This window comes from Capsicum annuum, chromosome 12, assembly GCF_002878395.1.
Source record: "Capsicum annuum cultivar UCD-10X-F1 chromosome 12, UCD10Xv1.1, whole genome shotgun sequence".
Lineage (NCBI taxonomy): Eukaryota > Viridiplantae > Streptophyta > Magnoliopsida > Solanales > Solanaceae > Capsicum > Capsicum annuum.
Window position 1 is genome coordinate 158,624,470 of NC_061122.1, and position 72,089 is coordinate 158,696,558.

Below are 72,089 nucleotides of genomic sequence, written 5' to 3' on the forward strand. Positions count from 1 at the left end.
CCACCCTTCTCAGATTACCTAGACCTTTTACCTTGCCTTTTCCTTATTTCAACTTATTTCTTATTTTCATCTTCAACCTGCTGGATATACACCATAAGCTTAGAGATATACATGTAACTATTTAACAAGGTTATCTTGCACTCTAGCACCAAGTCTCGAGACAAGCCTGAAGTAAACTTCCTTATATTAACCCTCAATCCTGACACTAGCTCAGAGCATAATGGGATAACTGATGAAATTTCAGGGCATACCCTTTTACGAATATCTTACCCTATTTTAGATTTATAAACTCCTCAGCTTTAGCCTTCTTCAACTTCTGAGGAAAGAATAATCCAGAAAGGCACCCAAAAACTCATCCCATAGTGAGAACTCTACATTATCACGTTAGATTTATCCTACTCCTCATACCACTGATATGCCATATCCCTCAACTGATATGAGATAAATTCTATGCCCTTAGAATCAGAAGCATGCATAACTCTGAATATTTTCTCTATCTCATCTATGAACCCTTAAGGATCCTCCTCAACCTTAGAGACAGTAAAAGCCAGAGAATTGAGCCTTATAAACTGTCCAACTTAAGTAACCTCAGAAGAACTAGCAATAGTACCAGTAGGACCTGACTGTCGTGATTGAGATATCACCAATTGGGTCACTAAATGAATAGACCGACGAAACTCAGTATTAGAAATATCTCCTTGGGCGGTGGGGCATGATCATCATCAATTTGAGAAGCTCGAGGAGGACTAGTAAGGACCGGTAGAACTCTATGTGGGTAGTACAATCAGGAGTTGGAGCCCTAGACTAGGTCTGAACTCCATAATTAGGATGATTTTCATCCATGTTGTCCTCAAGTGGGACAAAAAAGGTTCCATGGGGATTAGAACTTTGAGGAGGCATGATCTAAAATATGAACAAAGGGAACTTGAGAAGATTCCAACACCCTAGACTCTACAGCCCAAAACTAGAACAACAAGAAAGGAAAGCATTCTTAAATATCTCCTAGATTCTCCCTCATAAATATAGCGTGCTACACACCCATGAAAAAAACTTTACTGACATGGCTTTGTGGATACCCAATTGACCATGAACCTAGGCTCTGATCCAACTTTGTAAGGACCCAAACTAGGGTTTGGACATGACGAGTATCTCGAGTCCACTGAGGACCAGAGACCACCCCCTTTGCCTAGTCAAACAGAACATGATACACTACTCAGTGGATGAATTTCAAATATATAACAATATAGAGTAAATAGTAACTCAAAATCTGGGAATTCAACAACTAATACCTAATCCATAGTAATCCACAAAGCCTCTATACCAAAAAAAATAAGCTAAGTCGAGACATGCCCCCGGCCCTAACAATGACAATGACAATGACAAAGTAAAGACAAAGTCTTCAATTCTAATTTATGGAAGAAAAATTGATGGAATAATCAAATCTTTCGGTGAATGGAAGCTCACTACTTCACCGTAAATGACCTACTCTGAGATCACCTATCACTATGCAGGAAATGTAAAAATGCTTTCGAACCCTGCATCGCATGGGGATACAGCATCCAGAGACAGTTAGTGGGGTGAGCACTAGTATGTAACTCAAGATAAGGATAAAGTAGTGTCAGTCAAAAGTTCAATTTTAAACTCACTATACATGTTCATATTTACGCATATATATATATATTAGATGTTGGGGTAGGGAACAAGGTTTAGCATGATAGTAAAACAATATCCGAGACTATGTAGCTCAATCATCATAAATAGGCACCCACAGGCTATATGGATTTAGCTTCCCTTACTGAAAGGGCCCCAGTGTGTGTTAACCACATAAACCATATGTATCAAGGAAGACCAGGAAATGCCCCAACCCCACATCAATCCTAGATATAAAATATATCAATAGTGTGAACCATGCACACGATCATCTAGACCAACCCTCACGTCAACAAATGTGAGTTTTCAGTATAAGTCATTTGAGATTCACACCTTCACGACTTAGCTTCATAACTTTATTAAGCCCAATTAAAATAATTTTCACATAACCTATTCATTAGCCAAGGAATCATATATTAAGGCACACCACGGTATTGTCATACCATTTAGCCAAAATCATAACTATGCCATTATAATTCTATTAACTTAGGGGAATATTTCGATCGCCTTTGTTTATTAAATCCAAACATAGCTAACAAAGCCTTCAAAATCCACTATTTATGCAATGCAATAATATAGGTGTGTAAGTCAAAATAAGTGACAATTTCATAATTCAAAGTCATTTACACAAGTGGTTTGAGGGAATACAATTGTTTGAAACCAATTTCCAAGTTCAAAACATCAATTTAAGGGATTACCTCAACCCCCATTCCAATTCACACACCCATGCACCTCATTAGTCCAAAAATATTCAATTCAAAGCATGAACAACTCATGAAAACCATGGGAAAACTATTAAAGGATCAACTATTCCAAAACCCTCAACTCATGCCAAAAACCACATTTAAACCCATACAATTAAAATATTTAAAACACATGTTTTTCACAAAATAAGATTTGGAGATGAGTAACATGCCTGAAAGGTTCATAATTTTGGAAAGAATTTGCTCTTGAAACCTCTAGACAATCAACCTTGAGAAAACCTTAATGTTCTTTCTTAAGAGAATTTATGAGGAGAGAGAAGTTATTTTGGTGTGTTATGAATGGGAATGGGGTCCCAATAAGGTTTTAAAGTCGTAGGTCACATTAGGGGAAAAGGGGAAATGTCTAAAGTGCCGTTAATAAAATATTGGAAAATTATTGCCTAATCATTACAGGCAACCTTATGACTCATAGGGTCACCTTACGACTTGTGACCTCCAATCATAGTCTGGATAGCATCCATGGGCACCCAGACTGGTCTGACTATGAGTCGTAACATATGACTTGTACTAAGACATTACGACTAGTTTGGTCAAATCGTAGGCAAGATAGAATATTTGCGCATCACACTGGTTTTGCTACAGATTGGACTATAGGACTCATACAAAGTCTTTATGACTCGTTAGGAGCCAATCATTAACATAACACAAACAAGGTCAATTCACACTGGTCAGGCTACAATTAGGGTCTTACGACCCATAATGACACCCTACGACTCATAGGGAGATTCATAATTTGGGTAGTAATCTTATGGGCCAAGAAATTTTTAGGAACCAAAAATACGAGAGGGGGCATCAACAAGTAATTACCACATTATAATTTGCCTGCCCCAAAATCCGATAAGCCCAAATACCAATTTCTTTAACTCATCAAAACAACGTATAATAAATTTAACTTTTACTCCAATTAGAATTAATCAATCACCCCAAGTTAAACAATAGTTTCTTCAAATCCCCAATTATCACAATAAATTTCATTAAATCAATTCCTGCTCAAACTTAACTAAATAGATAAAATGAAATTTGATGCTTAATTCGAGAAATATGTACGATAAACAAACATTAACCAGTATAGTCAAACATCCAGACAAATCACCATATTAATCAATCAATAATATCACTTAAAGAAAAGCACTCAACAAATTTTAGAGGAAAGTTAATAAGACAGAGATATGAGATTGAACCTCAATTAATTTTTATTACAGGAGGAGTTTTATCGAAAAACCTTGAACAAGACCAATCAATTTTCTCTATTTTCCCTTGTGTTAAAAGGTTATAGTAAAGTATTATTCTTGTTGGTTTGCAGTTGTCAGTGTTTATTTCATGAAAAATATAAGAATCTGTGATGATGCAATAATGAAAGAGGTTGTTCGGTGGTGGTTATAGTGATTTTGAAGTCTGTTAATAGTGAGTTGGAATTGGATATCGATGGAGGAAAAGAAATAAGAGTTCAAGTTTTAGGTTGCTAATAGAGACAATTTTTAGCAGTGGTAGAATGGGATTATATAGGTGAGTCGAACAGAAGTTGAAGGTGTAAGGTGATGTGTTTTCTTTTCCATCGATGGTGGTCCTTAGAGGTGTTAAGTGTGTATATATTTGTATGTATCTATAGTGGAATTAGAAGGTAGCATTTTGTCGTGGAGAATTGAAATAGACGTAGTGAAAATGGTATTGTGTGAAAGAGCCAAAATGTGAGGAAGTAGTGTGTGTATGTATTCTGTTAAATTGTGTGAAGGTGAGGGAATCTTGGGTGGAGTGATTAGGTGAGGGTAGATGAAGGGAACCATAGTGAGGTGTAGTATGGGATGTGATATGGAGGGTGTGATTGTTTGATGGGTGGAGTGGATTGACTGGGTAATCTAGTTATGGTGTGCGTTTGTATGATAATATATCAAAACTAGATGGGCAAGATAAAAATTAAAAATTATTATTTGGACCAATGAAAACTTGTCAAGTGGCACTATCTAATTAGTTACTATTTTTGTATTTTTCTTATAAAGAAAATACTAAATAAAAATGAAAAGTTTTTTTGTGATTTTCTCTTCTTTTTAATAAAAATAAAATATCATCCTAAACTACGATTCTTTTTTGATAATTTTTAATTTTTAAATAAAAATCTATGAAAAAGAACATAAAACTCAAAATGCCAAGGATATGTTGAAAAAAGAAATATCAAAGTTTAAATAGCGTAAGAGTTTTAAGGAGGATCAAAAATCAAATATCTATAAGCAACATTTGAACCTCATGCATAAAACATCTATACATGCTGCAAAAATTGTGTTAAATAAGTAAACCTTATGGTCCAAGTGTCTAAATGGAAAAAAATGAATAAATTGATAAGACCACATATGTATTTAACTAGTTTAGCGTACGTGCTTTGCACATGTATCTCATGTTAATTAATAATATAATACATAAGAAAAATAATATTATTTACAAATTATCAATTGAAATAACTGGTAAAGTTGTTGTCATGTGATCAAGATTTCACCAGTTCAAGCCTTGGAAACAGCCACTTCTAGAAATGTAAGGTGAGATTGCGTACAATAAATCTTTGTGGTCGGATCCTTTCCTGTATCGTGCACACAGCGGGAGCTTAGTGCGCTGAGCTACTTCTTTTTTTAATTGACATAAAAATAAGTACAATATTTATTTAAATAAATAAATAAATAAATATTGTATCTCAATTGGTTATGTACATTGTGTCTCTCGTAATCTTTTGTTACTCATAAATTATAAATAAAAAATTACTTTTAATTTTAAAATTGCAATTACACCACATAAATTGAGACATCGAGAATAAATTGAAAAATTGTAAATTTCTATATATATGGACCAAAATTACATGCATGGATCTAGCTAAAGATCTGTTGAACAATAATTTTAATTACTACAACAACAACATATCCAATCAAGTGTATTTCCACTAAGTAAGGTGTAAAAAGGATAAAGTATAGAAGTACAAGAGATTTTGCCGAAAAAATATCAAATGTATCCAATTTTTTCTTCAATGGTGTCACCTCTTACACCAACAAGACAACAAATCAATGTTACACCAAAACAAAAGTTATTGTTAGTATGGGTCAATATTTAAAGCGCAAATTTTCACTCATTAACATAGAATTATGTATAGTACCAATTATATCCAACCCCAATAATAATAGTTCTTCCCCTTTCAATGTGAGAGATTCAGTTAATCAATCTCAAAACATCAAAAAGTAAATTCTTACTTTGAAAATTGAGATTTTAAACATCCAATGCCGACATTAAGATGCCACAAAATTCATAAACTTTGATTTCAAACCTTGATTTCTAGCTAAATAATCTATTCTACGATCAATAAATTGATCTTAATTAATCTCACTCATGTAATATGATTCTAGTTTCGGGGATAGACTTCACTTGTCATCTACCAAGGACTTAATTTTGTATCTAACAATACAAAACATATATTTTTTAAAAAGAAAAAATAAATACATTTAATAATTCAGAGAGAATATAGTCAGTCGGAAAAGGTACGTGCCTTCCTGATCTTATAAACAATGTAATTGAAAAATGCATATAAGAGACGGTGTATTCTGGAAAACTCATATATTTTAGAAGTATATATAACTTTGTTAATACCTTTTATCATATATTTTCCTGTTATAGAATGTTTTTTTGCATACATATAAAAAAGAAAACCAACCAACATTAATTTTATATTAAATTATAATTTAAAAAATTAATTGATATTTTAGGGTTTTGAATATTTCCATATATGCAGACCTCTTATAATGAAAGATCTAATGAAACACCCAACAAAACATTACATAAAGTAACTTTTAAGAAAAAAATCACGTAAAAACCCAAACAACCTACCTTTTTTTAAGGAAATGTCTAGTAGACCTTTTTTAATTGTGAAAGGTCAACAGATTTTTTTTTAAATGACATTTATCAATTTTTTAAAGTCAATATTCAATACTATATAAAAATAATAATATAATAATTAAAAAAACTAAAAGACAATTTTATCTATTACTGAAGGATAAATAATTCAAATCACTTTTTTTAATGTAAATAAAATTTTGAATTGGGCTATTTAGATATACTAACTAATCAAACTAAAGCTAACACATAAAAAATATTCATAATAATCTAGAACAGAATAATATTATAAGATATAGATTAGAAGTAAAACTCTACTTATATATGTTTTAAGCTGTGGAATGAATTATGTATAGCTAATATTAGTCAGAGGAAGTATGTAATATGAAGGGACAGGCTGTAACAATGTGATAGTTATAAGAGGAACAAGTATATTGGTTATGCGTCGTTAACGTTCTAGAGAAAATAATGATATTTGAAGACGAACTTATGTAAATCATCAAACAAATAATTGAAGAATGTCTATCTGAGATGATTAGTTGCCCTGCACTAAGTAGTATATTGGCTTGAAATATGTGGTTATTTTATTATGAAAAATTATCTTGGAGATCAATTTTTACTTGATTAATATGAAAAATTATGTTTGGCATGTTTTGGAATTTTCTTCGGTCAAAGGAGTAGTAGTAGTATATGAATTTATAAGCTTTAAACTGGCTAATAGCCTACTGTAAGCCTCTTCCTTTATCCGGGCTTGAGAACGCTAGTGGAAGAAAGCTCATGCCGCAGAGTTATTATGATAATACGATATGAGCTTAAATGACGAATGAAGATTCATTTAGCCAATCCTAACTTATCTGGGCTTGAGGCATATAGTAGTTGTTGTTGTTCATCCCAACCTATTTGGGGTTGAGGTGCAGTAGTTGTTGCTGATCATGTATTTTTCCCTTAAGCAAGGTAAGTTACCTAAATCTGTTTGAGTCCACAAATTTAGATGATGATCAGATATAACAGTAAGTCCCGCCATCAATTTGCAATTAGTTAGTACCCACACTCTAGAAAATCATATATTAGGAGAACTCTTTAATGTTATAATGGTAGAATCGTTGTTTTATTCATATTGGAAACATTTAAATCAATAAATAATTTACAATCTAAAGTTTGACTTCTAGTCTAATTTGAACATACAAACCAATAAGCAGGAAAATTAAGAAGCCATATCATTTTGTACCACCCTTGATGTTCCAGCAAGCTATGTTACGTGGTTACTTTAGTGAGCTTCAAATCATCAACAATATTATACTTCTCAATGGGCTTCCATCTTAGTATGATACTGAACTTTGTGGACTTTTTGAGATAAAAAATAAATGTGTATGCCTAGGAGCTTAAGTGGTTTCAAGTCCTAAGAAAAAAATCACAAAATTTTTAAAACAATTATACTGACATTACAAAAAATATGACTCATAAATCAAAATAAGTTTAATCTTCTACCTTAATCCCAACCTCAATACCCTTCATAAACAAAATCAAAAGACCCAAAAAACCTTAACAAAAATCTAAAGAATAATAAAAACCCTAAACAAAAATCTAAAGACCAAAAAAACACTAAACAAAAACCTAAAGACCAAAAAAATACTAAATAGAACACTAAAGACCAAAAAAAGAAACCTAAATTGAATCAAACCTAAAGAAACATAAATAAATATAATCAAGAGTTCCATCAATTTATGTTCCCTTATGTGCCCACTTATCATCTTCAATAATCTTTCTTTCTTTTTCTGGTGTGAAATCACATGTTATATTAAATATATTTCCAATAGCCTCTGGAGTTTTGTCCTTAACTCTATCACTAATAGACTGACATAACAACTCCATTAAACTGTTAATGTTAAGGTAATTTGCATCCAATACAAGAACAAATGTTCATTCAACGTCTTCTGCACGAAATCCTTGTTGAATTCTTTGATATCTTCTTATTTTGAATCTGTCTTCTCTGCATGCTTCTCCATGTACTCGATAATTTGATTAGAGCTTTTGTATCAACGTTTGGGAGTGTGATGAAAGTAAAATCGTCCTCCGCCATGTTTTTTATGGTTCCTGGTTGAATGAAGATTGATTGTTCAATCTCAAATTCATCTTTGTCTGATGATTGTATGATTAACATCTTTTTTCTGTTCAGTTTCTAATGATGATGATTCTGATAGGGATGATAATGATGCCATTGATATTTTTGGAGGAATAAATTGTTTTGAAGAATAACTCAAAAAACATATAGAGAAAATATATTGAGAGGTTTTAATTTTTCATAAGAAAGTTATATTCTACTTATATATAGATATCCTATTCTAATTCTAATAGAATTGTTTTCCATGATTTTTATGTTGAATAAGATTGGCACCAATAAAGTATTTGGTTACAATTTTTATACGTCAAACAAGGAAAGATTTAAGAATTAAATTTTTTATCAATTTTAAAGTCCTACATTCTAGGACAAAATTAAATGACTATAATTAGGGAAAAGGGGTGAAAAGACAATTTCATCTATTACGAATACTTTTAGTAAACGGTAAAAAGTTTAAATCACTTTTGTAAGGGTCTTCACACTTTTAATATATTATAGATTATAGATATAGATAGATTATATGTATATATTAACCACATTAACTTCTTCATTATCAAAGAGACAAAAGATCGACTACAATAATAAATACTTTTAGCGGTAAGAAATTAATATATATTTTAACAAATAGTGCTAAAAATTTTACCTATATTAATTAATTGATATTGAATCCAATGTTACTATCGACTTTAGAGACATTTACCAAGAGCACTTAAAGTTGACACAATAAGAGAAGAAAGAGACAAGAGCACCCAACAATTTCATTCCACAAGGCAATAAAGTGATAACAGCAATCTAGCTATCCTTTCACTAAATTTTTTCTGGAAGTGCATCAATTAAAGGGTACTTTACTTTATGCCATGCATGTAAAAAACCTTTGCAAGAATCTCTTCACAGTTTCCTTGTATCATAAAATTAAACAAAGAAAGCATAATAAATGAGGAGGGCTGACTACCATGTATACTACTACAATTTGAAATATTAAAGTCACTTAGATTTTTTTTCCTTTGACAGCCCTTTTGTTAATGATTTCTTGTGGGGTGATTTTCTTGCCTTTAATTTGCTGTCAGTTGATGATGACTTCCCTCCTTGGCTTCTTTCTTTCTTCTCTTTTTTCACATTGTACATGTTCACAACCTATGATATATGTGGGAAAATCACACTAATTAGTGCGTAGCAGTGTTATCATAAGCAAAAAGAACACAAAAGCTTTAAGGAACTTGAAGCGCTTTGCATGAGCTTTGATGAAAAAAGGTACAAAAGGAGAAAAATATTATATATCACTTTTTTAGTGCCGTTTTTTCAAAAGAGGCTCATTGACAAGGAAAAATAAGAGCTTTGACGACTATACTAAAGAGCACATTAAGCAAGGCGAAGAGCTCAACTCATTTGGAGCCTCTATTCAGGGCTTAAGGGCACTTTAAGCACGCATTTGACTACATTGGCATGTAGAATTACTTTTAAAGCTATTAATTAAGAAACAAAGAAAAACATAAGGATGATGATAATGAATACAAAAAGACTAACTTCAATTAAGAGCAAAATAAGAAGAAAATATAGAAAGCCTATAAATAGTAAACAATAAAATCATCAAAGGTCTACTTAGGAGTTACAATTACACACCACAAAGACTTTTTCGAATAAAATCTTCAAAGGTAATATAAATAGTACATAAACTGATATAGTTCACACCTGTATGAATATAATATAATGATATGAGCATCATTCATTGACTGTGTACCCTTGTCAATTTGATTGATTTTCATGGAATTCTTCGCCAGAATATGAATCCTCATGAAGTTGATTCATAAATCAAGTTTCTTTAGATAACACATATATTATATTAGTGATATCACTAATCACAACAGGTAGTTAAGAACAAGAAATAACTATTGGATACATACAGTTTTCTCTAAAGCTATAGTTGATAGATCGATGTAGTCTACATCAACAAAGAGAAAAAAAATGTAATTATTAATTAATTTGAAAATAAAGAGGCAACGTTTCAAAAGTGAGGACTTCTACACCATGCATGTATATTAGAGGATATCTTAATGCATATATATTATTATCTAATTCTTTACCTGTCTAATATTTTTTCTTCCTAACCTTATCTCTCAATAACATCTATCTTTACTACAATTCTTCACTGCTATGTTTCTCTCCTAACTTTACCTGTCAATAACTTCTATATCTACTATAATTCTTAAATATGCTAGACACTGAATTATGCAAACTGGTTGCATTCTAGCTAGTTGGCTTCTATAGCAGATGAAAAGTCCTGAATAAAAAAAATCAAAGAATCCTAAATCGAACACAATGCATTTTTTTTCATGAAATATTTTTTTGCCTTTTTTTATGGAGCCAATTATAGTTGAAAAAGGTTTTATTTTTAATTTTTGATCCAAGCCAATTTTAGTTGGGAAAGATTTTTTTAAATTTAATTTAACATATTTATTATAATCAATATCTAATATCATAAAAATAATAAGAAAAAGGTGAAAAGACGACTTTGTACAAAGCAAAAAAATTTTATTAAGGACAAAAAGTTCAAATAATATTTCTGACTCCCTTGACACTTTTAATATAACTAGTTTAGGTGTACGCGCCTTGCCAGTGTACCTCACTTTAATGAGTTCAAACATTACACTAAATAGTAATTTATTTAAATGATAAAAATGAATATAATAATTAAATTTAATATCTTTTGAGTATGTAAAGATGGAAATTTATTTATTAAACCTAACTTTTACCAAAAATATTTTTAAAAGTCGATCGACATTCATCTACCATCTGTAAATTGCAATAAAATAATACAATGATAGAAACATCAAATAATAATAATTAAATCTAATATTTACACATAAATTTCTTTTCAAAGTCGTCTGACACTCATCTACCACCTGTAAATAATAACAAAATAATACGATAATAGAGATATCAAAACAATACAACTAAACCTAACCTTTACTTAAAAAATTTCTCAAATCCGAACAACATTTATCTATCACTTGTAAAGTGTAATAAAATAATACGATAAAATTGATATCAAAATAATACAATTAAACTTAAATTTTACACACAAAAATTTCTCAAAGCCGATCGAAATTCATCTACGAACTGTAAACTACTACAAAATAATAAACTAATAGAGATATTAAGATAATACAATTAAACCTAACATTTACCTAAAAAAAAAAATTCAAAGTCGACCCACATTCATCTAGCATCTGTAAATTAAAATAAAACAATAACATAATAAAGATATCAAAACAATATAATTAAACCTAACCTTTACAAAAGAAATTCTTCAAAGCCAACCGACATTCATCTACGACCAGTAAACTATAAAAAAAAGAATATAATAGTGATCACAAAGCTTCGATTTTGATCCAACTAATTCTTGTCTGAGCAAAAATTTTGACCCTAAAGAATGATTTTGAATAAAAACAAAGAAGATATATATATACACACATGTTGAATTCTATTATGCTGATAAAAACAGTGAAGAAGTTCAGGGTTAGAAAATCAAGCTTCCACCAATCTAGACATGCAATCGAATCAAGTTAGATGAGCATCAATCATATTTTTTCATTAGACAAACTGGTTTGTTCTCTAGTTTAACGTACATCTCAATATTTATAGAAACATTACTTTAATAGAGTCCTATTTTAGGAGTATTTTTTTATTTCAGTAGAAATGAAATATTAATTAATTTCCCTACCATATATTTTAGAAAGTCTAATAGAATGGAAAATATTAATTAATTATCATACCATATATTTTAGAAGTCTCGTATATTTTAGGAAGTCTAGTTAATATAATAAAAAATAATTAAATAATATATTTAAAAATACAGTGAAAAGATAGTTTTATCTAAAAAATAGTCTTTTAATGAAGGGAAAAAAATTCAAATCACTTTCCTAAGGTGTTCACACTTTTAATATATTACTAGTCTATCGATACGTGTGTTGCACGTGTATCTCGAGCCATGTATTATAAAATAATGTCAATATACTGCCTGTTGATGCACTTTGGTACTCGTTTTTGCCTCTAATTTGCTGCGTATATAGCATAACTAAGAATTAGATATTAGCTAATTGATCATTGTTTTCTATTTTGGAGAGACATTCATAACGATTAATCCGGAATAGAAATTATTTTTTTAAAATTATTAGATGGTTTTTTAGTCAAGGTAAGGTTGAATCATAGACCTGATCCGATTCTTCCCAAACACGTATATTGAAAAATCTTTAGTGCATTGGATGACTCCTTTTCTTTAATTTTTTTTAATTGGATTGTTTTAGATACTCTTTAAATAGAAGATTTGAATGAACAGCCACATGCATATACATAATCCAACCAAAAAAAAAATAAAGGAGGAAAACCAGTTATCCGTTAATGAAAAATTCAAAACCTTATAAATTTAATTGAAAAAAAAAAAAGCAAATTAGTTTCAGGCTGACATGTTCACCAAGAAAGAATAGAAGAAAATTTATCAGAACTCAAGAGGTATTTCCTTTCGTCCACCTTCAAGCTTTTGATTAATTGTATCTCGTTGTAATACCCCAGAAAATTTTTCGTCGAAATTTTGTGCGTAAACGTATTGGATTCTATCTTCGAGAATGATTTATAATTTTTTTTGTGTGTCATTTCTTGGATTTTGACCCACCATTCGTAGAGCATCGAATATTCTTTCCAACGATATGTGGATCACGCAAAATGGACACTCGAGCGATGAGTTACGACCATTCCGATCAAACTACGACCATTCCGATCGAACTGTGAATAGTAAAATGTGCAGGAAAAAAAAATACTGCAGCCAGGCAATTTTTTTTGTCATAATGAACTATGTGAACTGCTATATATCAACGGAAAGCCCTGAGAGTCTTCTTTCCAATAAAATTGGTTTCATCCAATTTAGACATTGAAGTAAAAAGTTATGGTCAATTTGCTTCAGCCTATTGGATAGATCACTGAAGGACAGATTCGGATTTTATTTGTTTCTTAGGGGCATTTTGGTCTTTCACCACTCTTTTAAACCTCTATAAATACCCCATTCAGCTGAGAACTTGTATTATTTTCCTCTCATTTCTCTTATATATATATATATATATATCAAGTTAGGGTTAGGGTTTTGAATTGGGAAAAATTAATTGGAGGCTTTGATTCAAGAATTCCTTCCGTCAATCTCTTCCGGCCATGAAATCTAAGGTATGCAAGTGTTTATCTATGGACTCCTTTCGTCCATAGAGTCCACGAATCCTTTTTTAAAAGTTCAAGTTATGTATATATATATATATATATATATATTCTAGACTTTGATGATGTGTGTATATATATATGTTGATTGATATTTGATGGTTGAGATATATATGAGGATTATGTATGTTACTTAATATATATATATATATATATATATATATATATATATATATATGATTATGCATGTTGGTTGATATATATATGTGTGTGGTGATGGTGTATGTTGGTTGATACATGCATGTGATGATTATGTGTGTTGGATGAGATATACGGGGTGGCGAAAAACATGAGAATTTGACGAATTTACCAATGCCTAAAAGTGCATGTAAGGTGTTTGTGAAATTGTCTAAGAGGCTATAAATTTACGTTCTTAGGATATAATAAGCTCTAAATGACTAGACTACTTTCTATGTATACGTTCAACATGAACTCTATGTTATTGTCTAAAATTGGGGATGTTGTGTGGAAGGCTTATGATATGGTTGTAGTGCGGACGAGGGATTTAGTTGGTGGAATTAAGATGAATGATGGTGTTGTAGCACATGTAATTGTTCATACTGACCTATGCCTAAATGGTGCATGCAAGGTAATTGTAGAAATGCCTAGTTGAAGAAGAATAGATCGTATGACTCCTTGTGATCGAAGTGATGCGTTCATACCATACTTGCATGCTACATGTTTACTATGATGCTTGAGGGAAATGGTAAGGCCATTAGGCCACGCTAAGTGTGAAATGTCTAATTATGGGTCGAATTGCATATATCAAGATCTTAAAGGAAAGAACCTTGAGAAGTGAACCATGATATGTTGAATGTATGTTATTTGTATGTATCCCGATTGGATGAACTAAGTTATTTTGTATTCTTCCTTAACCATATGCATCCTTGTTGAATGATCTACAATGTAATGGCATGAGATCTCAATTCTTGTATATGAATATGATCTTCAAATGATTGGTGTGAGATGTTAATGAATGCATGGTGCATGATGGCCTGTGGACATGTGAGTATACGTTATTGTATACTACGTATTACTTATGTTATTGATTACTGAGGGTATGTATGCCCGAAATAGTCTGTTGGTCTAGAGCTGAGTCAATTCCGCGATAATCTTAGTCGTGCTACGATCGATGAATTTCTGATGATTTGAGAACTTAACATGAATTCCGTAAGAACTTAGTATGTGGGGTTTTGAACAAGAATATCTTTTCATTCTTGTGCCCAAAGAATTGATTTTATCATTGAAATTTCATGATTTTGTAAAGTGGGTAAATACCCAAGATGTTTTAATGACGAATTATGATGTTATGAAAAAAATAAATTGTTTAAGCTTTGATGTACATGATTACTTTACTATTCCCAAGTTATGATTTGATATGGTGAATTTCATATTTCCACCATGAGTTGATATTTCAAGTGTTTTCAAGATATGATTTATGGAACTTTGAATCATCCAATATTGGTATACATAATAACTTTATTATCTTGTTTTCTTGAATTGAGATTTTATGCCATAAATTGCATACCACTACTATGAAATTATTTTTTTGAGGATTCTTGATATAAGAGCCATGATTTGAGTTACAATACGACATACAAAATCTTACTATGATTTGAAGATCTTAAATACTTTTCAAAAGCTATTGTCATGATTTGAATATTGGAATGAAAGAATGATCATTTGAGAATATTGATTTGCATTCGCAGAGTCGGGATGATTTATATTGATTTTAAGCTCGCAGAAACGAAATGTTGTGTTATTGATACCATGTTGATGTTGAGGAAAATTAAAATGTTTTGAGCTAAAATGTGTTGAGTTAGGAATCCACAAATTGATAAAATTTGATAAATGAGAAAGAGATTTGATTTGGTCTTTATAATAGACCCTTTTGATGTTGTGGTGGATTTTCTAACGCGTTCTGAGCTAGTCGGAGAGTATTACTTAGCACCGAGAGGGAAATTTGGTATTTCTCCAAACCTATGTGCCACCGTAGGGTTGTTGATGATGATATTGTTGGCCAGAGAGCCGAATTGTGATTATGAAAGCTTTAAGGTTGTACTCCCTGGCAAGAGTACAACACTCCTGCCAATGGGAGTGCTCTTCCTAGGAGGGAAAACGTTGGTATTCCACGCGGCTAACGTGGGGTTGTCGCTTATAGAAAACTCCCCTGTCCATAAGAGTATGTTTCTTGAACTATCGAGTCGCTCCGAGTCTTGAGTTGATGAGTTTGGTTGTCTATGATGAGTCATGAGAATTTATGATGAATATTGATGATTTTATGATAATTTATAGGATTTTACTTATGTTTTCCTCTCTATAATATTATGAGAAGTATGGATAATGAAATTCAAGCCATGTGAGTCTTCATTTTCCGTACGCATGATTTACAAAATCAAAGATATTATTCAAATTATTGGGTGCACCCCCACATATTCAGTTGCTTATGAGGATTCATGGTGAGTTATGTAACTACTTCCCACGATTTCTGTGTCAATATAAATCTTCAGGAGTCAGGGGTGTGAATTCAATTGATCAGTGTTGGTATCGTGTGATTCAATAATGCAGTACCCCAGTACAGTAATAAGTTCCGAGGACAATAAAGTGATATCTGAGCTGTGATATCTGGAGTCATTATAATTGTTATAGTGGTTGTGAACTGTGCATTCATATATGTGTATTCGTTCGTTATTCTCATGATTATTTTGTTGATTAAATATTCATGTATAAGCCCTTGCATTTAGCCTTCCTTGCTTGCATACTCAGTACATCTTAGTACTGACGTATTCGCGCTATAGTGTTCTTTTATTTTGGGGCACTATAGGTTCAGAGGAGTGAAACTTGGAGCATCTTAGAAGTCACTTGTATAGCAGCAGTGGGTACAGCAGTGAGTCCTCATCATTCGAAGATGTTGTTATTACAGTATTTGATTTTAGTAGACAGAGTTAGTTGGGGGAATTGTCCCTTCAACTCCACAGTTCAGGCAGTGTAGAGGCTTTTTAGGCAAATGTATTAGTGTGTGGTTTAAGGTATTATATATTTCTAGATGTTTGAACCTTATGGCAAGTGTTAGCCAGTTTTCGCATGTATTTTAGTATATTATGTAGTGAACAGGTACAAATATCAAAAAAAGGGTTAGCTTATGGTCCTTCGGGATCATAAGCACCGTGTGGCATTCTAGTTCTCGAAAATCGGGGCGTTACACTCGTCAATCAAGATGATATGTATTTCGGAGAGCGTATCCACAGACGTTCTGCATGTACAATCATCACCAATGGATAATTTTTTGTTATTTTCTTTGTTTTTGTTGCTATTTATGACATATAATTAAAGGATAATCTGACAATACAAGTGAACACCAAAAACAGATCAATGTCTCGTGAATGTCAACAAAAGCTATATAATTTCATAAGTGGGGCTTAAAAAGAATAGTTTATACACAGACCTTACCTCTACTTTAAAAAGACAGAGAAATCGTTTTCAATAGACCCTACTCACAAAACTAACTTTATGAATATAACCAACAAAAATTTTGAATAAGTAATGATAATCACCAATGACATTCAAAGTCACTAATAAGAGACAATGGCATAACTATACTAAGTGAAAATTATCAAAAGAGACTCAGGTTAAATTTTCAAAACCTTTGTATATACAAAATCGTTATACTTAAAATTATTCAAAATATTTTTAAATAATTAATAAAAGAAAAATTAGAACGATGGAGTGTGGAGTAAAAGATACACAATGTGGACAAATTAAAACAGAAAAAAAAAAAAGGATCACAATATTTATCTGGAACAATTGGATTCAAATTAGTAGTGGATTTCAATATTTTTCAACAAGCTATAAAGATATCCAGAGACCATATATGAATTTTTCATATATTCAAGATACCTCAAAATCATATATGAACAATATTCATTAATTAATATTCGACTCAATAGATTCTTCACTAATAACCCGTTTGGTCAAAATTAAACTATAAACTTACTTTTGTCTGCAATGTTTTTGAAGAACGATAACAATTTGTCCAGTTTGTAGTATTCACAAAATTAAAACCTGGTCAAACATAAAGGACATAAATCTGAATAGATTAAAGAAAGAAAACATTCAATACAAAATTTGATACAAAAATAATGAAAAACTATGCAAACTAATATCGGTTACATGTTTAGTATATTAGTTTTAAACTAAAAAGAAAATTAAGAAAAAACAATTTAAACAAAAACAAATTGAAAGAAAATCATACTAATAACAATTTAAGAAAAGTAACAATTTATCTAACCTAAAAAGATTGTATTTTCCTGAAAGAAGTTGTACGTGAGAGTAGATTTAAAGATATTAGGATTTAAATAAGGAAACATTTGATGACCAAAATTTAAATTTGTATGAAAATTCTACAATTTTAACATAACTAAAATAAGTAAAGATGCATATTCTCAAAATTAGAAGTTTAATACTAATAAATTTCTTATTTTTATTATCATATTAATTTTTTTCCTTGTTATTTTAACCTACACCAATGTTAAAATGTTTTATCCCTTTTTACGTCCAAATCACGTTTCATCTTCTTCTTTTTTTCCTCCATGTTGTTCAAACCTATACCAATTGTAATGATTATTAACCTTTAGCCAAACATAACGACTTTGTTATATTTATTTCTAGATTTTTCAAATTTCTTAAAACTAAATTTAATTGATTTAGAATTATAATATCAATGGAATGGTATTTGGTTGTCATTAATTCGGATACCATCTAATAAGGAAAGGTTTTATCATAAGTATATTAATTAATTTTCGACTCTTAAATATTAGAAAAATAGTAAAAAGACGATTTTATCTAAAGGAAAGTCTTTTAATGAAGAGTAAACAGTTCAAATCACTTTTCTAAAGGCCTTCACACTTTTAATATATTATAGATATAGATATAGATATAGATATAAATATAAATTATAGATAATACTAGTGTTATTTGACTCGTACTGAACTGGGCCCAAATCACCAGTAAAATTATAGATATTCTTTAAAATAAGATTTAGCTCTTGTTTCTTTGTTTGTGTGATAGCAATTAAATATTTTGTAAGAAGTTTGTAAGGAGTTCTAAAATATTAAAGTGTTAAATAGTATTTGAAGGTTAATGGATAATATTTTTCTTTATTTATATATTAGATTTTTTAAAAAGAAAAATTAAACAAATACATACAAGAAAGCTTTTCTAGTTTCAATTTTATTGATTTTTTTTTTAGATTACAATCTCTAATGATTCAAAATGATCTTTATAATAAACTATTTGAAGATCAAATGTATTTTCTATACCAATTTAAATTTAGTTATTTATTAGGTAAATTTTATATTAAAATTACACGCACATAAAATTAGATTCATTAATTATAATCTAAAATTTATTTTTGATTGAGATGGAATAACTATAATTTACTTTGGCACCTTTTAAAAGTATTTAATAATGAGAATATTAGTTGTGTTTACTCTTCTAAAAAACTAATCCAACCTTAAATAAAACCTTTGTTAATTACTTATGTTTGTCTGCATGTACGCCATATATTACCAAAGGAAAAAAATTATAAATTTTATGTCTAATCGATAGATAAAATTTTAAAATATCAAATTTTAAATAAAATCAATAACTTATAAATAACATTATAAGAATAATATTTTATTTAGATAACTAAGTTTATATTAAGATATAAATTGAATGACAGAATTATTATTTATGTGTTCATAATAAATTCTTAAGTAAATTATGTTTAATTAGTTGAATATTATGTATGTAGAAATTAGATATTAAAGAGTATATGAAAATTTGACGTTAGTGTATTTTTCAAAATATTGACTAAAGTTCATAATTTTATCCATGAAAATTGAAATGAGATAAATAATTTAAGATGAAGAAAAAAATAATATAATAAAAATAGAAAACAGATATTGACCAATTATAAAGATTCATTTGTGAATTATTAAAAGGAGAATAATGGCAAAGTAATAGCCACATATAAAATTTTGCACCGTTAATTTGTGATGTTAGGACTATCAAAAACTTTCATTCTCTCTTATACTAAGGGTGCATTTATTTTTTTTAAGATTCAGACTTCAAAATCTGAATGCACATTTAAATGATTAAGATGTTGTCTCTAAATCTGAAAACTGAATGTTTAAGACTGTTTGTTTTTCAACATCTGAATGTGCAAAAAAAAATTATTTGTATATATAATAAAATAAAAAATACAATTCAAATGAAAAATTAATTATATATTATAAAAGTATGTAATTTAAAACAACAAAATTATTATTTGATTGAGAAAAAATATTTATGTTAGTGATAATGGAGATATTTTATAATAGTGGTTGCGATGACAATGATTGATGTTGGTGATAAATAATATTGGTGGTGATAGTTATGATGGTTGGTATTGTAGTGACTGTTATGATGGTAGTAATTGATGGTGATGTGACGTTGCTTGATGTTAGTAGTTTGAGGTGTTGTGTTGACTAAAACATGAATGCATGATGGCTGATGATGTGTTGGTGCTAGTTGGAGATGTTGTTTGTTAGGATGGTGAAGATGGTTTTTAGTAGAGATAAATTGTAGCGATGGTAGTAGTTGAACTGGTGGTAGGGTGACGTTACTAATGACAATGGTGGTGGCGGCCAAAGAATGTGTGGAGGTTGTGATGTATTAGTGGTGGTCCTAGTTGTGATAGATGAGTTGGTCGGTAGTAGAGATTAGCCGGTAGTGATTGATGATGGTAATGTTGTCGATGGCGGTGGTAGCGGTGAATATAATAGAATAATAGAGGTAGTAGGTGCGGTAGCGGTTGACAATAGTGGTTGGTAGTGATATTTGTTGTCGATGGTGGTTGTGATGATGGAGGTGGGTGGTGGTTGACAATGGTAGCGGTGCCAAAGGTGGTTAGTGGTGGTGACTGCTGATTATGAATAGAGTGATGAATATTATCAAACACCAGAATATCTCTATTGACCTATTAAGACTTGGTTCTAGATCTAAATGATTAAAAGTTATTCAGGCCTATTAAGAGCTAAAATCTTAATAAAAACAAATACACTTAATGGTCTGAAGTCTGAACCATTTAGATTCAGATCTCCATTAAGTGCAAACAAATGAGGCCTAACTCCGAGCCCAAACATAAAATATAAAAATACTAATATTTTTCTAATAATAGAATACACGTTATTTTTTTTAACCCCATCATTAGTTTAATGTAATTGCAAGTTAATCATACTATATTTATAAAAAATTTATAATTATTAAAGTTTTTAATTATATAATTGAAAATTTTTAAGGAAAAATCCACTTATTAGGAAGACAGCAAAGTAGAAAAAACAATGAATCCAAGGGACACAAATTTACTATCTAATAACGTATAAGAATTAATAACTTTCGCAAAGATCAGAGATTGAAAATATTTTTGATTTTGGATGAATTTGTGAGCGTGTGATTCTAATTTGTGGAAATAAATAATTTTTTCAAATGGTTATCTATAATCTATATCTATATCTATAATCTATGTCTATAATTTATATCTATAATCTATATCTATAATCTATAATCTATCATCTATATAATATATTAAAAGTGTGAAGACCTTTAAAAAAGTGATTCAAACTTTTTAACCTTCATTAAAACACTCTTCTTTAGACAAAATGGTCTTTTTACTATTTTTTTAAATTATAATTATACATAAATACCAAAAATATATATTTTGGGAAAAACAAAAAACCACCAGTATTAAAAGAGTCCTAATTCTAGTACCTTATATTTGACAAAAAAATTAGAATAATAATATTGGCAAAATGACCTTCTAGACCCTTGTATTATGTCAGTTTTGTAAGTTGGACACTTCTATTTACATGTTTGTCATCTGGACCTCTAAACTCACTAAAAAATAATATTTTAAACACTTTTTGGTGAGTGTAACACACTCGCCCACATCAGCTGCCACGTCAACTGCCACATCTGCCACATCGTTTTATATATACAAAATATTAAAATAAATAAATAAATAACCCCCCTCCCCCTCTCTCTCTTCCCCTTTTTCTTTCTTTTCCAATTCCTTCTTTTTCTTCCCCTTTCCTGTTCGTTCTTTCTTTCTCTGTTTCTTCTTCTTCTTCTTCTTCTTCTTCTTCTTCTTCTTCTCATTCTTGTTTTCCTTTATCATTTTCATCTTCTTATTCTTCTTGCTTTACTGAAAAATTAAAAAGTAAGGGGTGAAAAATTTAAAAAGTATGAAAAGAAGAGATTTTTAAAGATTTTTGTGATTTGGGTGATTCAACGAATTTGAAATTCAATGTAAAGGCTCAATTTTTATGCTTTCTTTGGACTCTTTGTTATTTGGGTAATCGAAAAAAGTTTGAAATTCTTGAAATTCAATGTAAAAACTCAATTTTTGTGGATTTTTTGTGATATGGGTAAATTCAAGAAAGTTGAAAATTCTTGAAATTCAAAGTAAAGATTTAATTTTTATTTTTCTTGGGATTTCTTGTGATTTGGGTAATTCAAGAATGTTGAAAATTCTTGAAATTCAATGTGAATATTTTTGTGAATTGGTTAAAATTCAATGTTGGGAATTCTTGAAATTTTTGTGAATTGGTTCAAGAAAAATAAATAAAGAAATTTTTGTGAATTGGTTGAAGAAAAAGAAATTCAATGGTCAGTGGTGTAGTGTGTGATGATTTATGTGAAAAAGAAAAAGAATTTTTCAGTGAGGTATTGTCGGGGGTATTGTAGTGGTGCTTGCCGATGTTAATGGTGATGGCCGGCGGGGTGGGGGTGGGGGTGGCTGAATGAGGGTCTGGGGTGGGCTGAACGGGAGTTGGGGGTTGAGGAAGGGGTTTTTCATTTTTTTTAATTTATTATTTTTAAAAATATTTTTAAATTAAAAAGATGGAGAAAAAAAAGCAGTTCCTTTTTTTATTTTTTAAAATTTTAATATTATTTTTATTTTTAAAAATTATTTTAATATAAAATTGACCAAAAATTGACCCTCGGTCGCACCCCAGGCGAGTGACAACACTCTCCTAGTCCTAATCAGCCATTTCAATGTCACATAGGCAAAGTCAACGGTCAAAGGACGCAAAATGTTGCTTTTTAGTGTGTTCAGGGGTCCAAATGACAAACATGTAAGTAGAAGTGTCCAACTTACAAAACCGACATAGTACAGGGGTCCAGAAGGTCATTTTGCCAATAATATTTAATAGCAACTTTATTTATATGTGTTAGGACTCTTTTTTCCATAATAAAACGCATGGTATTTTTTGCTTTGACACTAAAAAAGGAAAATATGAATACTGAAAAACAATTAAAGGCAAGATGGTAATAAACTCCTAATAGTTAAGTTTTGAGTAAATACATAAATACCCCTTGATGTTGGCCGACTTTTTCAAAAAGACATCTAAACTATACTTTCGACCTATTACCCCACAAATCTTACTTAAATCGTTGCAAATATACCATTTTTTGCTGAATTTCAATCACAAGAAAGAGAGTGAATGCACGCACCAATCAGATGTTGTCACGTGTTAAATACATTTCATTTCATATTATATTTATATTTTTGAATCAAATTTTTCTTTTTATTTTATTTATCACCCACCCCACCCCCACCCCATCTCCCCCTCCCCATCCAGCATCTCACTCCCCATCCCCCGTCCAGCAGCTCCCCTCCACCCCCACCCCCATCCAGCAGCTCCCTCTATCCCTCTCCATTAATGGAGCTTTAATGGAGTTTTATGATTCTTAACAAAAATAGTTAAATGATTATTTCGAAGAAAAAAAAAAGCTTTAATGGAGGTGCTGAAGAAGACAATAGTGGCTAACACACCATCTCTTTTTTATCCTTTTTTTAATCTCTTTATCATTCTTCAATTCAAGATCAAACTTTTCCAACACTGTAACAATAGTCTAACGCATTTAACCTTTTACTGTTTAGCATTTGAATGTGTAAAAATGTAATCGAAAAAGCTATTTGTATTAGCATTCGATTACATTCTTAGATTTCAATCTAATACAATAAAAATCTAATACTATCAAAATATTTCAAGGTGTAAAAATTGAATGTTAAGACTACTTTTTTGTTCAAAAGATAACTAAGAAGCTGTTGAACAAATGGATAACACTTGGCAACTTTTAATTGGTTGAAAGAGTCAACTTTTAAAGCAATTCACGGGCCTCCTATGCGCGTCTACATGCAGAGGTAAAATTTTGATCAAAATGGTGTATTTACAATGGTTTAGATAAGTTTCGTGGGGTAATAGGTCGAAAGTATAGTTTAGGTGTCTTTTTGAAAAAGTCAAACAAGTTCAGAGGGTAGTTTATGTATTTTCTCTTAGTTTTTTATATAAGTAAATAAAAGTCTTTCACATTAAGAAAAATTTTGTATAAAAAGGGGTCACACTTTCGTATTAGTTTCTTTGGTGCTTTTATTATTCTTGCTTGTGTTTCATCAGTTTTACATCCGTGTAGTGATAATAATTTCTTTCATACAATGTCTTTGATTCCTCTTTCTCCTCACTTCTTTTTTTACAATTACTAATTGTACATAGCTTGCTTTTATAATTATTGTCTTATTTTTTCATTTTTCATCCACTTTAATATGTGATTTCTGTCTACTTTGCATGTCTTCTTAGCTTTTTTGTATTAATTTCATATATTATTAGTTTATTTGATAATTTATTTTTGTTTAATATATTATTAGTTTATTGTTAATTTATTTTTGTTATTATTATTCAAGGTTTATTTAGTCTGGAGGAAGGTTTACATTAAAGATTAACTTTTTATTGAAGAATTTTATTTTCTATAGGTTTTTTATGCACTCCTTTGTAACGTTGACTTTTCATAGAATCAGGAGGAAACAATGTGGAGGCCTCGATAAATGTTTGGTGACAGTTTAGGTAATAAATTTTACAACAATGAGATACTTTAGGTGTATTTTTGATCCTTCACTTTATTCCCAAATCATCATAATAATTTTTAGAGGAAAGAGTATTTGTAGTATGATTTCTCATAATTTATTTTAGACAACCATTTAGAATTCAACATATACACTAAAATAACAAATTTATCCTATTTTTGGACAGTTACTTTATTTTTGGAGAAAAAATGTCTAAAAATATGTACAAATTGTTTAAAACTTGAATTCAACGTGTGTGTATATATAGCTTTTTCTACTTCTACTATATTTTCTTATTTTATTTTCATTCAAGTTGTCCTTTAGGGTCAAAATTTTCTTAGGCAAAAATTATTTTTAGCGGAGACTGGAGTTTGCAATCATTATCATATTATTTTATTGTAGTTTACAAATCGTAAATGAATATCGGTTGACTTTGAGAAATTTTTTTATACAAAAGTTTGTTTTAATTGCATTGTTTTGATATCTTTATTATTGTATTGTTTTATTTTAATTTACAGGTAGTCGATGAATGTCGGTCGACTTTGAAGAATTTTTTAAGGTAAATGTTAGGTTTAACTGTATTGTTTTAATATCTTTATTAGTGTATTATTTTGTGGTAGTTTACAGGTTGTAGATGGTAGTTTACAAGTCTAAATGAACGTTGATCAGCTTTGAGGAATTTTTGTGTGTAAAGATTAGATTTAATTATATTGTTTTGACATCTCTTTTATGGTACTGTTTTGTTATAGTTTACAGGTGGTAGATAAATGTCGACGGACTTTGAAATTTTGTTTAGGTAAAGATTAGATTTAATTGTATTATTCTGATATCTCTGATTTGAGAATTTTTTTTGTGTAAAGGTTAGGTTTAGATGTATTTTTTTGATATCTTTATTGTCATATTATTTTGTTGTAATTTACAGGTGGTAGATGAATGTCCGCCGGCTTTGAGAAAATTTTTGTGTAAAGGTTAGATTTAATTATATTGTTTTCATATCTCTGTTATTTTGTTGTTTTGTTGTAGTTTACAAGTGGTAAATGAATGTCAATCGACTTTGAGAATTTTTTGGATAAAGATTAGGTTTAATTAAATAAGTTCTCCATCTTAACATATTTAAAATATATTGAATTTAATTATTATACTGATCTCTATCAATTTAAACAAATCTCCTATTTAGTGTAACATTTGAACTCATTAAAGTGAGATACACGCGCAAATCTCGTACACCTAAACTAGTTAATTATAAATAAGAAAAACTCTTGTCTTCTTCTTTTTTTCTTGTTCAAAAGATGTTTATTTATTAATTCTTCAAAATATTATATACACTCTGCGCCAACCTTTTTTTTATATTTTTTTTTGATAACTACTCTACGCTAAACTACTAGAAGTCATTGTACTAATTTGTTGATAGGAAAAAACAAGATGTAATACAATTCTACGAAAAGCAATAATTTTTCTATTTATAAAAAATAACACGTGCATGCAAAGAAATTAAAGTTCAAACTAAGGGTGTGTTTGGTATGATGAAAAATATTTTTCATAGAAAATGTATTCCTGGAAAAAGTTTTTTCTAGAAAATAAGTAAGTTTTCTATTTATTTTCTCATGTTTGGTTGGTGAGTGAAAATTATTTTCCAAAGAATATTTTATGGTGTTTAATTGGTGAGTCAAAAATATTTTTCAGAAAAATATTTTCTAGTATTCGGTTGGTGAGTGAATTTTTTTTTTTTTGAAAATACTACTAACTATTAACTAATATATCACCGCCTCTAGTAATTCAACAATTTGTAAGAACTAATTTAAGCATAGCAAATAATATCAATATCGAGTACTAACGTATTAAAAGTCACTAAATTTTAAGCAAATTAGCAACCATAGGAGACACTTTTCAACATTTTATCAGGGAAATCTCAAGATACTACAATCAATAGAAATACAATTGAACGACAAGCTTATTCAACCTTCTGAAACAAGATACAACGATGTCAAAATGGAATATGCAATTAACAAAAGTAACATAGGTAAGTCTTCTTCTATGCACATGAAAATAACAGTACATTCAACGATCATTGAAAATAGGAAAAAATTCAGGCTTCACTAATTTTTATTTCAAGCAGTGAAAAATTGGAGTAAAGCACAGTGATTTTTTTTTAGTAATATGAATTTTTTGAGTAATGTGAATTTGAGTGTTGTTTGGGTAGGGGTGGGGGTGGGGGTGTGTAACGCCCCCAGATCCCATCCCGAGACGTCACACGGTGCTTATGGACCCAAAGGACCACAAGCTAACCCTTTTTGATATCTGTACATGTACACTGTATAATATCTGGAAAAAAAGGTGAAAACTTGCCATAAGGTTCAACACATCTATACATACTCAAAGCTGAAAACTGAATACTAATACATCCGTCTGAAAAGCCTCCAACTGTTTGAACTGTGGAGTTGATGGGACATGTTCCCAACTAACTCCGTCAACAGAAAATAAACAAAGTCTGAAACAATAGTAGTAAACTGAGACTCATCCTCGAAAGAAGAGGACTCACTGCTACTACTACTGACTGGGACCAAACTGCTGAGGATAAACAAGGGTTCATGCATGCGCAATATGTAAACTGAATAATCATGAAAATGCCACATGAGAACACATACATGAATGCACAGAACATGAACAAAATTATCAGAACTTTAGATACTAAAACTCAGATACCACTTTACTGCAGACTGAACTCACTACTAACACTGAGATGCTGAATCACTTACTCATCTGATACTAATAACTGAGGATATGGATATGCTTACATCAATGACTGAATTCTTATACTTACTACTTTCAACTGACAGGATTAGAGATCAACCTTTCTAACAGATAATTTTGGAAGCTTTATCAATGATAAGAAATATGATTATATCTGAATCTGACAACCAGAATACTTAATAGAAATCTGATACTGTGAACAAGCCTATCTGATGGCATATCTCTGAATATGATATCAAATAACCGTATGTGAGACCAAGTCTATCTGATGGGATAGTCCATAAGTCAATGGAACTATCTAAGTTCCTCACAATGATAGATGCCTGTATCTGATAGTCCTGATTTCTGAAGACTGATTCTGAAACTGAGACTGAATCTGAAAATGAAACTGTGGGAAGTAGTCACTTAACTGACATGCCCCGACCTACCACAGGTGGGGTCCAACCTATGCCCCAGTTGGAAGGGTATCATTACCGAGCCACTGGTAAAGACAACTCTATGTGACCCTCATCTAGCAGGTCCTCAAACGAGAATGGTGGAGCCCTCATCTAGCAGGTCAAGCGACCTCATCTAGCAGGTATGATGTCTCTCATCCACCCTCAACTAACAGGTGTGATGTCTCAACCTATGCTAGCTACGTAGTTCTGGAGTACAAAGATTGCTTCTGAGAATCACACCCTCTACTAGTAGGTGAGATCCCATCCTTGAGCTTGCTCGGTGCTAGTTTTTACTCCTAATTGAAAGACTCAAAACTGAATTCTCAACTGAACACTGGCTGAACTGAATTTGACACTGATCATATTACACAAAAGGCTGACTGAGTTACGCTGAGATCACTTGGTTCCGTATCTGACGGAAAAGAAATTAAATCATGGTATCTGACTGACAATACAGAGCTTGAATAGATTACTCGAATCGCTTCTAGGATTAGGATTGAATGACTTGAATAATATTAGAACTGAGCAGATTACAGATCTGAGGCTAGATTACCAGCGATACAGAGATTATAGAGACAACTGAGATTACTGAGCTTTATTAAGCTTCGCACTTGTCTGAGGATACAGGTTCTATAGTTCACTGAGTTCTAAGAATCATGGCTCGATTGGAATTATCAAGAAACTGATACGGGCTCTAGACAACAGCTCTATTTTCGGGTATAAATACCCCCAGGACTCGATAACATAAAAGTAAGACATAATCATTCTTCATTACAAATCATTCATGCATCATCACGGTTATCCATTCATCATTACAAGCATTCATTTATCATTACAATCATTCATGTATTATCACAATCGTTAAAGAATCACTTCAAGTAGTTGGGCATCATAACATACTTTCCCTCTCAAGATCCTTAGGACATCGTATTAAGCATTTAGGAAACATAGACCTCTATTTATCATCACAACCACCAAAGGGTCACTCCAAACCATTAAGGATCATCAACATCGGTTCACTATCATATACTAGCCTAGGGAAGACATGCTATTAGATTATACCCCATTCAACGAGATCTTACATCAAGTACTTCTTACCTATATCGGTCTTGTTATGTATTTGGACATCACTTGATTTGGGGGAAACTTTATACTAACACATCACTATTTACTTGCTAACCACTTGACATGTATTACAAGCTTAGCATATATCAAAGAGCATAAAATTGAGGAATTTACAACCATCATATCTCGACTTATTCACTAGGGTCTTTCAACAACCATTAGACATGACCGATTTTACACCTACTTGGGGATTTCATGCTATCTTGGCACATTTCACTCACTAAGGCATGCATGGACTAGCTCACAATTTGGGGTTTCCTATTCAACATACTATAGTGGCCTTTATGCTTCACCTAGGATCTTTATCAAACCTATAGGGAACGTCAGAAATGTCTTCAAAATGTGACGACATTGTCAAAAAGGTCGTCAGAAACGTGATAGCCCGTCAGAAACGTCGTCACCATTTTCCAGCTTGACATGCTGGAGTAAAATGGGCATAACTCTTTGTTTCGGTATCAGATTTAGGCGAAATTAGTATCTTTGAAAAGATAATTCAAAGATATTTCATTTGATATATAAAAATCCACCCAGTTCTTCATATACAACAAGTTATGGTCGATTGAAGTTGACCTAAATTTTGATGGTTACTAAAACTTGAACGATAGGAAAGTTTTCAACTCGTCCATAAGTTAGGGGACTTCTATGATCTTAATTTATGCTCAAATAGATTCTCACATGATTCAAAGTATTTCATACTTGGGAGGATATTTTCAAAACATTTTGACTCGGATTTTCGCTTTACCAAATAAGCTCTAAGGCTCAGACTGGAAGAGGATTTTGCGGGGCATTACAGGGTGGGGGCATAAAAGTTGCATCTGTCATTTTCCAGAAAATGACTTCCCTTGGACCATGAGGGAAGTTATTTTCCCTCAAATAGAGAAAAATGAATTATTTTGGAAAATATTTTCTCAATATTTTATTACAACTAAACAAGAGAAAATAAAAAAAATATTTTCCATCATACCAAACACCCCCTAAAATCAAACCATTTTCATAGTACTTGACTAAGATGAAAAGTACTTTCAAATATTTAATTTTAAATTAAAATAATAAAAATAAGTCAAAGTTATAAGCTCATCCATACAAGCTCAAAATTTTGCCAAAATACATGAGAAAAAAGTAATAAAAAGGGACATCCTCCAATCTATATTATATGCTATTTTTAACTTGAGTATATTTCTTAAGAAATCACTCATACCTAGAAAGAAAGAGTCGTTTTCGTTATAATACTGTATTTAATAATATGTATTTTTGTACCTAAAATATTTAATATGATTTCTTGATTATGTAAATGCTCACTTATAAAAATAAGAGTAAACTTGAAAGAAAAATTCTTCTTGATTATGTTAAAAAGATAGTTATTTTGAATCAAATATAAGAACTAAAAGTACTATAACATGTATCAAAATAAATGTAAAAATTGAACATAATATATACGATGCATATAATTAAAGGGGAATACATATTTTAAGTGGCTAACTTAACTAATTAATAGACGAATGAAAAATATGTGAAATTTGTTTTTTTCTAAAAAAAAAATCTAAAATATTTAATTGATATCTCTCTGTTTCAAAATAGATGACCCTTGTTGCCTTGGCACTCCTTTTAAGAAAATATCTATTAAGAGTTTATCTTACTGAATTAGCTTTATTAATTATGCTTTAAAAATATAAATTTAAATATATATATATATATATATATATATATATATATATATATATATATTATGTAATCACTTAATGGTAGGGGTAGTATTGAAACAACATAATAAGATTCTCTTGATTTCATAAATTGAACAACTAAATTAAAACAAATATTTTAGTTAGAAGGTCAACTAAAACGAAACAAAGAAAGTGCTTTGTTAGAAGTTGAAACATTCTATTAGAATATCACTTAATTTGCATATCTAAATAAAATATTCTCGATAAATTAAAGATTAACAGTATACTGATGTAAAAAATATTTAATAAAGTTCATAAGAGATCCACATCTAGAACCACACACAAGAATTATTACTCCACGTCAAATGACACCTAATCTTTTGTTTGGATGGTGGTTTGTCATAGTTTCATAATCTACGGTATTGTATGGTATGGTATGGTATAGTACATACAATGTTTGGATAGATTGTATCATTCACTATTGTTTAATGACAGTTATATTGTTTGATTTGATAGTATAGTACTGTATTGTAACTGATAAGTTCACTAAAATGTCGTTAATTATTATAAATGTTAAATTTATCAATAACTGTTAATAAAATAATTTTCTTCCTACTAATTTATCATAATTATGTCATGAAATATTAAGTTGTTAAATTCATGTAAATTCTAACAAGGTCAATAAAATAGTAGATCAAATAAATATAATCGAATTTATTTTTTATAGTAACAATTTATTTTTTGGTGTTTTGAGACGTGACACCACTGACAAGTACAAAGTTTGAATGCATTTTTTGTATATGCTACGAGTGTATTCGTTATGGAATCCAAAAATAAAATATTTTTCAAGAAAATAAATTATTTCTTACTTATTTTCTTGTGTTTGTAACACAAGTAGAATTTTTTTTTTCTAAAAATATTTGTATATATTTAACACAAAATAATAAAAAAGAATATCATAAAGGGTGGTGGGGCTAAAAAATTAATTTATTTTTAAAGAAATATTTGGGGGTGAGGGTAGTGGAGTAGGGGCTCAGGATAGGGGTAGGGGTATGGTGGAAGGGGGGAGATGGTAGAGGGTGGAGGTGGTGTAAGAAAATTTTCATGAAAGTTTTAAAAAATGAATTTTAAAAATGAAAAAGAAATTAGTGGTGGTGGTGGGGAGGGGGGCTAATAGGTGGGGAGTGGGTTGGGGATGAGGGCCGAGTAAAAACAAGTATTTAAAATATTTTTTTTAAAAAATTGGGTAGAGGTTTGGTTAGGGTGGGGTCGAGGTAGGGGGAGGCTGGTGGGGCCAGGAGTCGGAGTAGGAGGTGGAGTTAAATAACATAATGTGAAGGAAAAATAAGATTATATAATATTAAGTAAAAACATAATTGATAAAAAAAATAAACAAACCATGGGATACCACCAAAGCGGTGATTACATAAAATGTGGGGTTTTCATGGTTACCAAACCATGAAATTAAATTATACAATACCATACATTTTAAGAAACAATCAAAATAAACATGGTTTCTTAATAACTATACCATACCATAAAAAACCACCATCCAAATAGAGGGTAAAGGTCCAAAAACTATTACACTTAGCGAATGACTAATGACAACAAATCAATTACACCAACAATCACACGTATTCATAAACAAATTAGGCTATTTATAATATTTCGATAGTAACCCTATGGGTCATCCTCATTGATATATAGTACTAGATCTCGAAGGCCCGTGCTAGTTATAATGCCCCGAGTCTGATATCCCGGATGCTACATGGTGCTCATAATCCCGAAGGACCACAAGCTAAACCATAACTGGTACCTGCTGCAATAACTGAATAATAACACTGTATAATACTGAATAATAAGCTGAAATGCCATAAGATTAAAAACTATAATACTGTTGAAAAAAATGATAAAGTCTAATAAAACACCAGAATCTAAAATACTGAATATTGTCTGAACATCTAGTCTGAAAAGCCTCTAAACTGAACTGTCTGAATAAGGAGTTGATGGGACAATCCCCCAACTAACTCCATCTACTGAAATACTAAATCTAATGAGATAATGAAATAAAAGAATATCCTCGAATGCTGAGAACTCACTGCTAGTCTACTGCTGCTGGCTGGATGTCTGAACCGCTAAGAATGCTCTGGGGACTGTACGTTTGAACCTATGGTATAAAACACCATAGCGCAAAAGAAAAGTATGCGTCAGTATGTGTAAATGTACTGGTACGCAAAGTGAGGTAAGGCTGAATGCCAGGGTTCATATGCATGAACTATAACTGACTGAATAACATGAACATGACTGCGTGAGAATACATGCATGAATACATAACTGTAACTGAAGTCATAAGGATTTTAAATACTGAGTTTATTGATAACATGGATTACTGATAATTGATATAACAGATAACTGATATACTGTTTACTGAGTGACTGTGTCTGATAGTCCTATTTTTGATGGAACTAGCTGAGTTTTGTACTGAGCTGAGTGATTATATCTGACAGTCCTGAAATCTGTAGAACTAGCTATGTTCTTTACTGAATACTGAGATTGAGACTGTGTGAGGTAATCATCTAACCGACATGCCCCTTTTCTGAATAAATTTGGGGTCCAACCTGTAACCCTAGTTGGAAGGGTGTCAGTACTGTTCCACGGGTAAAGACACTGAAGAGATACCCTTATCTAGAAGTTTCTCAAATGAGAACGGTGGGACCCTCAATTGTCAGGTTAAGCCACCTCATCAACCCTCAACTATCAGGTTTTGATGTCTCAACCTACGTTGGCTACGTAGTTCTGGAACGCAAGGACTGCTTCTAAGGATCACACCCTCTGTTGGCAGGTGAGTCCCCATTCTTAGGTTTCCCAACTGAATAGATACTGAACTGATTTCCTAGTTCATACTAGGCTGGACTGATCTGTTACTGATTGTACTGATTAACTGAACTGAACTGAGTTTACTAGTTTTGTTGACTGATGAAATACTAGTGAGTTCTGTTATCTGACTGAGTTTACTGAGGACTGAACTGAATACTGAATCGGACTGGATTGATACTGAGTTTACTGAGTTTTTCTAAGTTCTGTAACTGAACTAGAGCACTACTGATCATGACATGATTGATACTGTTCTGTAACTGATACTGACTCTAGACACACAGCTAAATTATCGGGTATTAAATACCCCAGGACTCGATAGCATGAAAATAATAAGACATGATAATTCTTGAATACTTGACAATAGTCAACAACTCACAATACGATCTAAAAGGCATTTCATCAATCACTTGAAAGTCATGAACTTGCACATGAATAGGAATGCATACTAACACATTATAATTTCATTAAACTAATCTCATGAGCATTCCATCAAACACATGCAAGGTATAGCTTTAACATGGAAGACATTGTGAACATGTGGGTATAGCATAAGTTCATCATTTAGACCACCAAAGGAACACAAAAGCACCATAGTCTTAATTTAGCATTTTATCAAACACATAGTAGGCGTAGCTTTATACTTGGGTATGATCAACAATGCTAATACATCATGACTTCAAAATTCAAGGGTTTCAATATAAGAGAATCAAAATTCAACTTACATCCTATCATAATATTAAAAAACACATAAAGATTTCAACTTAGAACACATTCTACAACATCAACATGATTACATTCGAACCCACAACATGGAAATCACAATTCATGTTTTTAAAAGAAGTTTCTCGAACTCCAAGGGTGGAAGGAACCTTTGGATGAACACTTTACATACCTTGTTGAAGAATTTCTGAAAATTAATGGTGGAATCTTGAGTTCTTGATTTGAAATTTAAAAACCCTAAGGCTTGTTCTTGAGAGAAATTGAGAAAGAATGTGTTTATTTGCTTCATAGGGTATTAAAATTTTGTGTTTTGAGGGCTGAGAGTCGGGGAAAAAAGACCCAAATACCCCCAAGAACACGTCTTTTAATGAGTGAAAATTGGATTGTCGATGCGTAAGTCGACGCGGCGCATCGATGTCACCAACGCGATATCCAACGCATCGCGCCACGATCGTGCTGACTCATTGAAATTTGACGCTGGTAGTTGGGGAAAATATTAACCAAAGCGATAGCGATGTGGCGCTCCAAGATCGCGTTGGTACACTGTTTTAGGATTTCAAAGGAGCTTCAAACGAAGTTCGAAAAATTCGAAACTAGTCCGAGAACACCTATTGACCTTCCTAATCATGAATTAACTAAAATATAGACATTTAAAGGAATTTAAGGTCGCGAAATGAGATTGTCAACTTTCGAAGGCCTAAAAATAAACTAAGTCTGAATACTTAGCTAGAATTTTCTAAGTCTGAGACCCTTAACAAGCTTAAAGGACTGAATTAAGCTAGGAATTTTGCGGGGTCTTACACTAGTACAGGCCAAATATATGTTATTTTTAGTCTCAGTTTATGTGATATAAATAAATTTTGATAACTAATTATATGTTAAATATTTCTTTTAGATATTTTAAGTTGTTAGCTATTGTAATTTATAATAGTTTTTTGACATTATAATTTATTATTTTAAGTTGTTAACAATTATAATTTATAATAATCTCCTTGTCCAAACTTTTTAGCATTGATAGTCTATTATATTTTAAAAATAATTTAAGTTTTTAATTATTGAAATTTATAATACTTTTTCTTCTATTTCAATCTAAGTGACACTGATATAATTTTGAGAGTCAATCAAATATGATGATTGAAGTCGCAAAACAGACATGTCTTAAATGACTCATAATAACTTATTAGAAGTGATACAAGAAAATTACTATAAAAATAGTTGTCAAAAAAATTTAAGCGGGCCTCATATAAGATGTCAAGTTAATTTTAAACATCAATAGTTAATTTATTATTATTTTTATTTATTTTATTTTTTATTAAATATTATTTTTTAATAATTAATTAGGGATGAAATAGTAAAATTACGGTTGAACTAGCTGAAGCAGACATGTCATAAATGTCTATTTTAATTTTTCTATTAAATATTATTAATTTCTTAATACGTAAATGACATATAATAATCAATTAGGAAATAACTTATTAAAAGTGATATAAAAAAATTAATATAAAAAATAATTGTGAAAAAAATTTAGACGGGCCTTATATAAAATGTCAAGTTAATTTAAAACATTAATAGTTTGTTTATCATTTTTTTTGTTTATTTTATCTTTTTTATTAAATATATTTTTTTAATATTTAAATCACTTAAAGTAATTAATTAGGGATGAAATAGTAAAATTACGATTGAAGTAGCTGAAATAGACATGTCATAAATGTCTATTTTATATTTTTTATTAAATATTATTAATTTTTTAATACTTAACTGATACATATATAATAATTAATAAAGATGATATCGTAAAATATGACCACCATCACTTGTTTCCCTTCACGCTTCTATATAGTCAAAATAATATATAATTTAATGAAAGAAGCTGATATATGCTTACCGACATAAGTGTTCAAGAGTAGACAAATTCTTCAAGTTTTTTTTGCCTCTTCTTGTGCGCTATAATGTAACACAAATAACTGCTAATTCTAATAATAAAGAAATATAAAGGGAAAAAATTAACATATGACGTTTATTTAATTGTAATCAACATTTTACGGTGAAAATAAGAGAAAAGGTTAAACTAGGTGGGACAATAACCGATCTAAATTTAAATGGGTTGAACCAATTGGATATGATATTGACACCTTCATAGAGTTTGCTATTTTACCTCAAATATTAGAGTAAAACATTCCAGGATAGAAGTGTAAATATGGAATTATCGGGGGAGCAATAGAGCTAGTTACTGTTTTTGCAACAAAACCCATTGCCACCTCTCTAAAACCGTAGTACCTTCAATAGCATAGGCATACAGAGAAGGAAGTGAGGAGCTAAACCCTCTCTTACAGCTTCTTCCGTTTTCTCCCATTTGTTTTTTTGGCCAAAGAAGATGTTGGTATTGTTTGAAACGCCGGCAGGCTTTGCCCTTTTCAAAGTTCTGGATGAGGGAAAACTCTCCAAAGTTGAGGTATTTTCATTATTTATTTATTTATTTATTTATTTTGTGTTTTCTTGTTTTATTATAGAATTTTCTTTTTTGTCTGTGTTGTAGGATTTGTGGAAGGAGTTCTCCTCAACTGATTCTGCCAGAAAAGTACTTCTTCTTTAACCTGGTTTTTTTACTCATCAAGTTTAGCTCTAAAATCCGAGTCTTTTGATAAAACAAATATTTTATGTATTTATTGGTTTGTGTAGACATTGGGCGCAGTTAGCTCGGTATGATATACTGTGGTTAAAATTTTGAAAGTAAGAGCCGTTTGGATAAAATAAAAAAAGTGCTTATAAGCACTTGATTTTAAGCCAAAATGATAAAAGTAAGCCAAAAGCCAAAAGCCAAAAGCTAGAAATTCTAACTAATGGCTGGCAATCCAAACAGGCTCTAAAACACGTCAAGGAGAAATTTTGGCATAGCATGTTAAAAATTGGACAAAGCCAAGCACGGCTTTGTTGTTCTCTATGTTGGTTTGGTAAACACAAGCTACTTTATTAGACACACTCCAACCATGGTCTTTTTTTATCTTTTTTTTTTAATAAATAAATTATGCTTAGTTGATGTTGGGGATACGACATACCTAAAGTTTCAACTTTATGTTTCGTAAATTCTACATTTACGTGATTGGTTGGTACGGAAACAGGTTGTGAAGCTAAAAGCTTTCTCTAAGTTTGAGAACACCTCAGAAGCTCTATCAGCAGCTACGCTGTTGATAGATAGCAAGCCCAGCAAAGGACTGCGCAAGTTCTTGAAAGCGCATTGTGATGGTGAAACTTTGGGGGTTGCTGATTCAAAGCTTGGAAATGCAATTAAAGAGAAACTGGTCGGTTCCCTTTTTATGTCAGCTCATTATGTCTTAGTTATGTTCTGTTTCCTATCTTTTTTGGCTGAAGCTTGTGTGTGATGTGTTTGCAGCAAATTGATTGTGTTCATAATAATGCTGTCATGGAATTGATGAGAGGGGTTAGAAGTCAGTTGACTGAGCTCATTTCTGGTCTTGCGTATCAAGACTTGACTCCAATGAGCTTGGGTTTATCTCACAGTCTTTCAAGATACAAGCTAAAGTTTAGCCCTGACAAGGTAATTGCTGTAAATTGACTGATCTAATTCATGTTCTACATGGTTTCGTTATATATATTATTACGTAGCAAATATTGGGATAATCAGTTGCCATGGAGAAAAGGTAGGTTAGCCTAGTGGATAGAAGGGAAAGACAACATATTAAAGGAAGTTAGGGGTTCAATCCACCAAGGCAACAAAGTGGAAAAGGACCAACCTTAACTCATGGATTAGAGATTTGGGGCGGGTGATCTTATAAAAAATCAATTGCTGCAGAACACTTCGGTTTTGTATGCTCTAGCTTGTATCATTTCTGGTAGAGCGTGTGTAATATTACTAGGTCTGAACTAATTTTAGAGTGTTATCTGTTGTTGGATAACATTATTCTATTTAATTCTGGTGATGCTAGATCGTCATTATTAAAATTTTAGATAGTGCATATTATTTGATTCACCCTGGAAATTGTCAATTCTGATTCTTTAAATTGCATCGTGTTGTGTAACTTTAAGAAAGGATCTAAAGAGTGTAAACAAAAATATGGAATAACATTCTCCATAAAGCATGCTGATGGTGATTATGTAGGTTGGCATTTCATTGTTTACACAGCCAATTTTATGCTCGTTCCATATGTATTCTATTTAGTATATGTACTTTGAGTAGTCACAGCTCTGTGGTTTCCTGAAATCTGACAGTTTCTTGCCAGTTGAGGTTATGTAGTTTCCTGTGATTCACTGAACCCTTAACATTCAAAAGAATGTATTACAGTCTTACCATTTTCTGCCTGGTTCTGTCTCTTGAAGTTCTCTGTATAGCTTCATAGTTATTTGTCCAATTTTATATTCTTGTCAGATATGTTTTTTAATTAAACAGATAGCAGTACAATTGACTGTTTATTGCTTTTCCAGGTGGATACAATGATTGTACAGGCCATTAGCTTGTTGGATGATCTTGATAAAGAGCTAAATACATATGCCATGAGAGTCCGAGAGTGGTATGGTTGGCATTTTCCTGAGCTTGAAAAGATTGTTCAAGATAACATTCTTTATGCCAAGGCTGTTAAGTTGATGGGTGACCGTACCAATGCTGCAATGCTAGATTTCTCTGAGGTAAGGATTGGCTTCTTTTTACATGCTTCAAATAATTTGAACTTAAAAAATAGATTGCTGTTTATTCTCAGTAATATTCATCAGCATGTTGTCTAGCTTGCCTGTTGGAATGAAGCTTGTGATGTATCGTAGTCCAATGTTGCTTTTGACAAGGCACATCATTCTGAAGTACGTAAGACAAAATTCACACTTTCTGTTTGCAATGTTCACAGATACTGCCTGAAGAGGTTGAGACAGAATTGAAAGAGGCAGCCATGATCTCTATGGGCACTGAAGTTAGTGATCTTGATCTGGAGAATATTAAAGATTTATGCAGCCAAGTTCTGTCATTCTCTGAGTACAGATCTCAGTTATATGATTATTTGAAGAGCAGGATGAACACCATTGCCCCAAATCTTACGGCTCTTGTTGGAGAACTTGTTGGAGCTAGACTTATTGCTCATGGTGGTAGCTTGTTAAATCTTGCGAAACAACCTGGAAGTACTGTTCAGATACTTGGTGCTGAAAAAGCTCTTTTCAGAGCTTTGAAGACAAAGCATGCAACTCCAAAATATGGGCTTATATATCATGCATCTTTGATTGGACAGGCAGCATCAAAATACAAGGGTAAAATATCAAGATCTCTTGCTGCAAAAACTGCTTTGGCGATTCGATATGATGCTCTTGCAGATAGTCAAGATAATACCATGGGTTTGGAGAATCGGGCCAAGGTAATGTTGCTAATTATTATTTTTGAATGATATTATTCACTTCTTCTCTTTAGAGAGTGATTATTATGGTATGCAACTTTTTTAGCTTGATGCACGCTTAAGAGCCTTAGAAGGCAAAGAGTTGAGAAAATCAGCTGGGTCCGGTAAGGGCAAACCTAAGATCGAATTTTATGACAAGGATCGTAAAAAGGGACTGACAGCACCAGCTAAGGTTTGGGACTGTCTTCTATTTTGAGTTAATACTTACTTGGTTTGCTTCCAGTATTGACTTCTCCCTTCTGTAGGCTTACAATCCTTCTGCCGATTCTGTTATGTGCCACATTGAGAATGATGACAAAAAAAGGAGCATAGATGAACAGCCATCTCAAACTCAGGAAGAATCGGTTGAAGAAGCCCCTGTTACTGAATTAGAGAAGAAAAAGAAAAAGAAGAAGAAATCTGCTGAAACAGAGGATACTGTTGTAGTAGCTGATGGTGCAGAACCTGAAGACACTGGGAAGGAGGAGAAGAAGAAAAAGAAGAAACATGCAGATATTGAAGTAGAAAATGTAGAAATGGAACAAAGTAAGAAAAAGAAGAGGAAACATGCTGATGCTGACGAGGATGAAACAGAAACCACGGATAAAAAGAAAGAGAAAAAGAAGAAGAAAACTGAAGAGTAAGTGTCCCAGAGGAGACACTATTAGTATGGACAATTTTGGTATTGGGCAGTGGATGGCGTATTTAAGTTGTTCAATGATGTCATTATTCAATTATTATTGCTTTGTAATGCAACCTAGGATTCTGTTTGTTGACAGCAGATGCTTGGAGTATGCTTTTATTCCTACCGTGGATGCTTTATCCTTCTTTGGAATTTTTGTTATGCTATTTTACATGTTTTAAGCCACGGATGATTTCAAGTTAATAGTGCGCCACAATTGTATTGTTGGTAAAGTGCCAAATACGGTTGTGTTCTTTCTGTCATCTTCATATGTATGGAAAATTGCCCCTCTTGCCTACGCTGTTTCCAATGCCTTAAGAACTGTTGCTATGTCTGCAACCACAAGAATCCTTGTACCTTTTAAGGCACAATATGCGAATATACATTCTTTGTTGCAGGTTTCGCTCTGTTCTGTTTAATCTGTCACAGTGATGATAACAGAGCCTTAGTTCATGCTATGAGCAACTTCTGTTATCCTACTGGGAATTGCCAATGTTGTATACTGGCTCCAGGCATTTCATTAGCAGGTTGACTGCTAATGCAGCTGTCCTTTTCCCCTTCTCTCTTTTTATCTAAAGAAAAATATATATTTTCTAGAGGTTGTGAGAGGCAATCTCATGCATTTTTCAATTTGGTTAGCTGTAACATGTAGCCAGTCGTCATGTGTCCTTTTCAAGCGAAGGGAGACCAGAGATCATTAGGGTCTGACTTAGCCACCTCAAACTGAGGAAGCAGGTGAATAAGTTCTTGATAGTGAAGGAATGAAGAAAAACGAGAAGAAAAGGTCCTACTGGATCAACGGTATGAGGAAAAATGAGAACAAAAAGGTCTGCTGGAACCAAGGACAATTAGTGTATCAACTGATGGGCTGAACCTGAAGATGCTGGTAAGAGGAAGAAGAAAGAATCATCAGCATTGAAGTAGAATGTGTAGGAATAGAACATAAAAGGAAAAAGAAAAATATGTTGTAATGTATTAAGAGTCTTGGTATTTAGGTATTAGTGATGTTTTTGAGTGGTTAAAGATGTCATTGATCAGTTTCTAGTGGTTTGAAATGCAACTTAAAGACTCTTATCAACCTGGATTGGATGCTTAATTCTACTGTTGAAGTGTTTGCTATCCTTGTTTACGTGTTTTAAGCCATATGATTAATCTCTATTAACAAAATATTTACACCATTTTTTTTTTTGTATCTTATTTAGAATCTTGAGAAGGGGAGCATTGGAGTAACTGGTAAACTTGCTGTCATGTGATCAGGAGGTTACATGTTCAAGTCGTGGAAACAGCCCCTTGTTCAAGTCGTGGAAATAGCCCCTTGCAGAAATGTAAGGTGAGGTTGTGTACAATATACCCTTGTGGTCCGACCCTTCCCTTGACGCTGTGTATAGCAGGCACTTTAATGCACAGGGCTGAATTTAGAACCTTGTACTACTGGCACACTTCTTAGCTTCTGTCAATCTTCTAATAATGCGGACTCGCGGACTTCTTAGCTTTTGTAAATCTTCTAATAATGACTCGTCCATCACAAATTAAAGAAAACGAAAAGAGACGTACTATTAGAAGAAAAGATGCAGGAATACAAGCTGTGGGACTGATCAACTCAATTGCACTTACATTTGACACAATGTCCATCTTATTTCAAAGACGGAACTCAGCTAAAAGGATTGGAAGACACATGCACTGACTGCTACATCAAACAATAACATTTTGAGTGAAATAAGATCTAAATAAAATGAGTGTAGAGTTTATTAAGCCTTGGAATCCATAACCAAGATGGTGCTAAGGTTCATAGGGTGCATGTAGTCAGTTGTTCCAGTCAAGATCTGTTCAACTATGATTCTGTTAGCCCTCTCCGTGGGGTGAAATGGATCCCAAAATGCATATTCATCTCTGTTTGGGCACAAGTTGGATAAGGGTGTGCACAGCCCTATACCATTGTATGGTCCTTGTCCACAGCATGCCACCTTTGATGTCACAAATCCTGCCCCATCCATTTACCTTCAATGTTAGTAAACCATATATATAAAGCTATATATATATGCAACTAACATTAGCAGTTCTTTTATTTTACAAAAAAGAATTACTGAATGGACTTTTCATGACTTGGTTTGCTAGTTAGTAGTGAATGGCCTGAGTGAACGAGGCCTGAACTAGATCCATCATAAGTGCTACACCTGGTCCATCCCCAATTCCCCATACAAAAATAGCTACTTAGAAAAAAAATAACCTATTTTTCTTTTTAATTCGTTTAAAAAAGAATGATTCTTTTCATTTTTTGGCAATATGTTAATTTCAACTTTTCACATGGCATGTTTAGGACCACAAGATTAAAGAACATTTTAGTACATTTGACACAACTTTAATTTAAGGCCACAAAATTCAAAAATCTTTTTTATTTTCTTAAATTTTGTGCGAAATCAAAGTAGTCATTCTTTTTGAAACAAAGAGAGTATTAGATTTTACTTATATACACTGAGATTTGAAAGATTTTTTGCACTACACGTCTATTAACCAGTTGTAGGAGATAATTGTCCTATTTTCTAGGTTACTATCCCACTTTATTATGGACAATTACTTGTATTTATCTTTTAGGTGAAGTCTGATAGGGTAAACTTTTAATATACTACCAGTGTATCAAAATTACACCCTATAATTTTTCATATATAATATTAAGAAATTCTTCCGGACCCTACAAGAACTAATATTACCTTTACCTCATGCTCTCATTATAACATTAGATGTTAGAGAGGACTAAAGTGTGAGACGTCATTTAAAGCCAAACTTATTTTGATACAATCAATTATTAGTCTCATCTTAACTTTCTTCTTTTTATGCTAACAATGACAAAGTAAGTAGGTAATAATAATTATGAAGCATAAAATTATGTACCAAAAGCTTGAGGATTAGTAATGAAGTCCAAGTGCATTTGGTTTGTATTTGCTGCAATGAAAACATGGCTGCCTATTTCACTGTTGAGGCCATTAAGCATCTCAACTAGCTGTGGATTGAACAATACTGATGCTTGCTGCAGTTCATCAGCGCAGTTGCCATCCTGGCTTCTTTGGGCTAATTCCGCTGGCACACAACCTAATGGCCCGGTCCCGGTCACAATAACTCTACGAGCTCCTAAGCTATGGAGTTTCTGCGGCATAAAATTGAACTGTCAGCATATATAATTTCTTAACAAAGTACTCATTATTGATGAATTGAATTTGATATATATTCATGTTACTTTAAGACAGACAGATCTTTCAAATTCAATAAAAGGGGTGAAATTAACTCAATTAAGATGGTGGTGCCAATAATGGAATGCAATGACATTGTCTTTAATTACAATGTGCTACATAAAATGACTTGAAATATAATGGCACCGCTAGCTTAAAATTGTACAGATAAATCACATGCAGGATTTATTTCCCCCCTTAAAGTAGGTCAGCAAGGTTCAACGTCTACTGAATCGTCTATCCTTCTTTGTATTGCCTATACACTCAAATGCTACTATAGATATGACCTCTACATTCCAATCCTTGAGTCCATATTTTCCATTAACTTCAAAATTAATTTAATCTCTAAAATTTTGTTTCGGTAAGCTAGCAGGATATGCCACTAAAATTCCTCTATTTCCTTATATATGGATCGGAGAATGCTCTGCTTGTTAACAGTAACTTGAATAATATTGTTTTACTGTGCCAATAGTGGGGTAAAAAAAGAAGACATAGTTTTTCAACTTGCAACATGCGTGTATATATTCAGATGAAAAAGTATTAATGGTTACCTTAAGAACGTTTTTGTACTCAGAGATGACATAGGAGACATAATCAGGAAGGATATATTGGCGAGCTCTCATAGAAAAAGGGACCAAATAATAGTTGTTGACAAAATCGTTGCCACCAATTGTAATTAGAACTAGAGCCTCCTTCACCAGTTGCTTTGCCTTTTCACTCCCTATCAATGCAGCCACTCTCTTTTGGTATTCTGCATAGTACTCCAGCTGTTGCCCAATCCTTATAATGTTTACCTGAAAAAGCCTCCCCTTGATATCAGAAATGTATGTAGTGCACACGAAACCAAGATAAATATAGGCTAGTAGTGTTACTCCTATTTGGACTCCCAAAGTTTTTCATTTTGACCATGAATTTGCACAGAGAACATTTAAGGGTTTTCTTTGGATAAAATTTACTATATATTTATAAACTATGTAAAAATTACTACTATAAGTCATGAAAATTAACAATTTGAAATATTTACAATACAGATAATGCAAAAAGAAATGTGCTAAAAAAGCTAGTGCGACTCCTAAAATACAAATGTTGTCACATCAATTGAGACATAAGCCCATACATTTTATTTCTCAATATTAAAGAGGAAAATTAGCCAATTAATAAACCTAGATCTACAGCAGTAAACTTGAAAAATAAATCATCCTGAGTTAAAAAATACAAAATCAGTTTTTGTTGCAAATAATGGTTTTGATCATTGGAAAATTGAAATAAAGCTTACAAATTGAATTCCAGTGTCATTAAGTACGCCAACCCCAGCAGAAGCAAAGTTGGCACCAACAAGAAGCTTTTCCCCTTGAAGCTCCGGACTCAAGTATGGCAATGTAGGCTCAATCCCAAGTTTTTCACCTAATAATTACGTTAACAAGGACAAAACAAATTTTAATAAATAGTCATATATAAGAAGGAAAATAATAAGAAGACAAAATGATATATAATCATAGCAATGCACCGACTAAACTTTACCCAAGAAAATAGGGGAAATATAATTGACTGGGACTTTCTTAAAGACTGTCTTCTGCGTATATACTATTTTTTTCATCTGTTATTTGTCTTGGTGATCGATACATAGTCTCTCTCGTTTTTTTTTTCTTTTTTTGAAATTTATAGGGGAAGAATACATATATTTTTTAAAAACAATTGTGACTTGGAGACTCGTGTGCCTGGCACAGAATAATGCTGCATGCATGCACACAGCAGCACCAAATGAAAAAAATTCGACAGTTTAAGTTAAATGGAAAAAGAAGAAAATATTTTGAAGGTTGTAAAGCTTCAAGTCCTATAAAGAGAATAAAGAAACTGGCCATAGATTTTGAAAATTCATTATTATCTGTTTGGCCATAAATTTTGGATAATTTTTTTTCTTTTCAAGTTTTAAAAATTGGTCCACTCATAAAACTTTAAATTTTTCCAAATAAATACATGTTTAAACACAACTTTAAGTTTCAAAAATCACAGTTCCAAAAACTTAAGTTTTCATGTTTCAGCTTCAAAATCAATGGTAGACAGAGCTAAAACTAAACAAGTTGGAGTTAATGATGTGTATTTTGGAATGGAATGCAAACCACAAAAGTAGAGAGAGGGCCAGAGAAGTCTTGTCTGTCCATTCATCAAGCTTATGATACTAATTGTGTACTAATATGACATATATAGTTTTCAAGTGGCGAAGAAAATAAGAAGAGAGGAATTTAATTAACTGATAATGTCAGGAATGTTAAGGCCATTAGAGAATCTGCCAGTGGGACGGTGAGTTGGATAATCAATTCCATAAGGTGGGGAATCTGCTCGAGCACTTGTAGCCAAGTAGTTATTGTTTCCATTATCAACCAATGAATCTCCAAACACAAAAAATGCTCTTCCCTCTACCACCACCCCTGGCCCATTTCTTAATGCCAATGACACGGTCATCATCCAAATAATCCCAACAATGGAAGCCATTGAAAATGTTCTAAGTACGACCTAGCTATAACAAATTAAAAGAAAGATGAAAGGTAACTATATATAGAGAGAGAGAAAGCAAGAGCTACGTGGTGCTTAATTTCCTTTTAGAAAGAAACTAAATGAAGTTTGGTGTGATATTGTGAAAGAAGAGTTGCCTTTATATGCATTGAGTGGGTAAATTAAACTAATAAATGGCTTTGGATGTTAGGTGTTATATATAATACAAAAAGTAACTAGTAAAGAAAAAGGATCATAACAACTTCCAATTGGATAGTCAATGTCTACAGTTGGGGGGTGGGGGTGATTAAATGCATTTTCAATCATTCAAGTACTTAGAGTTCTTTTCCTTTTTCAATTCTTCTTACACTTAACAGTATACAATAATTTTACACAATCAAGTAAAATAGATACACGTAAGCAATCATAAAAAGGTGTCATTAATAACCCGCTGAAAGTAGAACAAATCTGCTATAACACCTTAAAATATCTTGATAGTGAAAAAATTATATTACAAGTATAATTCATTTATTTTACGTTAAATCTGTTTATTGAAGGAATTCGATAAAAAATGTTTCTTCCTTAATGAGACGCGCCACAAGGTAGCTCCCAGTAACACGTTTTGTTAAAGAAAAATGGTATTGTTTCTGTTCGCATAATTGGTTAGTCAAATGTAGGAAGGGGGTATAAAACTATGTGAATCCATTACCTTGTTCCATATTGACTAATTGTGCCGTTTGCCTTATTGTTGTTGCTAACAATGGTTCAAAGTACAAATCAGTTAGAACGGCCACCTCAACGATAAAAATACTCCATTGATTATATTGACCAGTGACCACATAGTTAACATAGAAAATCCTAGACATGGTCCATATAATTGAGGATATGTACTTTGTCACATGCATGTGCAATGAGTTTCTCATTAATTTATTTACATATATAACCGTTTATAGGTAATAAAAAATGAATTTATTTTTTCCTAAGTTATATAGCATAACCTTTTTCTAGTCGGTTAAGGGATTCAATTAAACCATGTTACCCGATCTCCACTCCTGCTACACAAATACTGTTTATACTTTGAAATTATACGAGAAATATTAAAGGATGTCATGAAATTGTTGGAATATATCTACTTTCATCATAGATTTTGAAATTGAAAACATTTTTGCCAGAAGCTATTTAGAAGACATGTTTAATACAAATTCTAACTAATCTAACTAATAGATTTCGAACCACTTTAAAAACGAAAATATACGGAGAAACCAATTGTGGATTTTACTACTAACAATTGCATGTGAAAGGTTTTTGGAAAGTAAATTTATTGCAAGTAGAAGACGAAAACGATGTAAGAAGACAGAGTATATTAAATTGTTGATAAGTATAATGTGTAAGTAATTGGAAGTTAGTAACTATTTTCAGAGGCACATTAATGGGTTGATTTGGAAGAGAGCTTCAAACACAGCTAATAATTTTATTTTTTCTTCACCGAACACCGCTTTCTTTTAATTCCCATTTGCTTTTCCTCTAGCTTAAACACTACGGCTTCATTAGATCAAGAATTCCATTTCTTTTTCTCTCTTCAATTTCTCTTTTCCTTTGAAAAAATATCTCTTCTATTAAAAGGATGATGAAGTTCAATTAGTACTGTAATTGACTCATCTTCTAATTTGGTCCAAAATATAATCTACTACTTCCAAATGGTTAAAGAGTTATATTCTTCCATCGAGGTTAGAACTTAATTAGAACATAAATTACGTGAGGGAACATAAATTCTAGGATAAATTCAACTAAACAACTTCACAAGTTACCCTATATTCTTTTGAGGAATCATTTTGAAAGAAGAATTGCTAAGGAAATACATTTACGAAAGCGTAAGGTTGGTAGCTTTTATTAAATTGGAGAAGGAAAGTCTAAAGTGCTTATAAATTAAATCAACAAAAAATCATAAGTTGGTCATTTTTAATTTATGGTTTCAGTTTATAAATATTGGGTTCTAAGTTAGATGTGTGAATGGAAAATGAAGGAAATAATTGGAGGGAAAGTGAAATGCCAATTAAAAAGTCAAGTTCTCCCACATTGGTGGGAGAAGGAAACTTTCTTACATTTATATTAAAAATTACTTCTTTATGTGGATAGTGAAGCAATAACAAAGAAATGCCTCGTGTTGTTGTTGTTATTTAAAATTTGAAAACAAGTAAGTGTCTACTTGCGAGTTCAAGTAGACTCTTTTCAATATGCATTCAGAGCGTTCGAAATGGGTACGTTTGTGAGTTGAAAATAATTTTTTTCTTCTAAAACTCTCATGTGATCATCAAACCATGGAGTACGTTCGAAGTTTCTGAAAGTTTGAGGTACCACTACTTTCAGAAAGTGAACCATTTTATCCTGGGAGGAATATTCCATAGCTTTGGATACAAAAGGGGAATAAATTCCTTCAGAACACACCCTGAAGTCGGTGGACTTGGTTCTTAAATTTCTGCTTCATATTTATTTCTTAAGAATTGATAAACACTTCATTTTGATAGTTCACTTGAATTTTCATTTGAACTTGTGTTTGAAGGTGTTGAACTTCATTGTAGTTCTTGAAAACTATTCTTGAACTTAGTATTGAAGTTTATATAGAAACATACAAATTTTGTATTCGTAAAATAACAATCTTACAGAATTGGTTAGATATGTGATTGGAGTGTATTATGAATGAAAATAGGGTCCCAAGTATATTTATAAGTCATGGGTTATTATTGGGATTAGAGGAAAATGTCTAAAATACCTTCATTAAAAGCTGAAAAATAAATCGCCAGTCGTTATAGGTGACTTTACGACTCATAGGGTCACCCTATGACTCATTTCCCCTCAGCCGTAGTCTGGACAGTGCCCAGGTCTACCAACACTGGTTTGGTTATGGAAGGACCCAACGACTCGTGATGAGTCCATACGACTCATTTGTCCTAGTCATACTCAGGGAAGAATACTTTGGGCATCACACTATTTTTTTTACGAAAAGGACTATACGAGTCGTTTAGAGTCCTTATGACTCGTAACATGGTAGCTATAGTCACATAATAATACTTGGGGTAATACACTGGTCACACTATGAGTGGACATAACGACCTATCACGAGTCTTTACGACTTGGGCCTCAAATCGTACTCAGGACAGCAACTCAGGCGCCATTCACTGGACACCTTAGGACTGGGGTCCTATGAACCGTCAAGACACCCTATGACTCATAGTGTGAGTCGTAGTCAGGATAGTGAGGATAAACTTTTAGAAATTTTCAAGGATAAAAAATTTGGGGTATTAGATTCTCCCCCCCTAGGATCATTCGCCCTTGAATGATGGGTCAAGGCATACGTTAGCATGATTTAACATAGAAACACTTCAACATTTACCTTTAACAAAGACAAAAAATAAAGATGTTACGAAATATACATACTTTAAATATGATTTTTTGAAAGGAAAAACAAGAACGGATATTTGGGCCTCATGTCCTTTCTAGCCCCCCGAAAAGTGTCCTTCACCTCAAACAAATCATCAAGTAATTCGCTTATATAACTACGTTCCTTCACTATGCTTTAGCTATGAACACAATATTTCACCATTTCATTCTCTTAATTACCCCATGAAACACATAACTACAAGGCCTGAGTATAACTGCATAATCCTCTCATATTAAAGCCTAACTCAGAGTTAAAGGTGCTAGTGTAAGCCATGAGACCTTATACTTTAACCCCTCCAATAATACGACTCCAGTTCATTACTACAACCAAGCAACCTCAAATCTTAAATCAAGGAGTACTAACCACATAACACCACGATTTATATACCCATAGAGCTGTCAAAATGGATTGTCCCAACCCAACCATGCCCAAGCCTGGGCTAGGACGGGCTGATCCTTCACTTTAAAGGACCTTAAAATGTATGGCCCAACCCAGCCTTAGTAGGATCCCGGGTTGGGGCGGGCTAGCCCTTTATTTTTACCATTTTTTTATTAGATTTTTTTCAATCTATATCTGAACTAATAGGTATGGAAATCCATTTGCACTTCTAACATATTATTATATAAATTACATAATTCTATGATGATTTATAATATTTTCAATACTGATACATTGTCAAGCACATTTGAATTCATTGATTAAATTATCTTACTTAACATCAACATTCATCTAAATTCATATGCAAATTTAATAAGTTAAACAATATCAAAAAGTTATATATCAAAAATTAATAATATTTAAAATTCACTTAAAAATAGTATCGCTTTAAGTTTCGGTAATGTTGTGCAATCGATTTTGAGTAGTTGCAACAAGTGTTTGAACATTTTATGATGGATGTAATTTTTATATTTATGATTAAAAATTTTGTTATTAGCCATTTAATGCTAAATAAGTAAAAGATTGTGTAAGATACTAGGTAAAATTTATTGAGTAATCATATTTATATTTTAATTCTTATTACAATTCTCTTTTAATTTTAAGTTTAAGTTGAATAACAATAACAAATGAAACATTAATACTTGATGATTAGGATTTAACACTTAATAAATTAAATATTATGTAGGATATTAAACTTATTCAATAACTACTATTCTTAATTATTATTTTATCTTTCACAATATTCATATAGTTTTAACTTAAATTAAATAATATTTTAGCCCACGGGCCAGCCCGGCCTAGCCTCAGTGAAGCCTCAAGGGCCAACCTATTTTGGTGGTTCTATATAACCATCAATCATACCATTTACATCCATCTTTTATACACCCACTTCATGGATTTGTCAACTTAATCACCATCGCAAAGATTCCACCACATCTCCCTTCTTAACTACTTCACATAACAACAGTTCATCTTACTCTACCACTTTCATATATGGCCTTAGACCGAGTAGTCACCCCCAAAATTTTTGCATCAGAGAACATCCATCCCCTATTTCTATAGCATTACTATACTTCCATGGACTAGACTACCATACCACCAAAAAGAAGGGCCACTGTGGAACTAAAGTATAAGCATAAAAGATGGAAGAGATGCTTCTCAATTGAGAATCCTATCAGTCGGGCTACGAAAGGTGAGACCCGTGAAATGAGACACAGTACAATAGGCATAAAGTACTCCGAAGCAACCACCTAGATTATAAGTGGAGGGTTGTTCGAACATAAACAGATCATAGCATGAGTCATTAGGACTGGGCACCGCGGGGAACATGTCTTCATATATCATGGGTAATATAACACAAAGCCAAAATTTATATTCAAGAAATAAGACGAGGATTGCCGATTGAAACCATTGTCTCTTGAAACTAAGCAAAATGTGAGACATGGATGTATGGATCATAAGCATCATAACATAGAGCTTGAATATTTGGAAACTTGAATTTCTGATAACTATTATTGCCTTTGGTTCAAGGGCTGGAGCATGGACATACACGACATATAGAATGCAGGCCTTAGGCATAAGCACTATTAGAATGCGTACGACACTGGTAAAGTGCCGTCTTAACCGAAATAGGATAAATCTCTAAAATAGGAGTAAATTTACCCCGACTCTCTCCTAAAGCCCACCGCTAAGAGAAAATTTAAGATTATCTCTCGCTCTTCATCTTACTAAACCAATAAGCACAACACTTCGCTCTAAGGGGTATCACCATGAACATGCAATAGGGACACTTGTCACTCATATACTTAAAAATCTCATCTACCCAAATGCTACTTAGGGTTCAACATAATCTTATAAACTCCATGCCCTAATCCATCTAATGACTTAGCCCCCAATCCATCAGTTCAACCTAAACCTCCGACCTATATATCATAATTTTTTTTCCACTCCAATATTCCCTAAGTCATCAACCTCATCTCTTCCGCACACTCCATCAAGCTTACCAATTAACTACCATAAATCTCGCTTTACTATCCTCGAGCTAACATATTTATTTTACCACAATCAATATCTAAGGTTTAAACTTGGTGTCTAACAACAATCATACACTACTAACAAAGTACCCTGCGCAATATACTAATTCACCCCATAAAGAAGTTGCCCTAAATTTTTCTTATTCGATCGCCGATAATCTATACATATTCGGAAGGAAACATCTTTCCTACATATAAGAGAACAGGAGCATTCCACGGAGAATCACTAGGGCGAATAAAACCTTTGTCAAAAAGATCTTTCAACTGCTCCTTAAGCTTTTTCAGCTTAGTTGGAGCCATTTTATATGGAGGTATAGAGATAGGACGAGTGTCTGGAAGAAGATCAATTCCAAAATCAATTTTCCTATCGAGAGGAATACCAGGAATATTATCAGACAAAAGCTCAGGAAAATCACTAACCATAGAAACATATTGTAACAAAGGACCCTCCAAGTTAGAATCTTTAACTCGGACCAAAACATAAAGACACCTCTTGGAAATCAATTTTCAGGATCTAAGATATGATATGAACCTTCCCTTTGGCACTAGGGAATTCCCTTCCTATTTTATAACCAACTTCATTAGAAAACTTGAAAACGACCTTATGGGTCCAACAATCTAAAGAGACATAACACTAGTGCAATCAATCCATCTCCAAGATGACATCAAAATCAACCATGTCCAACTCTATCAAATCTACCAAGGTTTCCCTATTGACACCTAATTTTTGCCCTCCACGACTAAGTTTATTTTCGAGTTTCTTTGATTTTTGAATAAAATTACAATATTTATTCTATCGAAATGAAAAACTTTTCAAAGTATTTATTTTGGTAAATTTGTCATTTTAAGTAGAGATTACATATTATCGTATTCAATTATACAAAATTTTATAATTTTGTTACTTAAATATTTATTTTACAAAGTATCAAATTTTAATCAAGGCTTATCTTTAAAATAAATTCAAATGATTAAAATCTTGATTTAAATATAATTTATTCTCAAAAATAATTTATTTAAATAAATATATGTTTGATTTTATTAAATCAAGAAGCTCGAAATTAAAAGAAGTATTAATTCGTATCGAATTTTAATTTAATTTAGGCAATCTATTAGATTTGAACATAATTAAAATTAAATTGGCCATAATTACAATACAATCCGCTAATTGATTTTTAATTTGGTCAAAATTAAATAAATTTAGCTAAATTTTAAATCCCAATCGGGGTTATATTTTAAATAACTCCCAAATTCCCAAAAACTCTCATAACTTCTACCCAATTTTCACCAAAAATAATTTCAAAAATTGCACTACATTGTACAATTTTCCTTTACATTATCTTCCACCTCACCTTTATCTTCAAATTTTAAAATTCCAAAAAATACCCTTAAATGCTTTTTCTTCCACATTGGTGGATGAAAAGAATGGAAGCCCCATTCTTTCCTATAAATACTACCATTATTTTAGTACAAAGATCAAGTCTCAAAGCCTCAAAGAATTGAAAGGCTTTTGACCAAATATTTGAAATTTTTTTAGTGAAAAAAAGAAGAAGTCTCAAGGTTGAAAAAAAAAACTTTGAGCAAAGAAGAGTTTTTATTTCAATAAAAAATTTTCTTTTTTCATGAAATTCGTGGGCTAATCGAAGTTCTTGAAAGATTGCTTTCCGGTGGTGATCAAGACTCCGAAGAAAGCTTGAAGTCCCATTTTGCTGCCCCAAAGAAGGTGAACACACCTTTCCATTTTTTATAGTTTTATTTTCATTTTCTTCTTCATCTTTTTTCTTCTTCGTAGGTCGTAGTTATAATTTTATTTGCTGGAATTGTTTGCTGTAGACGATCTTGAAGGCAATAGGACGTTGTGGTATAGATATTATGGTTATTTTCATGTTCACGGTATAAAAATGAGCTAGCAATAGTTGTACATGCCTTTTTGATTTTATTCTTTAATTATTATAAATAAAACTTCAATCTTTGCTTAAAAGATGTACTTATGCTTTATTTAAATTCATTGTTGATGAATATATTTATTTCTAGCATGTAAAGTCGTTTCCTTTATGTTTAAAAGAATAGTTAATATTGATTGCTTCTCCTTTTTTATTCTTTAATTATTATAAATAAAGTTTTAATCTTTGCTTAAAAGATGTACTCATGTCTTGTCTAAATACATTGTTGGTGAATATGTGTGTTTTTAGCATGTAAAGTTGTTTCCTTTATGTTGAAAAGAATAGTTAATATTGATTCTTTCTCCTTTTTTTATTCTTTGATTATTATAGATAAAGTTTCAATCTTTGTTTAAAAGATGTACACATGTTTTGTCTAAACTCATTGTTAGTGAATATGTTTTTTTTTAGCATGTAAAGTTATTCACTTTATGTTGAAAAGAATAGTTAGTATTGATTGTTTTGCCTTTTATCTTCATTCTTTTATTATAATGTATAAAGTTTTGATCTTTGCTAGAAAGACGTATTCATGCCATGTTTTAATTCATTGTTAGCGAATATGTTTGTTATTAGCATGTAAAGTTGTTTCTTTTATGTTGAAAAAATAGTTACTATTGTTTGTTTCGCCTTAATAAAAATAGTAATTGATTAAGTCAATAATTTGTCATTTGCTTGCTAATTATTTTAATGGATTTCAAAATCTTCATATAAGAGATGAGTACTTGCTTTATTTTCCATCCAAGATGTTTATTTTTTTTCTTTTTTTTCGCATGTTGTTAATTTGTCAAAATGACAAGAAAGTTCGAATTTTTGTGGCTAAATAAAATTATTTAGATATTCTCGAGTTATGCATAGTATGATTGTTGAACGATATTTCACTTTTAGAGATGCTAAACTTTTATTCTAATTTTATTACTCCCAATTGGATTATTATACGTGTTATTTGTTTGTGTAAAGACTTGATTCATGTCTCTCTTTGAGTCATAATGTTAAAAGAGAATCAACGATGTCTTAGAACGATAAATAATAGGTCGTTACATATTTTTCCTAAAGTTGGCCATGACTTAGATGTATGAATCTTCGTTAATTTATCCTTAATTGAAATTTAAAGATTCTCTTTCTTGAAAGATTAACCTTTATTTTCTTTTGTTATATGGATTAATGTCTATGTTTGTTAAATTTTAGAAGTCATGAGTATTTTTCTTGTTGCCTTATCCCTTTACTTTCACAAGCTTTCGTTGTTTGTTTCTCGTATTAATTCATTGAATATGACTTTCTTCCTTTTACCTTTATTCATTCTTAATATGAACATAAATCATGAGGTATGCAAGTGGATGTCTTTGCTTTGCATTTTATTTATAGACTCTCACTCTTGTTATACGTGTGCAAGTGTGCATATCATTGTAATTCAAAAATTGATTCTTGATATTTTCTTTTTCTTTGAAATATATAACTATTATGCCTTAAACGTATATTAGTTTTTTTTTATCTTTTCTTTGCATGCAAAAAATATCTCGAGTCCAAATGAACTCCCCCCCTCTTGCATTTCGTAATGGGTCAATGAGGCTTACCTCTTCGAGTCAAGTCTGAATTTTAAACCCAAGGTTCACTACATGGCGTGCGGGTGCTAGAAGATAGACGAAGAAGGAAAATGGGTCAAAACCCAATGATGAGGTCACCAAGAGACTTGAAAAGTCTCGATTTTTATTATTGTCTTCTTTTTTATTTATTCATTTAGTCATTTATTTATTCATTCATTTGGGCCTCGAAGCCAAAGTTATATTTTAATACAGGTGAAGCGGGTTATGGGCCAAAAAGGGCCTGACATATAGATTAGGAAAGGTACAAGTGGGACAAAAGCCCAATTAGATTAGGAAAGAGTCTACTGATTTGGGCCCAATGGCCTAAATCTTTTATTTTCTCCCCTTCTCCTTTTACATGTTTTGTTATTAGTTTGTTTAGACTTAGTTAAAATCCCTACTAAGTCGTCCAAATCTATTTTACACAAGTCTTTTCCTAAAATTAATTACTTTTCAACAATCAATCTTTCTTTTTGAAGTTAGTCAAAAGATATTTTCATACAGTCTGGATAACCGCAAGTTAGCGGATACTCTTGGTGCCTTAACAACCTTCCAAGAGTATTAATAGGAACCGCTTACTCAGGATTTTCAGATTTAAATGATTTTTCTGTTTTGGATCATTTAAAGTATCGTATAAAGGTTTTCTTAATTTCTTTTCAAATAAATTAAGTAGCGACTCTAAATAAGTTAAATTTTTCGTAGAACACTCCCTACCATGGATAGATACCACAGGATCCCCCATAAACTCTCCTAACCACAACAAAGTCACCCACCGATCCCCCATAAACTCTCCTAACCCCAATAGAGTCACCCACCGAGGTAGATACAAAAAAGAGATTCAAAATACGCTCAGGACCAAAATCAAAGTGAATAGCCACGTATGGGTTTCATAAGGAAGAGTAGACCCGGATCAAAAAAGCAATATATATCATAGGGAAAGAGTTGTAACATAGAAGCAACAACATCTGGTGATGCCTCAAACTCCTGGCGGGTAGCAAGAGTATAAAGATAATTTCGGCCAGCGCTGGTATCAGAAGTAGCACCCTTTGGTGCAAAAACCAAAAAACTAGGAACTAAAATCTTATTAGCTCTAGTAGCAATACTAGTGAAAGGACAATGTCACCGTATATTACCGGGCTTCTCATAATGAAAGAATTAATTCTTTTCCTCATGAAAAACCCCATAATATAACTGATCACAAAACTGGCAAGGAGAATGGAGTGGGATTAATTGGGCTCTGCTAGATTGATATTGGGCACCCCGTGTCCTAAGACCACCACTATGTTGAAACGATGATCGCTGGACGACTAAAGAAAAGGGGCTCTAATCGATGGGTATGAGCCAGAATTTACCCAAATCCTTTCCTTGGTCCACTTTCTCCCATGTTTACTGCTATTGTGATGACCCCTATATCGCTCTGAATATATGAAATTCTTGTTCTGCCTCTCCCCATTCTTGCTTGATCCCTTCTATTACTAATAAGACTAGACTGGCATGATAGAGAGACTACTTCTAGGTCAACAAATGAATAGAATGATGGACCTTAGCATTAGAAATATCTCCTTGGGGTGGTGGGGCATGAATATCATCAGCCCGAGAAGCCCGAAGAGGACTGGTAGGGACCGGTGTGGCTCCCCAAGAAAAGTCAGAAACAGTGACCCTAGATCGGGTCTGTACCCTATAGGTAGGATGAGTTCTATCCATATTGCCGTCAAGTGGGACAGAAGAGTTTCCACAAGCATTAGATCTTCTGGGAGGCATGATCTGAAAAGCAAACATATGGAAATTAGAGGAGATTTTTAGATCTTAGACTCCATAGCTCAAAATAGAATAATAAGAAAAGAAAACGTTCCTAAATGCCTCGTAACCTCTCACTTATAAGTGTAGAATGCTACACACCCATAAAAGAGACTTTACTTGAAACGCCTTTGTGGATACCTAATTGACCATGAACCTGACTTTAATACCAACTTTGTCATGACTCGAACCAGGGCCTAGCCGATACGAGTATCTCAAGTCCAAAGAAGACCAGAGACCACCCTCTATACCTATCTAAAGAAATCATAATACTTCCAATATTGGATAAATTCTGTAACATATAAAAAATAACATATAAGATAAGCTCAAAGAATTTAAGTCATGTCTATAATCGCTAACTGGTAACCAACCAAAAACAACCAACCAACATCACCCAAGTCCACAATAATTCACAAAGCCTTCTAATCAAAATTAAAATCAATAAAGTCAGGACATGCCCCCAACGATAGCCAAAAATAACTCAGAAGCAAAGTTTATGACATAATGAAACTATAGCATGAAATGAAGCCTTCCAAAGTATGGAAGCTAACCACTTAAGTCTGACTCACGAACTATCCCATGATGAACTGCTCACTGTGTAGGAGAAGTAAAAGTATGCCCAATTCTCGCATCGCATGGGGATACAATGTACGTAGATGATTATTGGATTGAGCACTAACATGTAGCTCAGGGATAAGGGAAGAAAAGTAATGTTATAATCAATAATTCAAAACCAGTCCAAATTCAGTGTACATAACCATATGCCAATACATACATACATAAACAAGGCTTAGCATAAACCTTAAAACTTTAACCTAGATTGTGTAGCATAACTATCATAATAGTATCCACGGGCTATATATGCCTTAGTTCTCACCCCCAGTCAGGCCCAGTGCGTGTAGTTGCACGAACTGGAGAATAATCATATATATACACACGGGGGACTCGAACCTCTCAATCATATACTAAGGTGACTTAAGCACCCAATTATGTAATTCGATATGGGGGACTCAAACTTCCTAATCATATAATAAGAGGGACTCAAACTTCCCTGGTCATAAGCAAGGGGACTCGATCCCCAGGCCATTTAAACCTCCACGCCGGCAAATCGGTTTCTAGTGTTGGTCCCTTGGGACCGCCACTTTCACGACCCAACTACACAACCCTATTTTAAGCCTAATTAAAACATTTAACACATATTTATAATTAAGTAAAACAATTATAGATTAAGGCATTCCGTTAGTATCATCATACCGACATCACTTGCAAGTTCATTATCATACAGTGTCAATTACTTAGCTATCTGGGACTCTAACCCATCGATCAAAAAAACTTCAAAATAGTTAGTTATTTGGGATTCAAACCCATTTAATCAATTGGGACTCAAACCTATGTATGCTTCAATAGGCCTCTTATGCTGTGCAAAGATTGTTTAATATGCATACTTTTCACATTCAAAACCAATTTTACAATATTGGGTTGAAGTTGTTACCAATTTAATTATCATTATTCAAAAAATTAGGTTAAAATCACAATCTCCTAGTTTAGTAGACATACTCATGCACCCCACAAGTTCAAAACTATTGATAAAGCATAAACAATGCATAATAATTCATGGGAAAACAACTTAAGAATCAACCATGTCAAAACCCTCATTTAATTTCACATCAATGATCATTTAAATATCATAATTTAAGGAAAAAAAGTTTTAGAGTACAATCACATGCCTGAAATACCCAAGATTATGGAGAGAATTCAAGCCCTAAAGCTCTATTTGACCCACTTTTTGGAAACCCTAAGTATGGATGCTTGAGAGACTCAAAAGAGAAGAAATAATATTTGGAGTGTATTATGAATGAAATAGGGTCTCAAGTATGTTTTTAAGTCGTGGGTTAGTATGGTATAAGAGGTAAATATCTAAAATACCCTCATTAAAAGTTAGAAAATAAATTGTTAGTCGTTACGAGTGACCTTACGACTCGTAGGGCCACCCTATGACTCGTTTCCCTCCAGTCATAGTCTAGACAGAGCCCAGGACTACCAATACCAATCTGGTTACGAAAGGACCTAATGACTCGTAACGAGTTCATATGACTCGTTACATCCTATTCGTACTCAGGGCAGAATACTTTGGGCACCACACTGGTTTCCTTACAGAAAAAAATATATGAGTCGTTTAGAGTCATGACTCATACATGGTAGTCGTAGTCATATCAAATAACTTAGGGTAATACACTGGTCACATTACGAGCGAACATAACGACCCATCATAAGTCTTTAAAACTCGAGGCCTTAAATTATAATTAGGATAATAACTCAAACACCATGCCCTGGACACCTTACGACTAGGGTCACAAGACCCATCAAGACACCTTACGACTCATAGAGTGAGTCGTAGTTAGGACATTCGGGATAAAATTTTAGAAATTTTCAAGGACCTAAAATCTGGGGTATTACATGTCAGTGAAAGACCTCATTGTGAGGTTATGTATTAAAGAGATAATAAAGCAGCCGAGAAGACGTCAAAAGGGAATTTCACAATCAGTGGAGCTAATATTGTAGAGGATGACCCTATCAACTCAACGAAATGAAAAAAACATCTGGACAACAAAGCAATCCTTCAAAGAAGAAATTTAAAGGGAATTGCTTTAATTATGGAAAGGCTGGCCATAAGTCCATAGATTTTTGGGCCCGTAAGAAAGGCAAGAAGAAGGATCAAGACAACATGGCTGAATCCAAAAATAAATTAAATGGTCTATGCATCACGATTTCAAAATGCAACTTAGTGGTAATCCTAGAGAGTGATGGAATGATTTCTGTGCCACCCATCATGTCCGTGCCAACAAGGAATTGTTTGCTTCGTATGCTCCATCTTAAGACGCCGAGATAATTTATATGGATAACTCCACAATAGCAAAGGTTGAAGGAATAGGAAAAATTTACTTGAAGATGATATCGGGCAAAGTGTTGACACTAAACAAAGTCCTTCATATACCGGAGTTGAGAAAGAACTTGGTTTATATATCACTTCTTACCAAAAATGGATTCAAATGTGTATTTATTTTTTATAAGGTTGTAATTAGCAAAGGAAAAATATATGTAGGAAAAGGCTACCTTATTGAGGGCCTGTTTAAAATCAATGTAATGGCTTTTAAGATCAATAAAAGTTTTAATTCTTCTTACTTGCTTGAATCTAATAAATTATGACATGAACGGTTAGGACATGTCAATTACAAAACTTTGCCAAAATTAATTAACTTAGAAGTTTTGCCAAAATTTGAGTGTAATAAATAAAAGTGTCAAACGTGTGTAGAATCAAAGTATGTTAAGCATCCATATAAGTCTATTGAAAGGAATTCCAATCCTTTAGACTTAATTTATATAGGCATTTGTGATATGAAGTCAACACCATCTCGTGTTGAAAAAAGTATTTTATAATTTTTATTGACGATTGCACTAGGTATTGTTATGTTTATTTGCTAACTAGTAAGGATGAAGCAACAACAGATTTTGTTAATATAAAACAAAATTTAAAAATCAGTCAACAAAAAAGATTAAAACAATAAGAAGTGATAGAGGTGAAAAATATGAATCTCCTTTTGTGGAGTTATATGTAGAAAATGAAATTGTCCATCAAACTGCTGCCTCGTATTCATCTCATTCAAATACGATTACGGAAATAAAAAATCTAACATTAAAGAAAATGATGAATGCCTTATTCATAAGTTTTAGTTTACCGTAAAACTATCCTTAAAGCTAACTGAATACTCAATAGAGTTCTACATTGTAAGACACTTTCAGTTTTATATGAAAAATGGAAAGGAAGGAAACCCAACTTGAAATACTTCAAAGTGTGGGGTTGTCTAGCCAAAGTCCAAGTTCTTATACCTAAAAGGATAAAAATAGGACCTAATACTGTAGACTGTGTGTTCATTGGATATGCTAAAAGCAGTAAAGAATGTCAGTTTTTGGTTTATAAATCTGAACATTTGGATATCAATGAAAATATGATAATTGAATCAGATAATGTTGAGTTATTTGAATGCATTTATCCATATAAACTTGGACATGAATAGTCTATTAAAGGGTCTAAATAACCTCGAGATGAACCAAATGATAATGTACATAATGATGAGAATCCAAAGCGAAGTACACATCAAAGAACGCTAACTTTCTTTTGATCAGATTTTGTGACATTTCTTCTTGAAAATGAGCCTCAAATATTTAAAAAAATGATGTTGTCTTCGAACACATTCTTTTGAAATGAGGTAGTCAATAGTGAGATTGATTTAATCTTGAGCAACCACACTTGGATGTTGATTGATCTTCCTCCAAGAAATAAACCTATAGGTTCTAAATGGATCTTCAAAAGAGTAATGAAAGCTGATGGTACTATTGATAAATACAAGGCGAGACTTACAGTGAAAGACTTTAAAAAAAAGAAAGCCTTAATTATTTTGGTATATGCTCATCTATAACAAGGATTATATCCATTCAGATGTTAGTTGCCTTAACGGCGGTATATGGTCTTGAAATCCATCAAATAGATGTAAAAATAACTGTAATACCCCGAGAATCCCAATTGATAGCGGAACCATGATTCAATCTCATGACAAATAAATCCCAGCAATTTGGTATTTTTATAATCAAGTTTGATGTGTATTAAGTCCTTAAATACGTCCTAGCTATTAGGCGAATCAAAACATCCCTTACCAATTGAATTCTTAATGAGAATATCTCCTATTATATAAAGTATTTTTGATCTCATGACATACCAATAGATAGATAATTGAATTAGTTTTCCAACTATACCAATTTTGCAAAAATCCAATATCGGAGTAAGATGTTATGGCCATTTTACTGAGAGCTATCCGAGTTGTCCAAGAGTGACGGACGATCTGACGGACCATCAAGTTAGTAACGTCCCTCCACTTTGGCCATTAAAAATGAAGTAGTGAGGGCATTTTCTAGATCAAAAGTAACGGTGGGAGTGACGGTTAGTCACCAGAGTGATGGTCCGTTACTCTGACTGTCAGAATTGTCCGAGAAGGCGCTGAAGCACCATTTTAAAGGGATTTTTGGGTCCGTTTTCACCCTATTTAACACCCAATCACCCCAAAACAAAGCTCATAACTTCTCCTTTACCCAAAACATCAAATTAGGGTTTATTTTCAAGATCAAAACCCTTATTTCTTCTTTAAAAAAAAAATCAAGAGAGGGTTTTTTAGTCCTTTCTCTTTTCCCAACCTCTATATATACATGGTAAAGGGCCTTTAGCCCATTTATATCCTTACACACAAAAGAAACTAGGGTTTCCAATCAAATCCTCCTCTTCTTCTTCTACTACTAAAAATCAAGGTAAATAAAAAAAAAATCAAGAGAAGTCAAGAAATCAAGAATCTCTCCAAGAACCTTCAAGAAAAAAGTTTCCCCAAGATATTTAGATGTTGATTCTTGGGTACCTTTCATCCAAGAAGCTCAAGTACCCTTTTTTTAAATCTATAAGATTTATGTTTATGAATTTTTAATGATTCTTGTGAGTTAAAATTGATGTTCTTTCTATGATTGAGTTGTGATTCATATTTGTCTACAAGAATCAAGCCTTGTCCTTAGTATATGGTGTTTGTGTGGTAAATGAATTATGTGCTTGGTGTTGATGTTGAATGATCTCCAAGATAGGATATTCATGTGGTTTGTATGAATCTATGATAATTTATGAGTTGGAAACATATAAATTTGGTTGTTCATGATGAGTAGTTGGGTTATTATACCTATACCTAAGTTGTGAATGTAAGGTGTTTGATATAATTTCTAAGAGACTAGAAATCAAGCATTGTAGTTAAATTGTGATTAACGACAAATGCAAGCTATACCCTTATGAAAATAATGACTTCTAGGATACAGTTTTGTGTTTTGGTTGGTGATGTGTTCATGACTTTTGGGTATGGAAATAGTTGAATAAGTGAAGAACGTTCCCCATAGGTTTGATAAAGATATTAGGTGAAGCATAAGGGCCAGTATAGTATGTTAAATAGGAAACCCCAAATTATGAGTTAGTCCATGCATGCCTAGTGTTTGATAAAATGCCTTAGCGAGTGAAATGTGCCAAGATAGCATGAAATCCTTAAGTAGGTGTAAAATTGGTCGTGTCTAGTGGTTATTGAAAGACCCTAGTGAACAAGTCGAGATATGATGGTTGTAAATTCCTCAATTTTATGCTCTTTGATATATGCTAAGCCTTTAATACATGTCAAGTGGTTAGCAAGTAAATAGTGATGTGTTAGTATGAGGTTTCCCACAAATCAAGTGATATCTAAATACATGACAAGACTGATATAGGTATGAAATACTTGATGTAAGATCTCATTGAATGGGGTATAATCTAATAGCCTATTTTTCCTAGGCTAGTATATGATGGTGAACCGATGTTGATGATCCTTAAAGGTTTGGAGTGACCCTTTGGTGGTTGTGATGATGAATAGAGGTCTATGTTTCCTAAATACTTAATGCGATGTCCTAAGGATCTTGAGAGAGAAAGTATTTTACAATGCCCAACTACTTGAAGTGATGCTTTAACGATTGTGATAATACATGAATGATTATAATGATGAATGAATGCTTATAATAATTAATGAATGATTGTAGTGATGAATAGATGACTGTGATGATGCAGGAATAATTTATGATAAAGAATGATTATGTCTCAATTTTATGTTACCGAGTCCTCGGGGTATTTATACCCAAAAATAGAGCTGTTGTTTAGAGCCCGTGTCAGTTTTGCAATAATTCCAATCAAGCTACAATTCTCAAAACTCAGTGAACTACAGAACTCTATATCCTCCGACAAGTGCAGAACATAAGAAAATTCAGTAATCTCAGAAATCTCAGTAATCACTGTATCGTTAGTAATTTAGCCCCAATCCTGTAAATCAGCTCAGATCTAATAGTATTCAAATGATTTAATTCTAATCTCAGAAGTGATTTGAATAATCTATTCAAGCTCTGTATCGTCAATTATATACCACGATTCGATATCTTTTTCGTCAGATATGGAACTAAGCGATCTCAGCGTAACTCAGTTAGATCTTTTGAGAAATATGATTAGTGTCAGATTCAACCCAGTTTGTATTCAGTTGAAAGTTTAGTTCAGAGTCTTTCAGTTGGGAGTAGAAACTAGCAACGAGCGAGGGAAGAGATGGCGATTCCTCCCATCAGAGAGAGAGGCCAGAGTCGTTAGTAGAAATCCCTAAACTCCAAAACTGCATATCCAGTGCAGGATACAGGAGTCCCCGTCAGTAAAGGCTGTCGCCGTCAGAGAGGTTGACTATTATATTGCCTCAGGTCGACTTTCTGCAAGGGTCATCCCATCAGACAGGCGTAACCAAAGAATGAGTCTTTACCCGTGGCACGGTATTGACGCCCTTCCAGCTGGGGTCATAGGTTAGACCCCACCTGTGGTAGGTTGGGGCATGTCAGTTAAGTGACTACTTCCCACAGTTTCAGTTTCAGTATCAATCTTAAGACTGTCAGATACAGTCATCTATCATTGTGAGGAATTCAGATAGTTTTATTGATTCATGGACCATCCCGACAGATAGGCTTGGTCACATATACAGTTGATTGATATCATATTTAGAGATATGTCGTCAGAAAGGCTTGATTCATAGTATCAGATTCTTATTGAGTATTATTGAAGTCAGATTCAGATATAATCATATTTCTTATTATTAATAAAAGTTTTCAAAATCATCTGTTAGAAAAGTTACTCTCAAATTCTTCTAGTTGAAATCAGTAAGCTCAGAAATTAGTCTTCGATGTAAGTACATCCAGATTCTCAGTTATCAGTATTAGATGAATCAGTAATTCATGTCTCAGTGTAAGTATTGAGTTCAGTCTGTAGTAAAGTGGTATCTGAGTTTCAGTCCCTAGAGATGTGATAATTGTGACTATGGCTTGTGCATTTATGTATGTGTTCTCGTGCGACATTTCTCATGGTTATTCAGTTTACATATTGTGCATTTATGAACCCTTGCATTTAGCCTCCATCGTCTACATACTCAGTATATTCCCGTACTGGCGCATTTGCGCTATAGTGTTTTATTTGGCACCATAGATTCAGAGGCACAGGACCCAGAGTATCTTTAGCAGTTCAGCCCAGTCAGCAGCAGTAGCAGTGAGTTCTCTTCTTTCAAGGACGAATCTCAGTTTACTATTTTTGTATCAAATTTTATTTATATTTTCAGTTGACGGAGTTAGTTGGGGATCTGTTCCATTAACTTCATAGTTCATACAGTTTAGAGGCTTTTAAGACGGATGTTGATGTATTAGTGTTTAGTTTTTAGTTTTGAGTATGTATAGATGTGTTGAACCTTATGGCTAGTTTTTGCATTTATTTTAGATTTTATGCAGTATGCAGGTACAGATATCAGTAAAGGGTTAGCTTAAAGGTCTTTCGCGGTCATAAACACCGTGTGACGTCCTGGGATGGGATCTCGGGTCGTTACAACAACATTCTTAAATGGAGAATTAGAGAAAGAAATTTTTACCTGGAACAACCCGAAGGTTTTGTGGTTTCTAGTAAAGAAAAAAAAGCGTGCAAACTTTTTAAGTCATTTTATGGACTAAAACAAGCACCCAAACAATGGCATGCAAAGTTTGACCAAACCATGTTGGCAAATAACTTCAACATAAATGAATGTGATAAATGTGTTTACATTAAAGACACTCCAAATCATAATGTCATTGTTTATTTATATGTGGATGATATGTTAATCATTAGTAGAAACATTTCTGACATAAATAATATGAAACGAATGCTTGAGAGCAAGTTTGATATGAAAGACCTTGGAGTTACGGATGTGATCTTAGGGATAAAAATCCATAAAACTCCAAAAGAGTTGGCGTTGTCACAGTCTCATTACATTGAAAAGGTAATTGACAAATTCAAGTATCTATATTTTGGCATTTCCAGGACTCCATTAGACATAAGCTTTATACTTTAAAAGAAAGAAAGGTGAAAGTGACTCACAGTTGGACTACGTAAGAGTGTTGGAAAGTTTGATATATATCATGAATTGTGCACGACCAGATATAGCATATGCTATTAGTATGTTGAGTCGGTACACGAGTAATCCCAATCAAACTCATTGGATGACAATAAAAAGAGTTTTGGGATACCTAAAATATACATAATACTATGTGTTACATTATAATAAATATCCAGCGGTAATTGAAGGATATAGTGATGTAAATTGAATCACTAGATTGAATAAAGTAAAATCCATAAGTGAATATGCATTTACTTAGGGTGGAGGATCATTCCTTGAAAATCATTCAAACAGACATATATTGTTCGCTCTACAATCAAATCTAAATTTATCGCATTAGATTAAGCCGGTGAAGAAGCTGAATGGCTTTAGAATTTCTTGAAAGATATTCCTTATTAGCCCAAAACCTTTGGAACCAGTTTGTATATACTGTGATAGTCAAGCAACGATAGGTAGGGCAGGAAGCATGATGTATAACGGTAAATCTTGTTATATAAGAAAGCGGCATAATACCGTTAGAGAACTACTATCTAGTAAACTTATCACTGTTGACTATGTGAAGTCAAAGGATAATGTGTTGAATCCACTTACAAAAGGCCTATCTAGAGAGGGAGTTGAGAGAACATCGAAGGGAATAGGTTTACGACCTAGGACAAGTTAGCTTGGCGGTAACTCTGCCTAACCGACAGGAGATCCCAAGAGCTAGGTTCAAGAAGATCAAATAAAGTTGTGACTGATGGTTCAACATTGTCAATATACTCAATCCATTCTCATGATGAAGACAATGTTCAAAGAACAAGGATAAGGCTTATGGTTTGAATCTTTTCAATGATTTCTAAGTTTGGCAAATTTTGGCAGATTTGACCAAATAGTTTGATCTATAAGATTAAACATTTAGAAATCACCTATGTGAAGTGAAGTGGAACCCGCTTTAAGGAGAATGTTAGTAAAGGCCTATTCTCTATGCTCTCATGAAACCAGAAAGTGTTTATGACTAAACCGATTAAAACCATAAGAACCATAAATGGTAAAAGACTGATTATGTGACTTGTATTATCTAGGTGTACACTAAAGTTTGATGGTTCAAAGATATCAAATTTACTAGTTGACCGTGTGCATCCGATGCATATTCACTATGGAAAGTTTAAAGAAAAACCTACTTATCCCGATGCAATCAGTCTTTTCTTATTGATCACATACTTTTCCACAAATTTTTTGATAAAATAGCCATTTCCATTCATGTGGGGGATTGTTAGGTTTTAAGTTAGATGTCTGAATGAAAAATGAAGGAAACAATTGAAGAAAAAGTGAAATGTCACTTAAGAAAGTCAAGTTCTCCCACATTGTTGGGAGAAGGGAATATTCTTGTGTTTATATTAAGAAACATTCCTTCTATGGATAGTGAAGCAAGAATAAAGAGATGCCTCGCGTCGTTGCTCGCTTGACTCATTTTCAGCTTCGGCTTCGAATTTGGATTTGGATTTGGCAAATGATCGAGAGATTAATATTTTGGATAAATTTTTATTTAAAACTTGAAAATAAGTGAAAGTTTAATCCAAAAATATAATAAAAATATTTTTTCTCCATATGCGGATGATTTTAGATAAAGTGTGACGCATACACAATGCACCTCAAAGGGACGTGATCCTTCAAGGAAGAGGCATATTGTTTCAACAAAAGAAGCAACTTGCGCGTGCAGACCTAGCGCATGTTTAGCATAGAAGCCACTGGAATGGCCTAAATGCTACCTACGGCCGCATGTCTAATGCATATCCAGCGCGAACTGGGTGCAGACAGGTACTGTTTTAGAAAAGTTATCTCTTTTCATAAACCATTACTTCTTTTTTGAAGGGGAACTTAGTAGGTATAAACACCTGAACTTATCCTCAGGTATAGGTACATTTGTGATTTGAAAACAATCTTCTTTTTCTTCGTCTAAAACTCTCGTGCGATCATCAAACCGTTGAGTGCATTTGAAGTTTTTGAAAGTTTGAGGTACTACTTGCAAAAAGTGAACCATTTTTTCCTGGGAGGAAAGATTTTATACCCTTAGTTACTTGAGGAGAATAAATTCCTTAAGGACACACCATGAAGTCGATGGACTTAGTTTTTAAATTTCTACTTCATCTTTATTTCTTAAAAGTTGATAAACACTTCATTTCGATAGTTCATTTGAATATTCATTTGATCTTGTGTTTGAAGGTGTTGAACTTCTTGAAAACCATTCTTGAACTTAGTATTGAAGTTTGTATAGAAACATACAAATTTTGTAACCGTATAATAACAATAAATACTCTTTTGGCTTGATTAAGTACGTTTACTATTCTAGTCTTAATATTTTTTTCTAATTCTCAAAATATACTTTTCAAAGCAAATCTTCTAAACTTGCTCTTCGTTTTCATTGTTATATGTGAATCCTCCTTTTCTTTGCAAAGGTATTTTAAAATTTATATCTTCTTATAAATTTGTTAAAGAGTATTTTCGTCATGTTGAGTAGAAATAACATATTAACAATTTTTTACCGAACAAATAAACTACTTATTTTAGAAATTCTTTGTTAAATGACCTCTTCAAATCTACTTTTTAATTAAATAAACTATAATTTTTCTATGGAATGACCCACTTTTGAATATTTAAATTTATTCATGATTAAAATTTAGTTACTAGTTTTAGAAGTTACAAATTAGTTCACAAATCACCAACTGTCCAGAATTTAAACAAAATCCCTCCCACCAAAATCTTTTAAATATTTTTACAAATAAATTTAAAATCTGATTTGCAGTGGATAAATCGGTTATTAATCCGATCGATATATAGACAGATCTCTTATTGATTCGATCTATGTTATATACCGATCTTCTATGTTATTCAATAGCTGATCCATTATACTAATTAGTTTGATAAATTAATCATTGGTCATTTTTAGATCTAGGACCAATCCAATTGATTAATTATCAATCTTTTATAATTCGACAGATCAATCTAACCAATTACATATATATTACTGACTTTCTCCGATAGATTAATCATCGATCTTTTTTTACCCGATCGATTAGGTATATATAAATATATATATATATTTATGTAAGTAGAATACTTACAATTTAAGAGGAGTGAGAACTTCTAGAAATAAAATATGAAGCTTCAAAAAGAACAAAGTTGAAGAAATAATGAGTTTGTAGTAAGAATGAAGGAGAAAAAAAGTTATGGAAGGAAAAAAAAGTTGAAGAAACAATAAGTTTTTTTGTAAGGAGGAAGGAGAAAAAAAAGCTAGAGAGAAGGAAAGAAGTAATTTGAAATTGATAACTTTTTATTTAAGTTAATTAAGATTATAAGTAGAAGGCAAAAGGGTCTGGTGGACCCTTGTACTTGTCCTGATTTGTAACGTTGACACTTTTACTTACCTTTTTATCATCTGAACCCTTAAATCTATCAATACAGAATATTTTAAATCCTTTTTGCATATGTGAGATTAAATTGGTGAAGTGAAAAAATGTGTGTTTTACACGCATTTTTAATAAGTGAAACACTCTATTTCTATTAAAATTATAAAAAATAAATAAATTTATAAAGGAATAAAATAACTTCTACCTACTACCCCCTCCTCCCCAAAAAAAAATCCCACCCACCATCCACCATCCACCATTTTCACCCTTTCTTCTCCATTTCATCTTCTTCACCCTACCTGATCCAACTCTCTCTCCCTTTCTCTACAATTGATGACTGAAAATCAAAAAAAATAATCACAAAATTATTTTATTTTAATAATCCAAATGCACTCTCCTTTCTCTATTTTTTTTCTCCATTACTACAATAAGATTGGAAGAACGTGAGCTTCACCAGCAAAACAAGTGGAAAGAGAACCATAAATTACCTCATAAAAGCAATTTGAGGATTCATTTTTCCAGTGGAAATCTTCACAAAATCAACATCAGTAAATGAAAAAATTGCATTATGCTTCCTATCTTCGTATGACCCTAAAATTTTCAAAATAATAAAATACCCAATTCAATTTGGATCCTAATAAATCTGGATCCTTTCTTTCACTACCTTTCCATAATCATAAAGTAAAAATCAACAATCAATTAACGTACCTCAATCTAAAGATGAAGCCATAGTACTAGGCGTCCAATTCATTACGTTTTGACTTATATTAGGAAATCAATTCAATGAAAAATTCACAATCCATTAAATTCAAATCCTAAACTAATAGAGTCTACTATATTTATATATAACCTCAAAGGAGAAAGAAGAAGGAAAAAAAGAGGAGTGGAGTGTGGGAGGATTCACGAGAAAACTGAAATTGAGTTAGGGTGGTGGTTGGAGTGGGGTGAGGGTTGGAGGGTCGGGGGATGGGTATTTCATTTTTTTTATTTTATATTATTTATGTTTTATATGTATTTATTTTTTAATATTTTTTTATGTGTCATAAAAATAATGACGTGGAATTTCACATATAGGCGAGTAAAGTACACACATTAATTGAATGAGAAAATGATTTAAAATATTGTGTTTTTATGAGTTTGAGGGTTCAACTGATAAAAGAGTGAGTAGAAGGATCCAGGTTACAAACGGAGATAAGTGCAGGTGTCTATTAGACCATTTCTCCTAAGTACAATAATACTTTTATGAATTTATCATAAATTGAATGTTACTTTTATGACTGTTATTTCAACATTATATCCATTAAACATGTGTATATGTATGTGTATCCATTTATGTATATTTTTGTCTTTCCACACTCGCTTACTCCTTGCGTTTCATACTACTTGATCCTTCTTGATATGATACGCCCCTTAAAATTTTTTTAATTAGAAGTATATTTACTAAATATCCTTATTAATATTATTTTAAAACTTTACATTTGACTACTACTTTGTAGTTATTTAATACTAAGGTTCAAAATAAAAAATATTTTAAATTTTTCTTAATTTTATAAATTGGACAAATAAATTAAAACAACTATTTTTCATATAAGGATCAAGTAATATGAAATGGCAGGGACATTATCCGTTGTCTATATAAAAAATAAATTTTGATTGTCACTAATGGAGTATAACTTAAATTATAGTTTAAAATTATTTCAAAATCTATACAAATACAATCTTTACAAATTTAACCTTAATTTAATTAATTATTTTATATTTTCTACATTTAAATATATTTGTATAGTTATTATTACGTACTATTTTTACTTGTATAAATAAATATTAAAGTTTTGATTATTATTATAAAATTAATTTTCTCATTATGCTATTTGATTTCATTCTAGAACAATATTAACTTATATACTTAATTAATATTTTTTACTTTTTCCACCCAAAAGATACATTTATGTTTTTATGAAAAATTTATCACATGAATTTAGTAAAATATAAATATCATAATTTTTAAATTAGTAAGAAAAAAGTTCATAATGAAAGGGTATAATAGGCATTTTATATATTTAATTAGGATAAAGGAGAGAAGTTGATTATTGTTCAAAGTTGAGGGGAGAATTTGATTCTTAGAGCAAAGTTAAGGGGTGAAAATGATTTTCACCCTTGAAAGAATGGATTAAAGTTTTATGTTGTAAGTATATTTGTAAATAGCCCAATAATTTTTAATATGTTACCAGTTTAGTGTATGCGCTTTGCACGTGTACCTATATATTTAACGTTAATAAAATAAGTATTCCTTAAAATAATTTAGTTTTAACATATAACTATGCTAGTCTTTTTTTTTTCTATTAATATATATTCGTTTGTGACGAATTAATTCAAAATTGTTCACAATGAGTCAATCACATGCTTCTTATCATTATTAATTTTTTCAATCATGTTAAATTTCTTTTTCAACTCCAATTCATGTTTCTTAAACAAATCCTTCATCAATTCCGCTTAATAATCTGTATTAT

At 32.1% G+C, this 72,089-nt stretch overlaps 2 protein-coding genes across 2 annotated transcripts; one reads left to right on the forward strand and one right to left on the reverse strand.

Annotated features, from left to right (window-relative positions):
• Nucleotides 1-36,064: 36,064 nt before the first annotated feature.
• LOC107871315 (probable nucleolar protein 5-2) lies at nt 36,065-40,391 on the forward strand. Its single transcript, XM_016718209.2, has 8 exons — nt 36,065-36,606; nt 36,691-36,732; nt 37,274-37,453; nt 37,546-37,710; nt 38,595-38,795; nt 39,008-39,505; nt 39,591-39,716; nt 39,790-40,391. The coding sequence occupies exons 1-8, from the start codon at nt 36,529-36,531 to the stop codon at nt 40,165-40,167; spliced, it is 1,668 nt and encodes a 555-aa protein (XP_016573695.1). The 5' UTR covers nt 36,065-36,528; the 3' UTR covers nt 40,168-40,391.
• A 1,293-nt stretch (nt 40,392-41,684) lies between these two features.
• On the reverse strand, nt 41,685-46,073 carry LOC107871316 (GDSL esterase/lipase At5g33370). The gene is made up of 5 exons (XM_016718210.2): nt 45,682-46,073; nt 44,706-44,833; nt 43,981-44,223; nt 43,095-43,347; nt 41,685-42,186 (listed from the first exon to the last, which is right to left on the reverse strand). The coding sequence occupies exons 1-5, from the start codon at nt 45,920-45,922 to the stop codon at nt 41,954-41,956; spliced, it is 1,098 nt and encodes a 365-aa protein (XP_016573696.1). The 5' UTR covers nt 45,923-46,073; the 3' UTR covers nt 41,685-41,953.
• Between the last annotated feature and the right edge of the window lie 26,016 nt (nt 46,074-72,089).

Bases quoted from the DNA above. Each gene is read 5' to 3' on its own strand.
- LOC107871316 (XM_016718210.2), bottom strand. From the start codon at position 45,922: ATGGCTTCCATTGTTGGGATTATTTGGATGATGACCGTGTCATTGGCA. The intron at 44,834-45,681 runs GTTAATTAAATT...CGTAATTATTAG, and splicing joins TAACATTCCTGACATTATCA to GTGAAAAACTTGGGATTGAG. The intron at 42,187-43,094 runs GTACATAATTTT...TGGATGGGGCAG, and splicing joins TACTAATCCTCAAGCTTTTG to GATTTGTGACATCAAAGGTG.
- LOC107871315 (XM_016718209.2), top strand. From the start codon at position 36,529: ATGTTGGTATTGTTTGAAACGCCGGCAGGCTTTGCCCTTTTCAAAGTT. The intron at 36,607-36,690 runs GTATTTTCATTA...TCTGTGTTGTAG, and splicing joins GAAAACTCTCCAAAGTTGAG to GATTTGTGGAAGGAGTTCTC. The intron at 39,717-39,789 runs GTTTGGGACTGT...TCCCTTCTGTAG, and splicing joins GACTGACAGCACCAGCTAAG to GCTTACAATCCTTCTGCCGA.